Source organism: Prunus persica, chromosome G3 (genome assembly GCF_000346465.2).
Source record: "Prunus persica cultivar Lovell chromosome G3, Prunus_persica_NCBIv2, whole genome shotgun sequence".
Lineage (NCBI taxonomy): Eukaryota > Viridiplantae > Streptophyta > Magnoliopsida > Rosales > Rosaceae > Prunus > Prunus persica.
The window spans coordinates 12555028-12627116 of NC_034011.1; the positions used below are offsets into that span (position 1 = coordinate 12555028).

The window sequence follows — 72089 nt, forward strand, 5'->3', positions numbered from 1 at the left end:
TTAAACATAGTCCATGCCAAGACAATCCTGTATAACAAACGAGCCCATACATTATTGGGAGGGGTCTTTAATATCACTCAGACCTAGAAAACATTATTGGCTTCGACCAAAAAAAAAGAAGGTATTGTGGCTTGCCCATTAAGAGAGTGAGGAAGATTTCTCTAACTCTGATGCGATGAATTCATGGTCTCTTAACTACTTCAACTGCTAATTCATTATATTTTTTTGTATCAAAGAGAAACTCCATTACATAAACTTCAACGATACAATCAAAGACATCAACAAGACATTTAAAGTATGAATTTCAAGAGGGCAACAAACTAACATACTAAAAGCAAAACTCAAGCTGACAAAAGTCGTACTAAAACTATTAACCCACAGCACCACATTTAACCATAAGCTCAAACAAACCCAACAAACCCAATATAACTCTAAAACAACTCATTAGCCTAAACACCCTACCATCATCACCTAAAGAAGATTCGTCGCGGCCACACCTACCACCGCATCCGTAATAGATCTATACTAGTTCATTACTTATTAGTATTATAACCTATTTAAGTCAAAATAAGAGAATCAAGTCTCACACATTGCAATAATGGATAGTTACTCTAAGTTCTAACAATAACTTCTCAAAAAAATAAATTTAGTTGCAAACCCCTTAGTTAATGATTTTAACAAAATCACTGTATTTGTGCCGCCATATGCCTTTTTGGTTTTATGAATGAAATTATCTTTTTAAAAAAACCTCTAAGTTCTAACAACAGTAATAATAACAATAATAATAATAATAATAATAATAATAATAATAAAATGAAAAACAACATAATAATATTATAAAATTATCCATTTCAAATTTGATGTTCCTTGTGCAAAGAGTTAAATGACAAGGAGACCTATGGTAAAAGGGACGGCACCAGCAGCACTAAGAAAAGACAAGAATAACACGAGCCAGTAGATGGCGATGGATGTAATAGTCCTTACCAAGAATGATGTTATATTTTAATAAATTGTTGTGCACCATTCATTCAGTATTTCAGTTAAGTCAAGCTGACTAGGGACCATCTTCATTTTTCTTGGGATCCTCTACATTTAAGGCATCTTAATTAATAATGAAGGAAAAAAAAACATAACATATGTGTCCTCTTCCTAAGTAAAATTTCAAATTACATGATGTGTCGCCCTAATATGTTTTTTTATTTATTTAGAAATTCTAAGATTGCATTAATAATTCAGCTAAAAAAGTTACTAGCTACAAAAGGTCATTATAATAACGGAGAGGTCTAACATCAAAATTAAAATAATCGGGTACATCTCCATTAACATCACATAGGATTGAAGAAACTCTTACATAGGCATCCTAACTAAGATTGCAAACTCAGAATAATAAAAATAAAAAAAAAAGATAAAGTTTGAAAAAACCAAGACATAACAATACAAATAAAACTATCACAAAAGAGAGATGAAAAACTCTCACAAAGGAAATGTAAAAACTACATAGAACCCAAAGAGTGTGACTTATTCCAAACATAAAGAAATCGAAAAAAGTCGCTCCCATATGTTCGGATGTAACACTTTTTTTTTTTCTCTTTTCCTTCTAAAATTGTAGGAATTTGAAGAGGATTTCTAGATGTATGTTATAAAAGGTCCTTAACATATTTGTTTATAATATTATAAATTGAGGAATAAATCTAATAAAAGAATTTGAATACGAAAATAAATAGAGTTTTTCTATTTAAACCCCGTACTTCTCTTTGTTCACCTCACGTTCTAAGTTCACCCTAACTTCTAATTCAAATTTTCACAATTTTCTAAGGATAACCCCACTATCTTCCCAAACTACCCCTAAATACACACCCAACAAAAAAATGTTAAAAAAAATTAAAAACTCATCAACCTCACACCCCGCACCCCGCACCCAGCTATCTTGCCCATCCCCACTCTAAGTTCACCTCAACCTCACATTACTTAAAGAGATAAAAACATTGTTGTCAAATGTGTAGTAGCATTGAGAATAAAGTTGGATGACTTTTTTTGTCTTTTTACACAATAATAAAACTTAAGAGCTTAATGATTTAAGGATTGAGGTGAACAAAGAAAAATGTGGGGTCTAAATAGAAACACTCAATAAATATTGTTAACAATTTTAACTACAAACCCCTTAGTTTTGTCATTAACAATTTAAACTGCAAACCCTTTAGTTTTAATGATAAAACTAAAAGAAGCAAATTTCCCAGCAAACCCCATGAACCAATGAACTCCTTGGGGCTTCAATATACGTGAGAATGATGCCCTTACCACCCCAACGCAAGTTTTGCGTAGTGGCTGATATGTGTCTTCCATTGCATTGGCCCCCATCATTCATGTATATGGATATTTGCAACAAAATTCTAGGCATCTTATAGGATGGATAATGAAAATCATTACTGTTCGTTTTTATTTGTCAGAAATCATTAATATTTTAAGACATTCCACGTTTAATATTAATATATATATATATATATAAGTTAGTTTTTATTGAGGGATCCTTCAAATAAGCTTAGAGACATCCTTGTAGGGCCCACTACATTATGTTTTAATGATTCGAACCGTCTAAGTTTTAGAAAACTTTTTTCAACCATTGGATTAATATCCAACGGTGGGTGACCACAATCTCTTGGACTCCTGTGGTCCAAGAGATCGGGACTGTTCACTCACAGTCCTGATCTCTTGGACTACAGGGGTCCAAGAAATTTGTGGTCACTCACCGTTGGATGTAAATTCAACGGTTCACTCACTCTTGCACTCATTTTAAAAAACTTTTTTCAACCATTGGATTAATATCCAACGGTGGGTGACCACAATCTCTTGGACTCCTGTGGTCCAAGAGATCGGGACTGTATTCACTCAAAGATCATATTTACAAAAAAATTCTTCAATCCAAAATCATTTGACTACTCAATTAAATTATTGTTATTTTAGTATTTTCTTGAAGTATCGTATTCATCTATTTTGTTGCTAGCAATTAGATGCCTTAATGATTTTCAATTTTTCTGATTTTTTACAAGGATGATCTATGAATAAACACTTGAAAAGTAGACAGTTAAGATCGTTGAAAAACAATTCGTAGGGTACCTAGGGTACTCTACTAAATTTTTTTCAGCGATCCAAACCTTCTATTTTTCACATCTTCATTCATAGATCACCCTTGCAAAAGAATCATTCAAATTGAAAATCATTAAGGTATCTAATTGAGACCAATAAAATCAATGAACACGGTACTTCAAGAAAGTACTTAAATTTCAATTATGTAATTGAGTAGTCAAATGATGACAACGGATTTAAGTGATTTTTTTTGTAAGAATGATCTTTGAATGAATAACTACAAAATAAACGTTTAGATTAGTGAAATACTATGCAGAGTGGGCCCTACAAGGGTGTCCCTCAAATAAGCTTATTTAAGGGATCCCTCAATTGAAGCTCTTATATATATATATATACACAAACATCTTTGTAGGAACATGAAATTTTGGCAACCAATCTGAAGGTGACAAGTAGAAGAATGAATATTCCTTAGGCCACATAATTGTGCTAATTAAATCTCATTTAATTAGCCAATTATCCTTATTTAAGATAGGAATATCTCCATAAATCAAGGATTCGATGTCTACCAAATCTCCTTGATTTTATCATGTCATCTCATTTATGGAAAAGAATAACTCCCATTAATAGGGAATTATTGAAAGGACCCGACCCAAATTCCACTTTGGAATCCAAGGCGAACCCTGTGCATGTCCGACACCTGGCGAGTGCCCTGCACAAATGACCAAAAAGCCCTTCTAAACCAAATCCAAAGAATTCTAAGCTCAACTTCTACCGAAAATTCGGTAGAGTCTCCCCTATAAAATGAACATTTTCCCAAAACTTCCACCTGTTAAACATGCAAATACAAAAATAACCCAACTGCCAGCATGTAACAAATTATAACAAATAATCAAGCATCATCTCATTATGGCCTCAGGCCTCAATAAATTGAATAAAACACTCTGCTGACAACATTCATATCACATTCTTAGAACATCCTTGGAACAATGTTAGATTTCATAATAACTTAACTGGGCTACCTTTTACTACCTGATCTCGTGGTTGCACCTTGTAACACTAGGCTGCCTACGTACTCTTACTGAGAGATCAAGCCACACATAGTTCTTTCCTATACTCATATCAGTCACGCACTGAAATCCCTTATTTTAGTTTAAGAATATCTTATAACTGAAATTCTCTCCACCTATGCGTACCTCTAATCCTGATCCATCAACTCCATTAATACTGTCAATACCCTCCTCGCAGGGTGGGCTGCAATCCTTGCAAGCCTCGGAGATACCACTTCTATCCAGGCCGCAACCTATAACTAACTATCTATCCTCGCATGCCTCGGAGATACCGCTTCTATCCGGGCAGCAATCCTATAACTAACAATCTATCCTCGCAGGCCGAGCTGCAATCCTCGCAAGCCTAGGATATACCACTTCTATCCAAAAGTCCCTAAAGGTTCTAATATGCCTAGGACACATGTCCCGAGAGTTTGGCCTCGATCGCACGATCGGACAATTACAGTAACCCTAGCCCTAGGGTTGGCGTTTCTGGAGTATCTGGGACTCTGTTTTACGATCTGTCGAATCCTATACGATCCTGGAATTACCTATATCAACATATCTAGAAGACTACGATCCAACAGCTCAAACATATCGAACTCTGAAATTGCATAATAGTCGAGATCCGTTCGGGGCTCAAACATTATCCAAATTGAGATTCGCGAAATCATACACGCTCGTGAGGACCAAGGGATCGTTCTAGGACCGAAAATGATCCCCACCCTATTGCCCACGATCCGCCACATGAGCCGACAGCGCGTGGGTGGCTTGATCAATTTTCGGCGGTCGAAAAAACTCTAAACTGCCGACCCAAACTCCTACCGTAGGTGTAACACCCTGTTTAGAACCATTTTTGTTGTTGGACCTACCCTAAAAACTGACCGGAAGTGGCCGAAATTGGAGGCCAAAAACCAGCAGATTTTCAATCGCTTATTTAACCCCCTAAACACAGAAATTTCCCCTATCCAACACAACCAACAGCTAGGACGTCTGGAGGGGTTGAGAAAGCATACCTAGATCTCAAGATTTGGTAGCCGAAATCGCTGAAATGAGCTTCGGAAGTTTTGACTAAAATTCGGCCTTAATTTCGCAATTTCTGGCCGCCTGGGCTGACAACAAAGATGGCGGAGGGGTGAGGTGTGACGGAGATGCCGGGCCGGTTCGATTAGGACCGATCCCGTCGTCAACGGAGATCGAAGATGGTGACCATGACTCTCAACCCGCAACGGCTGAATAGGGGGGTCTGGTCGTGCACCAGGGGAGGTAGGGGGAGAGAGAGAGAGAGAGAGGTTTTTTTAAAAAAATCTGGTGTTTCAAAATTACCATTTTGCACCTTAGTGTATTTTAATCGTATCTCCCTCAATACAACTTGGATTTGGGCCCACTGAGTGTCTACGGACTCGTTTCGACATGATCTATGCAATGACACAATCGAGGTTCCCAAATTCCTTCCCAGTCAAAAAGTCAACTTTAAACCTAATAAAATATTCTGGGGATATTCTAGTCCTTTCCTTAAATAAAATAGTAATTAAGAATTAATAAAGGATCGGGTTGTTATAATTATTCTCTACAAACCCTATCAAAGATGGAGATTGTATATGAAGATGGCATCGGAGGGCTCTTGGCCAATACCACACTGGTGTTCTCTGATTTACCATCATTATTTTGGATAGATCAAGAAAGAAGACAACCAAAAGAAAAGAAGATCATTTACGAATATTCTCCATAGAGGAAATTTGCAGAAACAAAATTTGCATAAAAACCTTTTTTCAATCTTTTAGAATAAACCTTTTTTCATTCTAAATATATAATCAAAGTAGTTAATCAAAAAAAAAAAAGGTAAATAAATTTTGTAACATATTATAGAATTCTCACAATTTTCAGGGTCAACAATATGGTGGGTGGTAACAGTATTTCTCTACTAGTAGAAACTATATTCATTAGGTGTGTGTGCGAGCAGTTGCCTTTTTTTTTTTTTTTTTTGGTAGTTAACGACATTTGGATTTCTTCTAGCGGTCCTAAGGTTTTGGAGGCCCTAGGCAAACTACCAAAATGTGGCCTTCTACTCTTTATGTATATTTATACGATTTTTTTTTATAAGTTAAAAAAAAATTATATGAACTCAAGTCTAGAACTTTAATGTAAAAAGAAACAAACAAAATGTAATTCACATAACAACTTTATAAAATGCATCAAAACATCACTCATCTTGCATTTTTCAATGCCAAAGTATCAATTAACTTTGCATAATTAAAATTTTCTACCATGTCTTTTTCAATAGAAAATAAGCAATAGTCTTGTGGCTTTTTACCTTGTTGTTCTTCCTCGAAGATCGCTTCCTCTTGCAGTAGATATTCAATAATAAACTACTTTTTTTTTTCTTTCCTTGTGTTGAGTATAGCATATTTTCCTACAGGCCATTTAACTTTAAAAAAATCAAATAATTGATCCTTTATTAAGTTTCCATTTTTTTTAGTTTGAGAGTAAATAATTGGGCTTTTTTTAAAATAGTACTTGGGATTAATATAATAATAATATAGAACAGTTTTTAAAGTAATAGTACTCAAAAAAAAAAAAAGTGGCAACAGTCACCATTATTTGTTGATATTTTTAGTCACCCCAGCATTAGTCACCAAATATCACCAAATAATGGTGACTGGTACCATTTTTTTTTGTTTTAGTGTAACTATAACGTACATATGTATATATAGAGGTTTATAAAAATTGGGGGCCCTTATAATTTGGAGGCCCTAGACAACCGCCTCACCCACCTATGCTTAGGGTCTCCCCTGTGCCTTAATGAACTTTCGAGAATGAAATTCGTATATTTAATTTAAGGACATGCGAATGAAACTCTTCATGTTTAATTCTAGGAGAGGGAAATGGAACATTTTGCATTCACATGTTATAGGGAATGTTGGGAATAAGGACAAGCAAATGCCAATATTAAGAAGGAAAAGGCTTGACTCCTTAAAACTAAGGAGGAGCTACTCCTTACAACGAATGTGGTTTTGACACGTGTTAAATTTTTTAAATTTTTTAAATTTATTTTTTAAAACTTTGTCAATGTTGTTAGAATTTGAAAAGTATCAAAACCCCATTAATTTTAAGGAGGAACTTCCTCTTAATTTTAAGTAGAAAAGCCTTGCTCTATTAAAAATTGAGATGTGTTCAACTTTTATATAATGTTGTTGCATTGTTGTTAAAAAAATTATTAATACTTTCAGTGGTCAAAAGTGGTGTTTGAAATTTAGCACATAGGTAAGTTGGTCCAAAAATATTTCATTAAATACTTTCTTAAGGGGAGTCAAGGGTAAGAACTTTCATCGATATGGAAAGTGTGAGAATGTGAAGGTAAAAAGTCCCACATTAGAAAGTTAGAAAATCTTACAATGACTTATAAGGATTTGACTTACTCCCTCCATTGCCAGTTGGTTTTCGGGTGGACCCTCAACTTCCTTCAAGTTAAAAAAGCTAAATAATAATTGTATATTTATTTTCATTTCAATTTTATCTGTTGGAAAATTTTCAAATTTATTATTATTACTATTGAAAATTCAAATTGAAATTTTTTGATTATTACAATAATTTTTAATAATAAGTGATTTTTTTCATTGTTTACCAAACGAGCTGGGCTTTTTAAAATTAAAAAAAAAAAAAACACATATCACCCTAAAAAATCAATGCCAAACAAGCACTATAGAGTGCTACAATTATTAGAATGTGGTCGTTGTATTCTAGAACACAAGTGCCGATCAATCAAGAATCAACCATGAGCAATGTAATGGGCCTTAAACGGTCTTAAGAACAAAATGTCAAGCTTTTGCCTCTACCATTTTTCAGGTTTTTCTAACTCATATTAGGTTAATTTAACATATATATATATATATATATATATATATATACTTGTGAGTGGTAGATTTGAGCATGAAATTGCATGATAATTTCTAAATTTTCTATGTGATCACATAGCTAAAAGACCCTACTTTGTCCAAAAACAATCGTATAGATTGCAGTCACATTTGTGTTGTGGAAGTCCAAAGAAAATTAAAACTAGCATACATCAATTGACTTCCAAATGATCTTTATTACACAGTTGGAGAAAAAGAAGAAAAAAGAGAGCATGATAGATAATTATCTGCCATAAAAGTACAAAGGTGAATCGGGTTTGTCATCCACATGGCTACTACCAAATCGATCATTTTCTTTTTCACTGTACAAACGGATGTACATGAGCTGACACTATATCAATCCAATTCCAATTCCAGCCCAACGGTCCTACCCAGCTGACACCAATTTGGAGTTTCTCTCTCACCTCTTTTTTAGCTTCAAAAAAAGGCTTTTAATTTTGCAAAAAATAAATAAAATAAAGCTCACGAGAGCCAGCGTGACAGATTTTCAAAAAACTTCAAAAAAAGGGCATCCACAAACCAAGTATAAACAGGAGAAAGAAAAAAATTATACGTAGCAATCTCACATAAAACAAAAACTCAAAAACAAATCTGAGAGAGAGAGATCTCAACCCAAGTTGTGGTTGAGATGCATCTGACCTCTATTCACTTTCTCCACTACGCTGCAAAAAAGAAAACAAAACCATCATCTCCAGCCCCATTATACAACTTTCTTTGTCTCCTCTCTTCTCTCTTCATTTCATCTCTCCTAATTAGTTTCCAGAAAAAAAAAGAAAAGGAAACAACCAGAGAGTATAGGTTCTGATCGAGCAGTACTAATTATTACCAGTCCACTTGAAACTAATTTTCATGGAATAAACTAATATCTTTTGCGCAGACTAGCTTGTAAGCTAGGAGTTGTTTAATTTTCAATATCAGATTATACATATTATATATATATATATATAATATTCATCTGGAGATTTTGAAAGGGTTGCTTGATGCTTATTTTATCACCTTTGAGGGATGGCCATCATCAGCTCAAGGAGGAGAAGCAGTTAGGTGGCGGCGGTAGAGATGAGGGTGAAGTGGAGGGTTTTGATTTCAATGGAGGGAATAGCGTGGGGTCGGCGGGGCTGGACTTCCCGGAGTTTTCGGGGGGAATGGGGAACCTTCTCGACAGCATCGACTTCGATGACCTCTTCATCGGCATCCATGACGGCGACGTGCTCCCCGATTTGGAGATGGACTCAGAAATTCTTGACTTTTCGGCTCACCGAGACCATGGTGACGAATATTATCATAATAACGCAAAGACGACTTCGTCCAAAGTGGAAGACCAGGAGGAGGAGGAGGAGGAGGAGGAGGAGGGTAAGGACCGTGTCAGAGCGGCAGCGGATAGTTTAACAAATGCTACTACTACGAGAAATAATCAGACCTACTCGAGCTCCAGTAATACTAGTACTACTACTACTTCTGCCACTCAAGATCAGGATCGAGATGGAGGACATGAAGAAATTGGGAGTAAAGGAAACTGCAATAGTAATATTAATAATAATATTAGTCAAATTAGGGCATCTCAGCATGAACAAAATCAGCTGCTCAATCAATCGTCAAGTCCCAAAGAATCAGCTGATCAGAAATTGGCTCGGAAGTCATCATCCACAGCGCAATCCAAGAATTCTCATGGGAAAAGAAAAGTTAAGGTAATCTTAATTACTACCAAATACATTTATTTATTATTACGAAGCTGGCTCGTGCTATGGATAGAAAGTACTCTCTCTCTCTCTCTCTCTCTCTCTCTCTCTCTCTCTCTCTCTCTCTCTCACATGGGGTCTTCACAAACTTGATGAACTGCAAAGGATTCACGGGAATCATGCAGGAGAGGCGCAGAGAGTGACTGGAATTCACTTGTTAATAATATTAATTATCAAGTTTATGAAGGGCAATAATTGAGAGAGAGAGAGATAAAGGTTTTTTTTTTTTGCTATGATGAGTGTACTTTTCTTTTTCTTTTGAATTATTTGGTAACTTTTACTATTAATATATTTTATTTTATTTTTGGTTATGTGGGATTATTTTAAAGGGGAGTAAGAGTACGTTGTGTTTTGGTGTTGTTGAATTGTGTGTAGGTGGATTGGACACCAGAACTGCACAGGAGGTTCGTGCAAGCAGTAGAGCAGCTAGGGGTGGATAAGGCAGTGCCTTCTAGGATTTTAGAGCTTATGGGAATAGATTGTCTCACTCGCCACAATATTGCTAGCCACCTTCAAGTACAATTTTTATCCCCGCCTCTTACTCTAGCTAGTTTTCATCTATATATATGCAGCTAGCTTGTTTAATTTAATTATTTTCATTAATTAATTAATTAATAATTATTGACGACCCTTTTTAACACACATCATCGATGCAGCTAGCTTGTTTGCAGGCTTGTTAATGTCAGTAGATCTGCAACTTTTTGTCTTTCTTGGTTTTTTGGGTGTGTTTCATTCAGTTTAGAGAAAAGGGTTTAATTTTTCTCCCCAAGATTGGTCCAAAAACAAGTATGGAAAAAGGGTTTTCTTCAAAGAGAAAAAAAATCTATTTAGGACTAATATACAAGTTTGTTTCTTTCACAATTTTGGAATTTGCCTTATATTTATTTTCCAATTAAATAAACTAGAATATTAAGATGGATGAAGAAGATAGAAGAAGAATTAATAATTTTTTAAATATTAATGTGCAGAAATATCGATCCCATAGGAAACATTTGCTCGCCCGTGAGGCAGAGGCAGCAAGCTGGACCCAGAGACGACAAATGTATGGGGCAGCAACTGTCAGCGGAGGAGGAGGAGGAGGAGGAGGAGGAGGAGGCAAGAGTAGTAGATATGACGTCATGATGATGAACAGCCCTAATTGGCTCAATGCACCCACCATGGGTTTCCCTCCCATACCTAGCCCTACACCACCATCCATGCACCACCACCACCACCACCAGATGATCAGACCCTTACATGTGTGGGGCCACCCCTCCATGGACCAATCTATGATGCACATGTGGCCAAAGCATCTTCCCCATAATTTCCCATCTCCAATACCACCTCCTCCTCCACCTGCACATGCATGGCCTCCTCCTCCTCCTCCACCGTCGGATGCCTCGTATTGGCACCACCCTCCCCCTCACCACCAGCGTGTAACTCTCTCTCTCTCTCTCTCTCTCTCTCTCTCTCTCTCTCTCAATTGAAATTCCATTGTCGTCTTCAGATAAGATGGTTTTTGAAATAAATTATGATTTTGGTATTTTATGTTAGATAAAATACCAAAATCAAAATAACAATCTGATTATCAAGTGTAACGAAAAAACCATCTATGAAAATCAAAATGATTAATTAAATATATTGTTGATTTTGGTGTAGGTTCCAAATGCACTAACCCCAGGAACACCATGCTTTCCAAGGCAGCTAGCTACTGCGACGGTAACAAATCATTCCTAATTACTGTTTTGGAGGTTCTAGTTAGCCTGAGCGTTTTTTGTTGGTACAATTAATACACTTTTGGAGCAGCATATATATGCATGTGATTATATTTGTAAATGGAATATTATTTTGGCTTATATAAAATAATTTTGGTTGAATTTTATTTCATGCAGCAGCAGAGATTTCCCGCTCCACCTGTCCCAGGCATTCCTCCGCATGCCATGTACAAAGTAGACACAGGCATCGCTGTCCCCTCTCCACAATCTGGGCCCCACCCTCTTGTCGATTTTCATCCGGTCAGTATCTCTATGGCTTTTTGTCCTTTTCGACTTAGTGATTTTTATTCTCATATATGAATATGATTTACAAGAATCTGCAGGGGGGATTTCATGATTGAATCGGAAACAAAAAAAATAAAAAAATTGTGATTGCATGCCTTGCTTTATTTCTGGGCTTTAGGATTCAAGTACGAAAGTCTAAACCCTAAACTCTTGATTACCCAAAAAAACAAAAACAAAAACCTAAACTCTTATAAATTTCAATGCTTCGTATCTAAACTTGAAAAGAAAAAAAGAAAAAATCCGATCTTGTATACATAAAGGAGCGTAATACTTTTTAGTTTCATCAAGGAGGAGGGATAGATTCAAACTCATGACAGTACTGATTTGGTTATATATTCATGTAACAGTCAAACGAGAGCATAGATGCAGCTATTGGAGATGTTTTATCGAAGCCATGGCTACCTCTTCCTCTTGGCCTAAGGCCTCCGGCTACTGACAGCGTCATGGTGGAGCTACAGCGGCAGGGAATTCCAAAGATACCGCCCTCCTGTGCTTGAACCAGATCTTCTACATTTCTCAAACATGTATGTTATTTGATGATGTGTTCAAGACAGAAGAGAACCCCAAAATTAATCTGACGACATGTCCTTCCGCGTAGATGTGCACATTGACCTGAACATCTGCGAGTTTTTCTTTTTCTTTTTTGCCCATCAGTTTTCTAGGCCTTGCATAAAATAATTGAGTACGTACTTCTACTTTATCTATGTACAAGAACACCTTCTTATGTTAATTAGCATATGTGTAATAATAAAGCCAATAATTTTTGTAGTGTGGTTGTTCTAGATTGTAGAGTAAATAAATTACGGCCGATAACAATTTTGTTTTTATTTTTGAATTTTTGTTTTCACTTTTTAAAAAACAAAATAAAAATTAAAAAATCGGGGTATGTGATTGTTAAAATTGAGAAGATAAAGACAAACATGTCTTAAGAGTGTAACCTGATGGTATTAAACTGTAATTAACCCTTTATAAAATTCCTCTGTAAATCCATACAGGTGGTTGCAGGGTATAGGGGCCTTTGCTTAGGTAAAGGTCTGGGGTTTGCTTTGGCCCTGGGTATTGAGGTAGCATCTCCCTTCTCTAAACTTTTGTTCATAAAAATAAAAAAAATAATAAAAAAAGGTTAATGCTGTAGTTGAACTCACAACATAACAGAATTTGGGGGTCCTTGTAAGGAGTCATTTGTCCTTGTGGACAAATCACAATTTGACATGTGCAAACTACTTTTTTCTTTTGACAATTTTAATGAGTTACTTTTACATATATGTAAAATTATGATTTGTGTATAAAAAAAAATGGCTCCTAAGAGCATCTCCTGCAGACTCTTTATCCTCTCATCCCTAGCTATTTTAGCTAAAAAGAAGGAAAATCCTCCTTCCAGCAAACTCCCTACTTGACTCTCTATTTTGGAGAGCTAACTTTTGGCTCTCTACATCTAGCAAGGAGGAGAGAGAATTTGGCTAGGAGGAGAGAGAAAAAGGGGGAGAGGGATAGAGGCATTTGGGAGGTTGGTGGGGTTGAGTTTCTACTTTTCTTTTTAATATATTTGATTTGCAAGAGAAAGAGAGAGAAAGAGAAAGAGAAAATAGTAATAAAATATTTTAGATTAGCCAAAATAGAGAACATTACTGGAGGAAACACTTTTAAGTGGTTTGCTATAATAGCTTTTTAGCTATTTTAGCTAGAATTTTGTTAAAATTTGGAGACTCTTCTGGAGATGCTCTAAGAAGCCAAGTAGTATCTGTATTTTTTAATTTTTTGGTGAAATGATTTTTTTATTTATTACTTCCATGGCCCTAGAAAAGAGAAAGAAGAAGAAGAAGAGAGAGAGAGAGAGAGAGAGTACAAAATCACTATTAGTTGCAACCCAGCACCCAATTATACGTACATTTCAATCATAATTGCAATCATGCAATGTTGCTTCAATGGGTTGAGGGCCAGAACTACTTGCTGGCAGACTTGGCTATATAGCTTAGTGTACAACTTGGGCAGAAATGTGTTTTTTTTTACAGCGCACAAGTTAGGCTTTCGACAATAGCCCACCTCAACCAACTTCCACGTGTAGTTTCTTCACTTTTTATTTTTTCTTCTATTAATAATGAGCTAGTACGTAATAGCCAATTTTTTTCTAAATCCAATAATGATAGTTGTATATGCAAGTACGGAAAATTCCAATTTAGTTATTCTTGACTTGTCCTATTTGTATTTCTTGGATTAACAGACTATTAGCCCAGTTCTTCTAAATTTATGGTTCACCCTTGAATGGATAAAAATGGGGTGAACTCGTTTGGCTAAAACTTTTATCACTCAAATCCAAATGAATTGAGTCATTTGGAACATTGTCTAAACAAAATATCATTTTGTAGTCTTGGTCAAATTGTCAATGCTCCTCAAGTATGAGTCGTTCTATAATGAGGGTGTCATATATGGATAATAGATGTAGGCATTCATATTAGCTACGAGATTCATATGAATAGTAACTTCACTTAAGTTTAATGAAATAATCCTATAACTAATATGAAAGTCCACATGAGCTGTCCATGTATGACACCCTCATTATAGAATTTCACTCTCAAGAGTTTAGAGAATAAAGGCCCAAAATGATGAAGTTTGGGTCCATTATAGTGACGCAAAGACATTTAACTTGGACCCAAATAAATGTGAGAAAAATGTGGGATAATGGGTTACGATTAAACATAGCTTAGGGTACGTTTGTTGCATAGGACCGAACAAGAATTGGGCTACTTACAACAAATGCTGTCTTGGTCCAAACATGTTATTATTTAAACGCTCAGACTATAATGAGTGGAAAGTTATAAGGGGTAAGTTATAAGGGGTTCACTTTATAGCCATCAGATCAATCCAAGGGCTGGGGAGAATTGAGATAAAGTTTTAAAATCGGGTAGGTGAGGAACCCAAACCTGAATTGAATATCCAGCACGTCCGAAAAAGAAGAAGAGGCAAGCACGTCCGAAAAAGAAGAAGAAGAGGCAAGTTCGAAGTTTGAACAGAAACAACTCATCTCTCTAAAACCCATAGCTCTGAGAAACGGTTGAAGGCAACGGTTAGCGACGGTTGAAGGCAACGGTTGAAGCCACTCCGTTCTCCAGACCCTGAAAAAGTATTTATTTTGAGTAGAAGGGGCAAAGGTGTGGATTCCGAAACAGTGAAGCGGCGAAACAGTGGAAGGGGAAGGAGAGAAGCCGTATTCGTTGGAAGTGGTAGGTTCCATTTGTGGAGCAAAGCAACACAAAGACCCCGCACAGACACCTTGCAATTGTTCAATAACCAGCATTTGGTGAGTAATTTATGGAATTTGAGTTTAGGGTTAGAGTAATGGTTTTCCCCAATTTGTACCATCAATTTTGTTGGATTTGGCATCTCTTTTTTGTGCTTCAGTTGCATGTTAATTTTTGCTTGGGTATATGTTAAAAAAAGAATGAAAATAAAGTCAATAACAAGTGAATAATATCTCAATAATGATGTGAATAAGATAATGGTGTTGAATTGGAGGAGGCCCTCAAAACCTTCCACATTTGAAGCAGTGCATAGTGCAGATTATCTCTCTGGCGCTAGAATATATATATATATATATATGTTTTGAAATAAATATGATTTCCTTTGTTATTAAATTTGCCTGAGAAACATGAGAACAGATAATAATAATAAACTCATGAATAGAAGTGCAAAGCATTTGATGAGTAATTTATGGAATTTGAGTTTAGGGTTAGAGTAACGGTTTTCCCCAATTTGTACCATCAATGTTGTTGGATTTGGCATCTCTTCTTTGTGCTTCAATTGCATGTTAATTTTTGCTTGGGTATAAGTTAAAAAACGAATGAAAATCAAGTGAATCACATATCAATAACATCTCAATAACATGTTAGTAATGATATGAATAAGATAATGGTGTTGAATTGGAGGAGGCCCTCAAAACCTTCCACATTTGAAGCAGTGCAGAGTGCAGAGTACCTTTCTGGCTCTATAATTTATATATTTTTTGAAATAAATATTATTTCATTTGTTACTAAATTTGCCTATGAGAAATGAGAACAAATAATAATAAACTTATGAATAAAAGTGCAAAGCATTTGAAATAAAGGTTGATCTATGACGATTGTGGCTGACTGAAGAAAAAGCTAGAAAGAAAGAAGGATGTGGTAATTGCTTAGCAAGCAGATAGCAGAATAGATGCTTTGCTTTGCTTCCTTCTACTATATTTCTAATTTATTTATTTTGTGTTGTGTATGAGATGACAATAATTGTCATGTGTGTGAAGTGCAGAACTTGCCTAGATTGCACTCACACTCACTCATGCATCAACCATTGATTAGAGTTTGGAACCATAAATAAAACACATGAAATTGTTTGTAATTCACATAATCATTGCATTAATAGGTATTTGCACAAAATTTTTCATATTGCTTTGATGATGTTAAAGCCTGTGATCAGTAATCCCTATGCTCATGTACTTTGTAAAATTTGTAATGTTTCTGGTTGACTAGTTGTGTAAATACCAATGTGATTGTGCAAATACGTGGTAGTATATGTGTTCACGTTATTTCATCTTGTATTTCAGGAAATGGGATCCAACGTGGAGCTGGTATGGCCAGAGTCAGAGGCATATTCGTCACGGGTGAACAACTGCTCACATGCAAATTCATCTCTAGCTGCAATTCGAGCGAAGTTGAGTGCGGAACAATTAGAACAATTCAAGACATCATGCTTTGGCCATCTTCTAAATATAGATAAGATTTAGTTTAGCGGGCAGATTGTGCATGGGGTTGTGTTACGTAGAGTAGCGGGGCAGGGTGTGAAAGACTTGGATGGACTGAGTTTCTTATTAGGGTGTGACGTTGCTCAGTTCACTCGTCAGGATTTCTGTTTGATCACAGGGCTTCGTTTTGGGGAAGTGCCTGAAGTTTCCAGTGGAGAGAGTGATGAAATTAGACTTTAGAAAAGATATTTTATAGACGAAGGAATTACATGTAATGCCTTAGAAGAAGCATTTCTAAGGTGCACAGAGGAAGATGACATCTACAAGCTAGCTCTTGTTTACTTTGCTGAGTTAGTGGTTTTGGGAAGGGACAAACATTTGAACATCAATCTAAATTACCTGACCCTTGTAGAGGACTTGGATGCATTCAACAGGTATCCGTGGGGTTCGGTGTCCTTTGACAAAACCCAAGACAGTCTATTTTCTGCACCAACAAAGTATGTGAAAAGCTTTGAAAATGAAGAGGGAAGAGGGAAGGGGAAAAGTAAGGTAACGGGAACAAGCCGGAGAAATGAGAAGGGCAAGAAGGATAAGCATGGTGAAGCGCAAAGGGGTGGATGGAGTTTTAAAGGTTTCACGTATGCTTTCCAGGTACATGGTAATAATGTTCATGTCAATTATGTTTTGTGGACTTTAAAACTTAAATAATGACTTTTGTCCTGTAAATTGTGTAGATTTGGGTATATGAATTAATTCCTAGAATGGCGGACCTGAATTACTGCAAGGTTGTTGATCCGACAGCTGTCCCGCGTATTTTGCGATGGAGAACTACTACGTCTGTTCCCGAGATGAGAAAGTTGAACAATTATTTTTTCCAGAGCAAAGAGGTTTGGTTTGCAGCCCTTAGAACTATTTATAAGATTCAATGAAATTATGAAGTAGAATGATTGAATATGACTCTTGTCTGTATTCTGAAACAGTTAGTTCAGTTGCGGGCGCTACGTTCGAGTGAAGAGGAAATGAGACAACCATATTGGAGTTGGCCACAGGATCGCCATGCTATTGTCTCGGCAGAGTCAATTCCTTCTTCATGTGCTGACCTTGATGAATTAAACAAGGTGGTAAGCTTGTTGAGGTCCGAGTTGTTTCAAGTAAAGCGAGAAAAAGACGTCCTTGAGTTAAAGGTCATACGGATGGAAAAACTTTTGGACCACTGTTTAGGTCCTCAGTTTGAGAAGGAAGTAAGGAGGGACCTAGCTTTACTGAAAGAGAGGACGAATCGTTGTGTCATCTCACATCTATTTAAGGGAAGTGAGGAAATGGATGACATTCAATGGGATGAAGGGCCAAGTAACAGAAATGAGGGAGAGGAAAAGGAAGATGAATGGATTGAAGGGGGTGAAGGGCCAAGTAATAGAAATGAGGGAGAGGAAAAGGAAGAGGAGGGGATTGAAGGGGGTGAAGTGCAAGGAAAACCAAGTGAGGTAGAGGAAGCTCAAAGGAAAAGAAGTGAAGGAGAGCAAGTGAAAATAAAAAGCAGCAAGGGAGAGGAAGCGCAAAGAAAGAGCAGTGAGGGAGAGGAAGTGAAAAGAAAAAGCAGTAAGGGAGAGGAACTGCAAAGAAAAAGCAGTGAGGGAGAGGATCCGCAAAGAAAAAGAAGGGAGGGCAAGGAAGTGAAAAGACAAACAAGTGAGGAAAAGGAAGTGCAAAGAAACCAATGTGAGAAAGAAGATAATGAAGTTATGTTGCTTGGCGATGACATTGGCGAGAGCACGGAGGGGACAAAGGTTGAGTTTACTATCGGGGACATTGATTTGGATCAACCTACAGCTGTGCTATCTCAGTTGAACATTTGGTTGAATGATAAAGGTAAAGCTGTGGAACAAGGGGTCCAATTACGGAAGAGGAAGAGGATCATTCCTATGTGGAAGATCATTGAAAGAAGGCGATTTCGCATGATGATCTGGTGAAATTGCTAAAACTTTGTTGGGAATGGCGCCATAACCCAAAGTAAGTCCCTTGTTTTTTGAGATAGAAGGCATGAGTGTATATATTTTTTAATTGTTGTGTTCTAAAACTTTTTTATATTCATAGTTTGGTGATGCAATTTGGCAACGTGGAAGCTGATATTGAATTATTCGCTTCCCTCGTCAAAGCTAATAGTTGGCTTAAAGGAGATGTAAGTTTAATTGATTAATGTACATAGATTATGAGATTGACAAGAAAAACATGTTGTAACACATTGATTTGGGGTTGTATCTCATTCGAAAGCGACAACAAGAGTTGGAGGAAGTAGAAATATCGGACTGGACAACGACCGATGTATTTTTTACGGTATGTCATGGGCCTTGACCAAGTGCTGTTAATAATTACAAATTATCCATACTTGCTTTGTGGAGGTGTTTAACCATTGATTGTTTTCTATTTGACAGAATCACATTCGTACTTGCTTTGCGGATAATAAAAAAAAAAAGAGCAGGTTGGGTGGAAAATTAGAAACAGTTTACTGAACGTTGTAAATGGCAAGGTTCCGGCGTGTGAGATGGATTGGCAGAACGCATATAAGGTGTATGCCCCTTGTATGTTGACGAAGTACAAGTATTAGGTGGCTGTAATGATTGATCTGATTTTGTGTGAAATCAATGTGTACGATTCAAAGGTTTCACTTATTCCAGATGAGATCTTAAAGGAAGAACTCGCCCCGCTTTCAATTACGATTCCAAATCTTCTCAACACCATCGACTTTTATGAAGAAGGTGTTTACGCAAACAATTGCAGCCGAGATTGGTGGTGTCTGTGGCCAATAGAGCGTGTGGATGTTCCACAATAGTCTAATCAGTAAGCACAACTTTTTATCTAATTTTATTACTTTAAATTGTCAATTACGTTAGAATGTCATTAGTTGAATTGATCGAGTTCTTGTTTTTCTTCAGAGGCGATTGTGGCATGTTCGTGTTGAAGTATATTGAGCTTTTGAGCGCTGAGATTCCGTTAGCTACTTGCACCTCGCAGAACATGCCCTTTTTTCGGTTGAAATTGGCTGCAGAGATAACACGGGGAGATGCTTACATGCCATGATATGGGTTGAACTTGGTTTAGGTACATGATGATTAAATAGGTTTTGGGAATGTCCAATTTCAAACTCATGTAAATACACAATAGAGACCTACGGGTCCTTTTCGAATTCTACCTCTGCTCCTCTATTCTTCTTCGTCTTTCTCAATCTTAGTGTATTTTTGTACATAAATTGAGGTTTAAGTTATTGGACAATAACAATTAGAACCAAAATAGTGGCAAATATTATAGCGGATGCATGCTTTCATTTTGATTAGTGTGATACTACGCTATGTTTATTCTGATATTGTCCTAAATGTATATGGAGTTGGATGCAGAGCATAGACAGAAAAATGAAGAAACTGAAATGGAGATGCTGAGGCTTGGTGAGGAGAAAAGTAAATGGATCTGTAAATCTATTGCACGTAGGCAATCTAAATGGATAGGCAGATGAGTTTTTGAAGTTAGACACATGTCATTCCCATACATAGAATGTGCCTATGGTTCCGTAAAGTATTTTTTTATTTAATGAAACAAACTTCTGTGTAACATTAGCCTAACTCCTTCACGACATTTACATAACCTTAACCAAACTGCATTGAATTGGGATTTAAAGACTGCATATGTGAATTGGGATTTGAAGATGGCTTTTTAAGTGTATTACATCATTGCAAAGTGATATGTCATCGTTTATGCAAGCCACCATTAATCGCAATGGGTTGCATCTTAATAAGGTACATGATCAGCAGTTATGGCCTCGCCTCCAATGTTTTATTCAACCATGCCCTCTTTATAGAAATACATGAAAAAATATCTCCAGGTGTAATGCTATAAAAACTCCCTATTGGTTCCGTACCGCCCCTCGGGGTTGAATCCCTCTCTCCTTTATAATCGGCTAATAAATTCGTTGATTTTTTTTTTATTGATTTTAGGCAGCTCAGTAGCTCAGTAGCATAAAAGTAATGTATATTGATGCATCTATATTGCATGTCTGTTGCGTCTATATTGCTTATCTATTGCGTGTATATCTTACATTTATTATATGTGTATTGATTGTTTATTGCTTACGAAGGAAATAAACGACAATACACAGGCAACAGACAATCAATATACACACAACAGACAAACAATTTACACACAATAGATATGCAATATACACACAATAGACATGCAATATACACACAATAGACATGCAATATACATCAGTCCCCAATTACACCAACCATAAGGAAGTCGTATTGAATAGGAAATTAAACTTAACAGTTGTTCTTCCTACTAAAAGAAAGAATAAGGTCCGTTTCCCCCCTTAAATCTTACTTGTGGTACTTATGCCCCAATAAACATCCAATATTGGAGCAATAACATTCGATATACATGCAGCAAACAATCAATAAACCTTCAATAACCATTCAATATCGGTTCAATAACATGCGAAATACATGCAGTTAACAATCAATAAACATGTAAACAATCAATAAACATTCAATATCGGTTCAATAACATGCGAAATACATGGATTTAATAATCAATAAACCTTCAATAAACATGTAAACAATCAATAAACTTTCAAAAAACATTCAATATCGGAGTAATAACATATGAAATACATGCAGTAAAAAATCAATAAACCTTCAATAAACATTCAATATCATGCGATTTATATGCAGTAAACAATCAATAAACTTTAAGTATACGCAAATAAACAATCTATATACACTAAATAATTATGCAATTTTCAAAAAAATTGTATTGTCTTGTTATTGCATCGTATTGGCCCAGTATTGTGATTTTATCGTCTTCGTATGATTTTCTTTTTTTAAAGTAAGTCTTGGAAAGTTTTTGCTAGGTTTCAAACTAATAAATGCTTTTGTTTAAATTCAATGCCAATCCACCTATTTCAAGAACAAATATTACAAAATGGGTTTGAAAACTCATTGGTGGTGCGTGCAACATGTCTTTTTGGGGAGAACTTTCACAATCTTTGAAACCGTGCACTTAATTGATCATTAAAAGAAAAAACAATATGACAATTGATACAACTAATAAAACTAATACCAAGTTCTTAATGGACTTCAGCATATTCAGCACTGTAGCATCATACGTGTCAGCTTGATGTTCTGCTTTAGCGGAGGTTACATCAACCCATTCGGATCCATTGCAACTGGTGGCTCCCTAATTGCAGGCATCATATATGCAAAATAATTCTGTCAGAGTTAGACATAGGTTTTTTTTGACCCACATACATATTCTTGAAATGAAAATTTACATAGGAGGTTAGACACTTCCAAAATGGCTTCCCTCGATTTTTGTCTGATTTTGAAACCCGAAGCACCATTGTAGTTCCACAATACTGACACCTCTTTGTTTGAGTGGGAGATGAAGACGAAGACATGTTGAATCTTCTCAGCTGTACCTCTTCTCACTCAGATCTTCTCACTGAAACCTCTTCGGACTCATACCTTCTCACTCATAGTTCTCAGTCATACCCCTTCACTCATAACCCTAAACTTCTCACTCAGCTCTCTCTCATCTCTGCCCAAATTGAATTATATCCTTCTTTTCTGTGTGTGGGTGGGTTGGTCATGATCTGGACACCTGTACCGTCAGAATTGTGACATCTTTTACCCCGAAAAGCAATATAATATTTCACTACTAAATATTAATATGAAAATTGAGGGGATACTGCTTGAAATTTATTATTTTATTTATATTTCATTAAGGCAACTAGTTGGATAAGAATTCATCATTATTGGTTCCATTTTAATAACATTACTAGGGGTAGTTGGGTGTGGGAAAATGAAAAAGTATATGATGGGACCTTCTGTCACTAGTCAGTAATCCATCACATTTATATCAATGAATTTGATAGCGGGAAAATCCCAAAAATGGCTATGCAAATAGGTTATTAATTGACTTTTTGACTGTCTGACTCGCTATGCAATGTTATGATGTTTTCCCTTCTTTTGTCTTCAGTTTTAGGGTGTTGGGTTCAGTTTCTTTAAAAACGGTCAACTTGGAAAAACCCCAACTGAAAACACCTTTTCAAAACACTATAAACAGAGGCTACAACAAAACGTGTACCCCAAATATTCTCATTTCTCCCCTCTGCCACTCCTCAAATCGTTCCATTCCAAAAATATTTCAATGAATTCAAAACATTTCACTACAGTCGGAGGAAAGAGAAGGAAGCATCTCCATTTGGATTTGCCCCAAGCCTTCATCCCGGAGTTAGCTTGGTTTAAAGTGATGTTATACGTGGCAACCCAATCATCGGAAGATCTCTTCCGTATGGCATCTGTGTGCCCATTGTTCCATACTTTGGCAAACAGTCCACAAGTGTGGAACACCATTTCAATGGCAAAGTACCCAGACCATCCTAGCTGGTACCGTGCCAGACCTGCAGTCCAGCATTTCTTGCAACAATGCAAGGCTTACGATAACCCTGAGTCGATATTTAGAGAAGCATTCGAAGTTTTTTTCAGGCAGGGTAACGTGGAAGCGTTGTATGGGATGCGCATTGTAGCCACGGCAGGCCATATGGAAGCGGCATATGTAGTTGGACTACTTGGTATGTCCGGAATTGGTCAGTCAAAAGAGGATGCATTAGAATTCTTGTGTTCTTTGAATCAACGTAACAACATTGATATGAAAGGAACCAGGGATGCTTTGACATGAAGATTAAACGGACCAATAGTTGCAAGACATATCCTAGATATGTTTGACTATGGAAAGATTAAGTTCAATCACTGCAGCGCTTGTAACAACAATGAATGGTATTTTGTTATTCAAGGCTGGCCTAGTAAAGAAAAGATAAATCATGCCTTCTGGACTTGTTGCAATCGATGCAAATGGCACCGTGAGAGTATTTTTGGTTCAAGGTGATGCGTGCATATGTTGTGCGAGTGAATCCATACCCTTTTAATTAGTTGTAGTATGTTTTTACGATTTTTATGCATTGTGGACTTGCTTCTCTTCAGTTCTAGGTTGGCTGGCTACGTTGTACAAATGTCGTCTAAATGTTGGGTTTTAATCTATTTTGTCTGGTTTTTGTGCTGTCATAAACCGTTTTATATATAAATGTATAATATATATTATATAGCGGAATTATTACTGACATCATAGACGGCTAGGAATGACATTTTACTGACACAGATATTTTGCACAACTGCAATCTTCATATTTGGTAAACGAAAGGTCATGCATGGAGTAAATAGGTGTCTTTTCAGCAGTGCTTGGGAATGACATTTTCCCACTTAGCATATCCCAAATGATTTGGTTACACGTTTCTTAAGCAAAACTTGAACAGTGAATGACGTTGAATAATTTTTTCCTGATGTTGTACAATGGATGACTTGTATATTTTCATTTTATTTTTCAAAACATCCCTTCAACCTAAAAAATTTAAAAATTAACAAATTGAAGAAGAGAGAAACCGATTAGCACCAGAAATGGCCTATTCGCACGGAAAATAAAAATTAATAAAAAAGTTGGAGTAAATATAATTAACAAATGGACAGCCTAAAAAGTAATATCATAATAATTAAATTAATTTAGGATAAATAATAATAAAATACTAATGTAGCATAACCATGAAACAGGGAATTCAGTAGGAAGCTGAAATCTCAATAAGTTCGTAGCAATTTTCGGAACATTATTGGGATTTTTGTGTATTTAGTTCTGAATTTTCCAAGAAAAAGTAATAAAATAATAATTTAGGTTAAAATGCAAGGAGGTGCCCATGTTGACTGACGTACACTTGTGCAAGTGGTGAAAGGTGACGGGCTGAGATCGCGCTACAAAAATCTGTGAAAATAGGTAATAAATAGTAGGAAAATCCTAAAAATGCCCCGAAAATTACTCCGGCCTCCTTGTGACGTTATAAAACTAGAGGAACCTATAAATCATCCGTTTCGTAATGAAAAATTCTAAATTATTTTACATAACTCACTTTCCTCTTAACCCTAAGTATATATGTTTGTTAACTTAAACTTCAATAACCTACTTCAACAAGCATCTCCCATTAATGTTCGGAATAATTGTTTAAAATGCGTAACAATGAATTGGAGAATTTAGCAAGGGAGATGGAGTGTCAATGAGTTCGTAGCAATTTTCGGATCATTTTTCTAATTTTTGTGTATTTAGTTATGAATTTTCTAAGGAAAAGTAATAAAATAATAATTTAGGGTAAAATGCGAGGATGTGGCCATGTTGATTGACGTACACTTGTGCAAGTGGTGAAAGGTGACGGGTTGAGATCGCGCCAGGTATCCTCTGGCAATTATTTTTGCTTTTTTTAGTGCAAAAATCTTTGAAAATAGGTAATAAATAGTAGGAAAATCCTAAAAATGCCCCGAAAATTACTCCGGCCTCCTTGTGACGTTATAAAACTAGGGGAACCTATAAATCATCCGTTTCGCAATTAAAAAATCCAAATTATTTTTACATAACTCACTTTCCTCTTAACCCTAATTCACTTTAACAAGTATATTTCCTTAATATTCGTTATATAATTTGTAATAATACAAGAAATAGTTTCCCTATATAAAATAATATGTAGCTTATAATAATGTACATATATAATAATTGCACATGCTTTGAAGCCATCATTGCAACTAAGCCTAGAGCTTTCAACACCTCAGAAGTATTCAATAAGTTGTCCACATGCAACTGCACCTAGAGTTTTGAACACGTCAGAGGTATTCAATAAGTTGTCCATATGACGCCGCATTGGGAATCAGTAATATATTTTCTATCATGTCCAATCACATAAAATAATGCCATACTTTTTCTGAAAAACCTCACACAAGTGAAGCAATTTTAAAATATTAGTGAATATTTGTCCTAGTCTATATGAGTGATTATGTATTCAGTCTGCATTTTTTTCACAGTATATGTTAACTTTGAGAGGGATTCCACAAACCTATAATATAAAGAAAGAAAGAAATAGTAGGAGATGAACCAGTACAAAAAACAATATATAAATGGTACATAATAATTCCATAACCTTGTCACAAACGCACTCACAAATGCTTTTCCATAAACCTTGTCCTAACATATAATAAATAAAGGCAACATTGCATATGATGCAACCATGTCCAAATCTGATACGTGATAAAAAAAAAAATGGACATGGCAGCAACATATGACTGAAGTAGATGGGCTCTTTGTATCTTGTGTTATCGTAATTAAAGACATCAAAATATTAAGGTTGAAATCTTCCATAGTAGTAAGCATCAACATAGGTTTGAAGCAGAGTTTAACGAAAATTTCAATTCCACTGATTTGCCTCTGCTCAAACACGAGAACCAAAATGGTTACTTCCCTTGCTGAGTATATTTGTTAACATCGGAAACGGCAATAGATGACCAATCAAACCCGGGTACGACGAGTTTTGCATAGGATCGGAAGTAGTCGAATCCAGCTTGCATCACACGCTTCTTTGACTCCACTGCATTAGATGAGTTCTTGTATTTTTGAACAGCTACACTCCGAAGTCGTTTGTGTCTACACTTCATGCGCTGCAACTTCGCCCTATCCAGATTGGCATGCCTTTTGTCATCTTCAATTTGGCCTTCAACAAATTCCAAACGTGCCCTTGCCCTTTGGATTTCATCACCAAGTTGAAGATGCCTCTCATTCCAAAAAGCAAGAACTATTTCAGACTCAAAACTTCCAACAAAATGGTCATTCTGTCTAGGAATGTGACATTGCTTGTCTGGTGACTCACTTGCGTTTCGAAGGCGGTCTTTGTTTGGAGGGGTGTTTATTATGCTCACATCAAACTTGGTTAGTAAATCCATTCTATGGGGGGAGTGAGTTTCTATGGAGGAGAGAGTTTCAGTAGATGGAGACAGATTCGGTGGAGGAGTGAGTCTTGTGTGGAAGGAGAATTTCTATGAAAGGGGTGATAGTAATACCAATAAAAGGGTTCCCGCCAAAAAATATTTGGTTGACAATCTATAAATTATTTTTTGGTCTGATACAATCTAAGTTTAATCCTAACTAGTTTGGTTGAGTTCACTAACTAGATGTCACTTCCATTGAGTTTCTTTCAACCACTATCAGTGGTGTAAGGAGAGTGTGAGGTTGACATGCTTGAAAAGCAAAACCTGACACCTCTTTTTTTAAAAATTGAGAAAAAGTACATATGTTGACTACATACAAGCTTTGGTATGTTGGTCTATAAACCTATGTTCCCTTTCTCAAACGAAATTGCATATGCAATCCTCATCCTCCCAAAACAAAGAGGATTATTCAAGCATGTCAACCTCTTTAGGCGCCAACAACACAATCGAAGATGACAAATTGGAGTCGCAGGTTCTATTTCCACATTGTACTCACCGACCCCTTCCTTTTTCAACATCATTTGGGAGTGAGGGGGACTCCGATGATCCATTAGAGGCAATACATGCAGTCAGTGGCAAGCTGGATTATAATTCCAGACTGATCAATTCATGGCACGAGAAATGTGTTGAAGACGAGGGAATTTTGGCTGATCTTAACATTAGAGTGAACAAAGCGTTCTCCCAAAAGAACAAGTACTTGAAGCTGAGTCATAAAAGGAAGCTGAAAGCTGAGGAGTTGGATACAGTAATGAATGATGAAATGAAAGGTTGTTTGATGAACCATATGCGATGCGAAGAGCACCATAGTGAACTGAAGTTGGCATTCAACGAAGGATTCGACAAATTTCGAGCATTTGCGGCAACTACTCATACAAGTTATGATTGGAACTATGTGTCCCCTGATGCTGTGAGAGAGATACTAGACGATGGTGGTGACATGAATGAGCATAAGCACGTCAAAGCTGCTCGGAAGAAGCCGACCGATACGACTAAGTGATTGCGGCTACCGCTGTTTAGTTGGTTGAGGGTGATCGTGGTATTGCACAAATTAGAAGTATATTCCCTTAATGTCATTTTCATTTCAATAAAACACAAATATCAGTTTCATTTGCTTCATATATAATTATTGGGACTATGTATTGTAAGTCATCATGTGTTCCTTCTGTCTAACATTATATTTTGCAAATATCGAAATATTATTCAATAAGCAGTGAATATCACAGCAAGCTGGGATTCAGTAAAGTCTCATTATCATGTCCATTCACATTAAAGAGCTGGCATACTTTTTCTCAAAAAAAACTGACACGTGAGTCATAAGTAACATAACATGTGCTATACATTGTTTAGTGAATGGTTTATGGTTTATTTATATATAATAAAATTTCAAATATTGCTGAAGATTTATTTCGTCTATATCACTAGGGACATGAGTGACCACAAGCATGTGAGACCTGCTAAGAAGAAGCTGACCAATACGACCGAGTGATTGTGGCTACCGTTGTTCAGTTGGTTGGGGAGATCGTGGTATTGCTAAGAGGGAGCACATAATATGTTTTGCAATCAAATTTTCTTTTGTGTGTGGAATTATGAGTAGTTATGTAAGTTAGTGTACCCTTTAATATTCTCCAACCGTTCGAAATGTAATTAGCTGCAATGTGCTTTTTCTTTTTTACACGCTACTTTCTATTCGCTCTGTTCCAACAAAGTGCTTCAAGTATCCTTCAGTTACAAATGTTTACAAAATCGTGCCCCTAATAACCAGTCAGAAAAAGTGGGTACTGCTGGAAATCATTACTGGTAATGGAAACAACAGCTGGCTGCTGGAAATGCTACATTAGCCTGTGATATAATCAATGAATCTCTGTTAAAACATAATTCACCCTAAACTACCCATTTTACATGGTAAAAGTCATTGCTTCTTCACATAACTCAAAATTTCATACTTTATCAAATGTCTATGAAAATTTCTAAATAGGGAGAAGACGTAAAATTAACATGTGTCCAAATTTCATGCAAGAATGAAACCAAGCAAATTTTCATTTCAATTACCAGTGGACATAGTAAGACCTCATCGGTGGACATGAACAAAAAAACAATAATAATCAAAAACTGAATCTATAAAACTTCACCTGATCATTAATCTTCATAACAACCAGATTTCGTCTAATAGAAACATAAATCATTCAGTTGGTCTGTGCATCCTGTCAAATTCGTCGAATAGTGGGTCACTACGATATATTGGAGTTGATTCGTCATTGTTCGACGGTGATGTCCTGCATAAAATCAAACACAAGCACATAAAAAATTTCCCTATTCAAATTTTAGATGTTATTATAAATAGTGTTAGCATCTTACGGTGTGTTCAAATTTCTTGGGCATTGTCTTCTATCATGACCAATGTGTCCACACTCTCGACAGTGTCTAATCCCTCGCTTCATTGCCTTTTCCTTTGCTCCCGTTACTCCTTTCGACCTTCCTTTGCACCTCACTCTCTTAGGGTCTTTCATATATTGTGTTTGAGAGCTGGACCCTCCAACTTCGTTATTACTTGGTCCATCCTTCAACAACTTCAACTTCACCTGCAAACTTTTTAGAGTCTCTGACAGTAGCTCACATCCTTCTTCACTCATTAATGCATCCTCAACCACATCTGAAGCAAGTCGAGACATTGTACACCGCTTTATTAAAAGACCAGGATCTGTACAGTCTTTAATTTCGTTGCCATTTGTATCTGACACCAATCCAGATTTCGCAGTTTTCTTCCACCTCTTCAAAATATATTTATCGGGCATATATTCAATCTGGTCCCTTCTGAACAATGCTAGGATGTGCTTGCAAATAATTCTAACAAATTCAAATCTTTTGCAGCTACACGATGCGTGGTCAGAATCTTTGACATATACGACTTCTGCCACTCTTGTTTCCCAAGTTTTCCTTTCGCTCATGTTAAAGACAACTTTAGAAGCATCCTCTGTTTTGAGCTCTAGGAAACATGCTGTACTTTGTATTAGTTCTTGCTCAAACTTTTGAAACATTGTCCTTGTGTACAAGGTAGCCATTTGTTTGTTCATTGGCATCGGTAGAATACATTGAGCCACTTCAAATGCATCTACGTGATCAGCAACTAACTCTTTTTCATGTTGATGAGAAAGTGCCCTCTCAAATCGTATTATGAAATCCATCAACGAATTTCTCCTTGATATGTATTGCTTGAAAAAACCATGAGAACCTTCTGCTCTTTGGCTGCTTGACATTCCAGCGGCAAAAAATTGTCGTGCGTAGGCTGGAACCCAAGATTCCCTTAAATCAAACATTGAACTTAGCCATGGATGGTCAGTCAAACCAGCCTTTGTAACCACAATATTCCATTTTGCATCAAACTCATCCTTATTGTCAGTATCCCATATGGCTTTCTGAAATTCACGCCAATACTCCTTATAAGCAGAATGTGGTAACTTAGCAGAGAACTTTGATGTGATGTGCCATATGCAAAGTCGATGAAATGTAGTTGGGAAGGCTATTGAAATCGCTATGGCCATTGCCGCATCTTGATCTGTAATGATCGTTTTAGATTCGCCACCTGGCATGGCTTTCTTAAACTCCTTAAACATCCAAACAAACGATTCAATCATTTCCTTGCTCAAAAATGCGCATGCTAAGACAATTGTCTGACCATGGTTATTAACTCCCAACATTGGTGCAAATGTCAAGTCGTATCGATTCGTGTTGAATGTGGTATCGAATACAACAACATCTCCATAAAACCCATACGCCCGTCTAGAAGTTGCATCTGCCCAAAAACATCGACTAAACCTGTCATGGCCATCTCCCTCAATCTTGAAATAAAAAGCCTCATTTTTTTCTTTTCAGCCATAAAATACTCAGTCACTAGTTCAACATCGTGGTTCCTCAGCTTCCCATTCACACTTCATTCAAGATTGTAGATATCCTTTTTGATAAAATCGATTTTATCCATTCCTCCGGATTGCACCTCGAAAATACTTACCTTCTGATGAATGGGAATATTAACTGAACCCAACTGTTTTGTGAGTACTTTTGTAGAATCTGAAATATGACGGTGTGATCTCAATAAATGCATTCTTTCTGAGGGTGTCATCTTATGATTGTGTCCCTCTGCAAAAAGAGAGATGGTATACTTCTTGCTCCCATTTGTCTTCACAACCACAATCTTTGCATTGCAATTGCATCTACTTATTCCTCGTTGTCTTTTTCTCTCCCGAGTTTCATCTCTCCAGTATGCACCTTGTTTGCAACATACAAATTCTTTCCTCAAAATCTCATTCTTATTTTTCCCCCAAAAGCTGGAATGAAGTCGAATACCAAAGCCAGCCAAGAATGCATATCTATTATAGAAATTGTAAATGAGGTCAAGCGAGTCGAACTTCATCCCAATTGCTGGTGTTTCCTCATTTCTTACTTCAGGAATATAAACCCTCCCATTAACTGTTGCACATTCATCACTCTCTGAGCCCCCAGACATTTTATCTACGTATATTATTAATCCACTTCTATATTACTGCATAGCAAATATTAATTCATTAATCAGTCATTACTGCATCACAACATATCAATGCATTCCACTTACACAAAACATTGCCCAAATTGACACAAAATACGCATAGCCTAACTTCCGATTACACAAAACGCAAGCAAAATTTAATAATAGTTACATCATCTCTTGTGAAATAATCTGGAAAAAATTACATTAGAACCAACATGTTCAACTAAGAACACAAATGTAATTCAAACCACCAATTACAGAACTTCATCCAATATCCTCTCCAAATGCTTACTCCTAATGTCATTAAGCCTAAGTTTAGGATCTTTTACCTACATTTCATAATTTTCCACCCCCACCAAAAACAATCAACTAAGTATATTGAATATTCATAAGAAAATGACACATTATTGATTCCAAAAATGACACAGTATTGATGCCACAAATGACGAATTTCCCACCCTCACAAAAAATAAACCAAACCCAATAAAATCAATCCAGCAAGTGAACTTACCTCTCAAAATCAATCGGGAGCTCTGAAGTCAGTCAGCTTGAGAGAATGTAGTGGACATTAGAGAAGACTCTTTGGTATTTGAGACTCCATCTCTACCAAAATCGAGGAACAACTGCTGCTGCGGCGTCTAGCTACAAAAAGAGATATGCTACTTTGCTTTCATCTAGAATCTTGTCAGCTGAATGAAAAAGAGAAGGGGTTTTCACTTGACCCATAGAATCAAAACAGGGCAATAGCTAGGTAAGAGCCATTCTTTGTAATACCGAGGATACCATAGATCGCAGGCCTCCCAAGGAGCTAATGACAATCGAGTGACTATAAGGTTTGGGAGATTTGGATCCTTCTAATTGTGGGTTTGCTTTACATTCAAAAAGAGAGGATTGTGTTCTTGAGTTTTTCACAGAGAGGGAAAGAGGGGAAGATCTTCAACTGAAGTTGGGTTTCTAACGGGTTAGATTTCAACCCGATTCTACATGCACCCTCTTTTAAAAACTCACCGTTGGATGAAATCCAACGGCTCTTACATACCCCTCAAAAACACCCCTTATAACTTTCCACTCACTATAGAAGCTCCCTTATTTAAAACCCGGACTAGGGTGGATTCCAACTTGACTAAATGGGCTTACTTTAGCTCAAGTGAAATGGGAGGCATGTGCCAATATAATGAGCACATCGAGAGAAAGAGCGGCACAAGCGACTGAGAACATGAATGCTTCTTTGTGTTCAACCTCAGCGTCTCTCCTTCGTTCTCTTCTTCAACCCCAGAAGGCTTCCTTCTTCTCTCCCACCATATCAATGGGTCCCCCAGCACCATTTGTTCTCTTCTTCAACCTCAACGTCTTCAACCCCAGAAGGTTTCCTTCTTCTAAGTTTCCTCTATATCTGACCAATTTTTGTTTTTCCGGTTCAAATTTTTGTGGGTTTGTACTTGGTTTTTCATGGTTGAAGATTTTTGAAATAGATGTTTCAGTTATTTACCGCATAGGGTTTGATGATGTATATGCAGTTGGATGTAGACTTCTATACTTTTCTGCTATTCAACTTTTGAATTTAACACTCACAAAAGTCATTGAACAATATTCAAAATATTATTTAGTTCAATCCATTCCAATTTATGCTTGCACCAAACTGGGTAATATTCTGAAAAATTCAAGGTAGATTTTCGTATTTAAGTGAAAAATTATATTATGGTGAAAGATGATTATGGGTATTTTATCAAGTGATTTTATATTGAAAATATTGGATTAAGTGTGTTCAATTTTCAGTTTGACAAAAATGCCCTTACGTTACTTTTTGTGAATTTTTCGAAAGACATTTATGAAATTGGAGTGACAAAATTATGATTCTTAGATAGAACGATAGTATTCGACTCAACAAACGTGTAGGAAATTGTTTATGAATTTTGGGCCAAAATGACCAAAATACGCCTACATGTAAAAATTACCAAAATGCCCTTATAGGTTAAAAAGAGAGAGAGAGAGAGAGAGAGAGAGAGAGAGAGAGAGAGAGAGACATGAGAATCATAATAGGATAACTAATAATTATTTTGGATGATGGATACATCCAAACTCTTTTCCCCTTTTACTCCCTTTCTTTTTCAACAATTATTTTGGAGCTCTAAATTAGGGTGATTCACCACCCTAGTAGGATAACTAATAATTAAGGGTGGTGGAGTTGATAATCAGCATGTCAATGCGAGATTTAACAGAAGAAAACAAGGGAGAAGTACGAAGGAAAGATAAGGATTAAGGAGTTCTTGGATTATTGTTAGAGGTGAAGATATTTTCAAACTCGTGATTTCCAAGAATCTTATAAGTTGATGGATTTAATTCAATTGTACCGTTGTTTCGAGTCATTTGAAAGTTAGAAAGATAAAATTGAAAGAGCATTAGAGGATCAATTTCATTTTTGGGTGGGTGTTGAGTAATTTTAAAGTTTTGGGTTCCTTCAAAGTTTTGAGTTCCTTCAAGGACTAATGACTTTTGATGGTAGGTGTGAAGTTTGGGGTGAGTTTTGAAGCTATTAGAATGATAGGATGGGTCTGATTCATATTTTGGAGTATTTGGAGTCAAAATGGTAAAATGCATGGTATGGGACATGTAGGCTTGGTGCCCTAAGGTATGAATTAGCAGGATTAGAAGGGAGTAAGTTCATAGCATCATCGCATACGCATAATTTATCGGTTTTGTCTTGGTTGACGCATGACACTTTGATTAATTGTGATAACTAACCTTGAGAGGTTTGACGGTACTCTACTAGGCATTAAAATGCTCATACCCTAACAGATTGTGTAGGATTCAAGGTAAAATTTGAGAAAGCGGGTATCCACCAAGCAACTAGGCCTTTACTGTTGATTTGTATAATATTACTAAGTAGTCAACCGTTTGATAAAGATATTAGTGTGTATTTAACTACGAGCTACTGCGATTGTGATTCTGTATATTATTAACTAAATTGATATTAGCTGTGGCTCTATTTCTCATCATATCATGGTTGTCAGATTTTATTCGTATAACTATGATATGATTCACACCCTAATTCATGAATATTATTTATTCTCGAATTGGGGCATGACACAAACATAGGATAGTGTTAAATAGCACTATCTTGCCACTTAGTATAGGCACACACCAAACATAGAAGAAGACTAAGTCCAAGCCAATCCAAGTCAGTCTTTGAATTTAGTCTTGTCCAGTCCAATATGGCGTACCAAATGTCCCCTTAGGAGTCGTTTGGTACGGCGGACTGTTATGGACTGGACTAAATTCTAAGACTGTATTGGATTAGTTCTGATTGGTCTAAGCTGGATTAAATACTGACCAACGTTTGATGTATGCAAACTCAAAAGAATTCGATTAATGTATCAATAACAAATAATTCTTCATATATGCAAAAGTCAACCACATGACTCGAAATTAGAAATTCAATTCACTGCACACAAATCCACCATTAATACATACAAATAAACATCCACAATTCCATAAGGCAAAAGCCAAGTTCTAAGATATACATAAGGAAAGAAAGAAAGAAAAAAAATCCCAGAGCAGCCAATGAGAAACAATATTACAGACCAAAAGCAAACAAGGCAAAGTTAAACCACCCTTCTTAAGACAAAAAAGCACCAGACAATTTCTCTTTATTGAATCAGCTCACAGAAAATGGTCGATGTGTATCACTTGAGGTCTCTCTTCTTTGCATTTGATGACACCACATCTTGCAACTTAGCCAATAATTATATGAGGCATTTCCAGCATCCAATAGAAAAAATCTTTGACTCTTTGTCTAAATCAATTCGTTAATTTTCTATTGCACTTCTGATATCTAGGAAAATTCATTGGATCAAAAGACACCATCAGCTTCAACTCTGAAATTATGCATGGTTGCCTACTGTTTGGGCCAAAAAGAAATCCACAAAAACAGAAAAGAACAAAGGATTGGGCTTTGATTCCAAAGAAAAGAGAGCCCAAATCCACATCAGAAGCTCACGTATTTTACGAAATGGCAGAGTTGTAAAAAATGCCAAATTAAATGGCAATTGACCACTAAAGCAGATAAAAATAAATCTAAAAAATAATTGGATTGGGCCCAGCTTCTAAATGCTCACCATTAATCTCAAAACCAAGAGTACAAAGTCAGCAGATCTTTTTGGAAAGCCTATTCTCAGAACCCACGTGACTACCTGACTTTGAAAAGTCAACAATTTCAACTATCACAAAAGAGTTGATTGAGAATTAATGAAAGCAGGTCATTAGTAGAAACACTTCTTTGAAACTTTGCGGCCAAAAGATCAGAAACCTTTTGTATATAATTTTGCATCAGAGCTGGTGATCTTTCCAAGAGATAAGCAAACTACAATCTTAAGAGATAAGTGGGAAGCAAGGGAGTTATTCAAACAAGAAAAGCAAATTGACCATCCTGATTGATTGTGTTCTTTCTCTTTTCCAAGAAAAATAGAGAATGATAAGCTCATAATTTCACACATTTGCATGCCTTCTTTCCTTAGTAATTTTTCTTAGCTTCTCTTTATTTTGAGTCTCTTACCTATGTTTGTGTGCTTTGTAGGTTAAGACAGCAAGGGGATGACATTTGATACAATTCATGCATGTTAAGGGCTGAGTGGCACAAGAGGAATATGAGCTTAAAGACAAAACCAATTTGTGCCACACTCCTTGTCAGTCCAGTTTCGTAGGTCATCTTGCAGGCCTCATGTCAGTAAATGACACAGGTCGGATGAGGAGACATCCTTGATAGAAGTTGTTCCAATGGGTGTCTATTATAACATATCCAAATTTCAGCCCAATTGGATAAATCTGGAGCCCTCAACACGTCAAAGACTGAACCAAGTTCACAGAAATGTCATGTTGGCTGCCATCACATTTAATGTGGCTACATCCCTAGAGCCATGTGCTACACATGGGCAGCCATACATGGGAGTCAAATCAGCTCAGAAGCTCAGAAAGATGAACAAAAGTCAAGCTTTCCATAAAGAAACCATACCAAAACATGTATTTGTCAGCTGGAGCAGTTGGCAAGTATGGGCATCTGGAGCAGTTGGGAGCAGCTAAGAGAGGTGTGCTTCACCAGCTAAAGGGGAGCACGAAATTTCACTCTATAAAGAGAGAGCAGACACACACATTCACTTCATCCATTACTCTCATACACACATTCAGATTCACCACAAAGAGAGAAGAGAGCTTGGAGCTGTCAAGGGAGGTTGGAGCTGTCCTGGGAACTTCCTTGCTGCCATCATCTAGTTCTTCTCCTCTCTTTATCCTATCTATGTATTTCTTATTTTATGTATTCATAGTTGTGTCTAACTAATCCATTTAGTTAGGGCTTAGGATGAAGCCCTAGTCATGAATATTCAATGTTATGGATGATTTTATGGTTAATTGATTTCCTTGCTTTTATTATCAAGTTGTTAATCTCCAGTTTATTATGTGCTTGATGTATGTTTTCTTGGAGTAGCTAACTAGGATTTTATGCATCTAGCACAGGTTGGGAAGGGGTTTAGATTCACCAATTCTACTCTCCTTTCACAAGCAACACTTGAATGGCCTAAGAATCATTCAAGGGGTTAATAACCATAGGTTGACTAGGACAGATACCATGTTCTAGGACTTGTGTGATTATCATATTCTCAAGGAGCTTAATGACTCTTGTATGCTTTATTCTAAGTAGATACCATGCTTAGGTTGCATATTAGAGATCACGTGTTGTGTAGATACCATGCATAATCACATGCCTTAGGAGAATCATGCATCCTGCACCTAGATACCATAGGCTTGTATGCGATGATCTATTGTTGATGAAGCTTGAGTCAATTTCTATGCATTCATAACTTGGATAAGAAAACTAGTGGTGGATTCCAAGGCTCTAACACCTTTCAATCATTGTTTCACAACTTGTTGATTGCTGCTAGTGTTTACTTTCGAGCACTTTCATTTCACTTTCTTGTTTTCATTTCAACAACAAAACCCCCCATTTTGAGTGCGTGTGTGGTGCTAGGATTCTGTCCTAGACCTTGACTAATTACCAAGAGGCATTGTTGAATTTGACCTTGCCTTTAGCTAGTTAGTCAGTTTCTTTGTTCTTTGTTTTTCTAGCATTCTAAGTAATTTAACTTGGAACCAAGTTACCATTCTCCGTGGGATCGACCTCGTATTTACATAAGCTTACTATAAACGGTTCGTGCACTTGCGAGAATTAAAGTTGCTGTTTTTAATAACTCATTTTAGTTGTTAAGAATTGGCGCAACAAGTTTTTGGCGCCGTTGCCGGGGAACCGGTAATGATGGTGCTATAGTTAGATTACTTTGATTGTTTTGTTTTTGTCTGTTTCATTTGTTTCTTTTCGTTGGTTTTTCTTTTAGTATTCAGTTTTTGTATTTTGTTGTTATCTCCATTGAAAGCACTGAATTGACTTCCTTGGTGTGTGCATGTCCGAATCTGACCAGGAGGAAAGTTCACCTGAGCCAGTTTCACCAAGAACCGCTGCTGTGCGTGCTGGTTTGAGGAGGAATTATAGTTCTTCAAGAGTTGAATCTAAAAGTTACGAATCTGAAGGTTCAAGCAACATGGCAGAGATTCTGAACAACAACAATGATGAAAGAGGTGGTGCGCTTGTTGTCCAACCAAGAAAACCCCTGCGTGAGTTTTCCATTCCCAAAGTCACCGATCAACCTTCGTGCATTGTCTATCCTCAACTCACAGTTGATAGGTTTGAGCTTAAAAGTGGTATGATTCATCTTTTTCCAACTTATTATGGTAATACCACTGAGGATCCTTACATGCATATTAAGCAATTCTTTGAAATATGTGCTACGATCAAAATTCAAAACCTTGATGATGAGCGGATTAAGATGAGGCTATTCCCATTCACTTTAAAAGATAAAGCTAAGTCTTGGTTATACTCTTTGCCTAATGCTTCAATTCATACTTGGGAAGAGCTTTCTAATAAGTTTTTGCAGAAATTTTTTCCGGCTCAAAAGACTAACAAGATTAGAAAGGAAATTCTTGGTTTCACACAAAAGGAAGGAGAAGCTTTTCATGAATGTTGGGAGAGGTACAAGGAGATGATAAGTTCTTGCCCACACCACAACATAGAGAGTTGGATGCAAATGCAATCTTTCTATGAAGGTTTGCTTGATTCCGAAAGGATGATGGTAGATGCAACAAGTGGAGAAGGACTGATGAACAAAACAGCAGATGAGGCTTTTACTCTCTTTGAATCCTTGAGTGCTAACTCTCAACAATGGAGCCACAATAAAGGAAGAGGAGCTCCTATGAAAGCTGTGGTCTCTGAGGTAATTACTAATAATGAGATTGCTGCAAAACTTGATGTTATGTGTTCTTTGCTCCAACAGGCAATGACTGGCCCTCTAGGAAACAAAGTGGAAGTTCAAGACCAATCTTTTGCGGAGCATATGCTAGAACAAGCAAATGCCCTTCAAGCAAGGAATCCTCAAAATGATCCTTATTCAAACACGTACAATCCGGGATGGAGAAATCATCCTAATTTCAGGTGGAACAACAATCCAAATGTGCAACAATCTCAAGGACCTCCCCCAGGATTCCAAACACAACAAAGGCAATTCCAGCAAGCTCCCCAACAAGTGCAAGAGCAAAGGGGTGATCAAATGGGAGAATTGCAAGACATGTTCAAGAAGTTCATGGGGCAACAGATGCAAACCAATCAGAACCTTCAAAATGCAGTGAACAAACTAGAAGTGCAAGTTGGGCAGATTGCATCCTCCATGAGCAATAGAGCATCCGGAACTTTCCCAAGCCAAACGGAGGTGAATCCAAGGCATCAGGAGCATGCTAAAGCAGTACACATCTAGAGAAGTGGTAAACAAGTTGATAATAAGGTTGGAGATGCCAATGAAAGGCAAGAAGATGGAGAACATGTGGAGATCATTCAGCCACCACATGGGCAGCCCACAGCTTCCAACAAACAGTCCATCAATGGTCCTAGAAAGAGCACAGGCCCTAAGGTATCATCTAATGCTAATCAAGTTCCAATTTCAACTAATGCTTTTAGGCCTATTGCACCCTTTCCCAGCAGGTTATCAAAGTCAAAGAAAGATCAAGGCTTGGATGAGATAATGGAAAAATTCAAGAAGGTGCAAATCAACATCCCATTGCTCAATGCCATTACTCAGATTCCAAAGTATGCAAAATTTTTGAAGGATCTATGCACTAACAAGAGGAGATTCAAAGAGCATGAACAAGTTGCATTGAGTGAAGAAGTAAGTGCAGTGTTACAAAGAAAGCTGCCTCCAAAGCTAAAGGATCCAGGTTCGTTTTCTATACCTTGCATAGTTGGTGATTTTAAGTTTCAAAAAGCTTTGCTTGATCTTGGTGCTTCTATAAATCTTATGCCATATCATGTTTATGAGAAACTTAACCTTGGTGAGTTGCAAGCCACTTCTGTGAGCATTCAATTGGCAGATAGAACTATTAGGTACCCTAAAGTCATTCTAGAAGATGTTTTGGTGAAAGTGGAAGAGCTAATTTTGCCAGCAGATTTCTTGGTGTTGGAAATGGAAGAAGCACCAATTCATGACAATCAGTTGCCACTCATTCTAGGTCGGCCATTCATGGCAACTGCCGGTGCTATTATTGATGTAAAGAAGGGTACATTGACCATGAATGTGTTTGATGAGACAATAGCATTCAAAGTGTTTGAAGCCTCCAAGTTCCCAAGTGATGAGCATGAAGTTTTCCATCTTGATGCAATTGATACTGTGGTGAAAGAAGCACTGCCAATGAGTTATTTGGAGCCCATTGAAGCATGCATCACACAAAGCATAAGGGAAGAAGAAGTGGACAGCTTAGAGGCTGTGATCTCTCCTTTACTTCTTGAGCTTGTTTGCAGCATGGATAGCTACATAGAAATTGGAAAGAGGTATGCAAACCAATTTGAATCATTACCCCCACCTACTAATAAGGTTTTACCTTCTATTGTGCAGGCACCAGAGTTGGAATTAAAGCAATTGCCAAAACACCTTAAATATGCTTATTTAGGTGAAAATGAGACTCTACCTGTTATCATTGCCTCACATCTCGGACCAAATGATGAAAAGAAGCTTTTGAGAGTTCTAAAAGAGCACAAAACTGCAATCGGGTGGAGCATTGCAGATATCAAAGGCATAAGCCCAACACTGTGCATGCACAAGATATTATTGGAAGACAATGCAATTCCTAAGAGGGATGCCCAAAGACGTCTCAATCCGAACATGAAGGAGGTGGTAAGGAAAGAGGTAATTAAGCTTTTAAATGTTGGTATTATTTACCCTATTTCTGATAGTAAATGGGTGAGCCCAGTGCAAGTTGTCCCCAAGAAGTCAGGTATCACAGTGGTGAAGAATGAAGCAAACGAACTTGTACCTACACGGATGACCACGGGCTGGAGAGTTTGCATTGATTATAGGAAGCTCAACACAGCGACAAGCAAAGATCACTTTCCTCTTCCATTCATTGATCAAATGCTTGAGAGATTAGCTGGGCATAGCCACTATTGCCTCCTTGATGGATATTCAGGCTACAACCAAATCGCCATAGCCCCAGAGGATCAAGAGAAGACGACCTTCACATGTCCCTTTGGCACTTTCGCTTATAGGAGGATGCCTTTTGGTCTTTGTAACGCCCCGGCCACTTTTCAAAGGTGCATGATGAGCATTTTCTCCGACATGGTAGAAAGGTTCATTGAGGTATTCATGGATGACTTCTCTATCTTTGGTGATTCTTTTGATCAATGCTTGCATAACTTATCCAAGGTGTTGGCTAGATGTGAACATACTAACCTTGTGCTTAATTGGGAAAAATGTCATTTTATGGTTAACCAAGGCATAGTTCTTGGTCATGTCATCTCTAGTAAAGGAATTGAGGTAGATAAAGCTAAGATTGATTTGATTGCCTCTATGCCCTCACCTACTTCTGTCAAAGAAGTACGTTCTTTCCTTGGCCATGCAGGTTTCTATAGGCGTTTCATTAAGGATTTTTCTAAGATTACAAGGCCTATGTGCAATCTCCTTGCCAAGGACATGGATTTTGTGTTTGATCAAGACTGTGAGAATGCTTTCAATGCTTTGAAGAAGATGCTCACAACTGCCCCAATCATTATACCACCGGATTGGAGCTTGCCTTTTGAATTGATGTGTGATGCCTCAGATTATGCTGTTGGAGCTGTTTTGGGACAGCGAGTTGATAAGAAGCCACATGCCATCTACTATGCTAGTAGAACCCTCAACGATGCCCAACTCAACTATTCCACCACAGAGAAGGAGTTGTTAGCTGTCATATTTGCTTTAGAGAAGTTCAGATCATATTTGATTACTAACAAGGTTATTGTTTACACTGATCATGCAGCATTGAAATACTTGTTAGCTAAGAAGGATGCCAAACCACGACACATTAGATGGATTCTCTTATTGCAAGAGTTTGACTTGGAGATAAAAGATAAGAAAGGAAGTGAGAATGTCGTGGCTGATCACTTGAGTAGATTGGTGCATGTATCTAACGAAGAGGAGGATTCATTGCCATTGCGTGAAAGCTTCCCTGATGAGCAACTCTTCTCCATTTGTGCTTTGAATTCTCTCAATCCATTGCCTTGGTTTGCTGATATTGCTAACTATTTGTGCACTAATGAACTCCCTACAGGGTTATCTACGTTCCAACGTAACAAGCTTAGGAAGCAAGCAAGATACTACTTTTGGGATGATCCATATCTATTCAAGCATTGTCCAGACCAAGTAATTCGAGGTGTGTGCCTGAAGGTGATTTTAAGAGCATTCTAGAGTTTTGTCACTCCCACGCATGCGGAGGCCATTTTGGACCAAAGAAGACTGCCAGCAAAGTGCTACAATCAGGTTTCTTTTGGCCTACCCTTTTTAAGGATGCTTATGTTTTTTGTGCTTCATGTGATAGATGCCAACGGATGGGTAATTTACATGCTAGAAATCAGATGCCTCTCACCAATATCTTAATCATTGATATATTTGATGTTTGGGGAATTGATTTCATGGGCCCTTTTCCTACCTCTTATGGATTTGAATATATATTAGTTGCTGTTGATTATGTTTCTAAATGGGTGGAAGCCATTGCCACTAGAACTAATGATGTTAAGGTTGTGATCGGTTTTCTCAAAGGAAATATTTTTACAAGGTTTGGCACACCTAGAGCAATCATTAGTGATGGTAGCTCCCACTTTGTTAACCAAGCTTTTGCAGCACTCTTGAAGAAATATGGAATCACGCATAAGGTGGCAACACCCTATCATCCTCAAACTAGTGGGCAGATTGAGATAAGCAATAGGGAGATTAAGCACATACTTGAAAAGACAGTGAACACCACAAGGAAGGATTGGTCCATGCGTTTGGATGATGCATTGTGGGCTTATAGGACTGCTTATAAGACCCCTATAGGTATGTCTCCGTATAGACTTGTTTTCGGTAAACCTTGTCACTTACCAGTGGAGCTTGAGCACAGGGCTTATTGGGCAATCAAGGCCTTCAATTTTGATATGAAAGCTGCTGGTGAGAAGAGGAGGCTTCAACTCAATGAGCTGGAGGAGTTGCGACATGAAGCGTATGAGAATGCGAAGCTTTACAAGAAGAAAACAAAGCAATATCACGACAAGAAAATTCTTAGGAAGACGTTTGAGAAAGGGCAGAAGGTTCTCTTATTCAATTCACGCCTTAAGCTCTTCCCAGGTAAGCTTCGTTCTCGGTGGATTGGCCCTTTTGTTATTACTAATGTGTTTAATCATGGCGCAGTGGAGATTCAAAACATTAAGGGTGGCAGCACCTTCAAGGTGAATGGACATCGGTTGAAACCTTACTTCGATGCCAACTTTGATGCCAATATTGAGTCTCAAGCACTCAAGGAGCCTCCACCACTCTCTTAAAGCTCACCAGAGTTTGGATGTCCGGCTGAAGACGTGAAACTTAGCGCTTCTTGGGAGGTAACCCAAGGTGATGAGGAGAAGATAGAATATGTAAGGAAGCTTGCCTGCATCCTAATCGCTTCAAAGGGGAGTTTTTCTGAAATCTAACCTTTGGTTATGTCTTTCCCTTGTCTTCTTTCCTTTCATTTATGTGGCATTGCTTTTTCTTACACTCTAAACATTGAGGACAATGTTTCATTTAAGTTTGGGGGGAAGGATTTAGTTATGTTCTTTCAAATTGTCAAATTTTAAAATTTTGAGTGTGTCTAATGGCCAAAAACGCAGGATTTTGTGTCTTGTTTCGTTATCATTCCGAACACCTATGATAAGACTTGGATCTAATACTAATATGGTTTCTCATAAATTGATAGTCATTGTTTAAGGACTTTGTGTGGTTCTGAGTTAACTCTGTCTTGCATGCCATCCTTGCACTTATTGAGCACTTTGCCGAGTTAGTCCAATTTCTTGCTACTTGGAGACGATATGCAATTCTACTTATCTCAGATCTTGGTTTCGTACTCTAGAACTTATTTGAATATCTCTTGAAACATTTTGTTGCCATACAATGCTTAGGAAGTGATTTAGGCCATGTTTGAACCGTTTGAGCTTTTCTAACAATCCCTCTACATGTATTCATCCCTAGTCAACCCATTTGAGCCTACGTTAAGCCTTTCTTTGTGTAAACCATTCTTACCATAATGAACCTCTGTTTTCTTATTCTTACTTATTCTATGAGAAATTAAAGTTATCTTCAAAAGAGAGTTATAAAGAATGCAAGGTTTTTGGAGCAAAAGTGAATCATTAGTGCCATAACCCAAGTGTTGAAAAGAAATAAATTTGGGGGTATTGGTAACTAATCAAAAGAGGTAATGAAGTGTGACCAATGTAGTAACGGCCCTAGGGTGTTATAAAAGAGAAGATCATGGTGATCTAGGGTAAAGAGCCACAAAATTAGGCCAAAGAAACAGATATGAAGGTGCTGAAATTATGTTCAAAATGTGCTCATGTATGTGTTCCTTGCTTGTTACAAAGTTCAGTAATCTCTTATGCTCTTACCTGTGCTTTAATTGTGCTCAAAATATTGTATATCTCATATCCCTTCTTTCATTCAACCACTGCCCTAAACCTCATTACTACCCTTGTAAAGTCCTTTTGATCCTTGGTATTGTATGGTATTACTGTGGAGAGCTGATTTGATAATGAGCTTATGGGGTTCAGAATTCTTGATTTTGCTCTAAGTGTGTGCGCATGTACTTATCTGAGTTGCAGGTGTTGTACTGATTCGGAATTCACACACTACACTTAAGGATGTCATTGTGAGCTTTGGTTACCCTTGAATCATATGTGGAACTTAGATTGTGATTGTTGTGTTTCTTTGGGACCATATACGTTGGTGATTCTTTGAGGATATTGTTTGGAAGGCTAGTTGCTTATTTCCTGTTTCCTAAATTGTAGTTTTATATTGTTTTGCTCGAGGACTAGCAAAATCTAAGTTTGGGGGTATTTGATAAGCTCATAATTTCACACATTTGCATGCCTTCTTTCCTTAGTAATTTTTCTTAGCTTCTCTTTATTTTGAGTCTCTTACCTATGTTTGTGTGCTTTGTAGGTTAAGACAGCAAGGGGATGACATTTGATACAATTCATGCATGTTAAGGGCTGAGTGGCACAAGAGGAATATGAGCTTAAAGACAAAACCAATTTGTGCCACACTCCTTGTCAGTCCAGTTTCGTAGGTCATCTTGCAGGCCTCATTTCAGTAATTTACATAGGTCGGATGAGGAGATATCCTTGATAGACATTGTTCCAATGGGTGTCTATTATAACATATCCAAATTTCAGCCCAATTGGATAAATCTGGAGCCCTCAACACGTCAAAGACTGAACCAAGCTCATAGAAATGTCATGTTGGCTGCCATCACATTTAATGTGGCTACATCCCTAGAGCCATGTGCTACACATGGGCAGCCATACATGGGAGTCAAATCAGCTCAGAAGCTCAGAAAGATGAACAAAAGTCAAGCTTTCCATAAAGAAACCATACCAAAACATGTATTTGTCAGCTGGAGCAGTTGGCAAGTATGGGCATCTGGAGCAGTTGGGAGCAGCTAAGAGAGGTGTGCTTCACCAGCTAAAGGGGAGCACGAAATTTCACTCTATAAAGAGAGAGCAGACACACACATTCACTTCATCCATTACTCTCATACACACATTCAGATTCACCACAAAGAGAGAAGAGAGCTTGGAGCTGTCAAGGGAGGTTGGAGCTGTCCTGGGAACTTCCTTGCTGCCATCATCTAGTTCTTCTCCTCTCTTTATCCTATCTATGTATTTCTTATTTTATGTATTCATAGTTGTGTCTAACTAATCCATTTAGTTAGGGCTTAGGATGAAGCCCTAGTCATGAATATTCAATGTTATGGATGATTTTATGGTTAATTGATTTCCTTGCTTTTATTATCAAGTTGTTAATCTCCAGTTTATTATGTGCTTGATGTATATGTTTTCTTGGAGTAGCTAACTAGGATTTTATGCATCTAGCACAGGTTGGAAAGGGGTTTAGATTCACCAATTCTACTCTCCTTTCACAAGCAACACTTGAATGGCCTAAGAATCATTCAAGGGGTTAATAACCATAGGTTGACTAGGACAGATACCATGTTCTAGGACTTGTGTGATTATCATATTCTCAAGGAGCTTAATGACTCTTGTATGCTTTATTCTAAGTAGATACCATGCTTAGGTTGCATATTAGAGATCACGTGTTGTGTAGATACCATGCATAATCACATGCCTTAGGAGAATCATGCATCCTGCACCTAGATACCATAGGCTTGTATGCGATGATCTATTGTTGATGAAGCTTGAGTCAATTTCTATGCATTCATAACTTGGATAAGAAAACTAGTGGTGGATTCCAAGGCTCTAACACCTTTCAATCATTGTTTCACAACTTGTTGATTGCTGCCAGTGTTTACTTTCGAGCACTTTCATTTCACTTTCTTGTTTTCATTTCAACAACAAAACCCCCCATTTCGAGTGCGTGTGTGGTGCTAGGATTCTGTCCTAGACCTTGACTAATTACCAAGAGGCATTGTTGAATTTGACCTTGCCTTTAGCTAGTTAGTCAGTTTCTTTGTTCTTTGTTTTTCTAGCATTCTAAGTAATTTAACTTGGAACCAAGTTACCATTCTCCGTGGGATCGACCTCGTATTTACATAAGCTATACTATAAACGGTTCGTGCACTTGCGAGAATTAAAGTTGCTGTTTTTAATAACTCATTTTAGTTGTTAAGAATTGGCGCAACAGAGAACAAAGAAGAGTTGGTCTTTCTTTCAGAAAAGCAAGGAAAAGACCTCCATGAAAACTGATTATTGATGGTTTATTGATGGTTCTGCTCTGTCAGAACAGATAACTTCCCTCTTTTTCTTTGCATTTAAAATAAGAGATCTTTCTTTTTGGAAAATTTTGCCGCCTATTATTAAAAGATTAGAAACCCCACTCCAGCATTTCCTATAAGTATGAGAGAAGGTGAACAGATCAAAGGGTAGCCAAAAAATCAATCAAAAACAAAAACTCAAAATGATCACTTGATCTCAAAAGCCTTCAAAACACTGAAGCAACCAAAAGCTTATTGAGCCACAAGAAACAAGTAAGCTATAATTCAGAATCTCTAACTTCAGTTCAGTTTCAGAGAAATAGTCATTCAAAGCGAGATTTCTCTCATTACAAATTTAGTTAAGCATAAACCAAATCAAGCAGAGTTCGGATTTTACAATTATGAAAACCTCAACAAATTTATGGAGAGCCCTGATCAATCAAAACAGGTACTACAGTGCAGTTCTAGCTCAGTAATCATCAAATCCAGCCACTTCTGCCCCTTCCATACTAAAGAGGTCCCAATTCTGCCGATTCAAAAAACCCTCCAGGGCTTGAAATAGATTAAAGTCTTGCCAAACTCGAACGTTGGTATCGATTTACAGTTGAAACTTGATAGTTGAAGGTGTTGAAAGTCCAGTCCAGTACAGACATACCCAGTCCAGCCTGGATAAGAAGCATTTATCCAGGCAGAAACTGAAGTCCAAGAGCTTTTTTTTTTTCTTTTTAGAGTTGGTCTTCCTTTTTTGAGCTTTGTAAAATGCAGTTCTGCCTAAAAAAAGTTCACTTTCTTATCATTTATTCTGGCCAGAACTACCAGTTTTGTATTGTGAAAAATTGTGAAGTCCTTACCAGTCTGAGGCAAGAAAAGAACTTACTTGGGAGATATTCCTCACCCAAATTCACAATCGCTTGTTTAGAAATCAGTAACTTAGGGCTCAAGTTATCTATTTTCAAGAGGTCTGCTAGGATTTTCATTGCTAGCAGTGACACGCTCACACACAAAAGAAAGTTGACTCGTTGACCAGTCAATGATTTTCGAGATAATGGGGAACTTTACCCTACCATCACAAGAACAAATATAAAACGGGTGAACACCTACACAAGTTGTTTTGACCTCCAAACATGGGAAAATTTCTCAAGCCTGCAAGTACGCATATAACATCTCAAGAATGGAATGATAAACAGAATCTACAAAAAATAAAATAAAATACTACATGTAAAACAAAAACAAAAAAGGTAATGAAACTGACCACAATAACTTACAGCAACATTTAGTAATCCAATTAATGGATACAAAGAAAACATTGACTTGATTTTCTTTCTCTTCTGAGCTTCAGTATTATTAAACTGCAGCATCCTATCAAGTACCTACAAGAATCAGAAGATATTTTCTGAAACCCCATATGTTTAGAATAAATAAAGAGAAAAGAACATCAACAAAATTGTTAAAACATTAGTCAAATTGTTGAGAATATAAAATCCCACATCGACTATTCTAAGCCTTGCATTTCAATATATAAAATTATGAACCTCTTTAGCCATTATCACCAAAGTACCAGAACGACCTCATGTCAGTCCCATCCTGGCTACAACTTCATATCATACTGAATAATTTATAGCACTCATACTAAGGCTTAGTTAAAACCAAAAAAGAATAAATAATGAAACAACATGGTGCAACTATACAAGAAGATTTAGCACCTACTCACTCGGTCAGAACTTTTAACAGACTGTGATGAGAAGTTAACCTGACTGCCTGTTACATGGTCATTATTTTCATCATTCTCTTTAGATAAATAATCATCCCTACCTTCATCCTCTGAGCTTGAAGGATCAAATCTAACGTGCTTGCCACAAAAATCCTTATGTATGGGGGAAAACGATTCAACGCACTGAGAAATAGTGCTGAAACATTTGTCTAGCTCATTTTTCTCTGCGGATAAAAGTGAAAACTTCCTATCCTTTTTGTCTAAATTTGGTTGAAATGCCTTCTCTGATTTCTTTAGAGTGGAAATTTCTAGATTCCTTGCTTGCAACTGATCGCTTCTTAACAATGAAATCTAAATATTCTTCAACCCTAATATCTTTATTTTCACAAGTATCCATGAACTCAGAAAGTAGAGATATCATCTCCCCACTAGTTGTAATGACCCAAACCTAAAATTCATATTTAATTAGTAATTAATTATGCGGAAAGACGATTTTGCCATTGGAATAAATTATGAACTCAAAGTTGACTTTTTGACTGAAAAGGAATTTGACAATTCCACATACACCGTTGCGTAGAGCACGACGAAATGAGTTCATAGACACGAAGTGAGCTCAAATCGGAGTTTTAACGAAGAAAATACGATTAAAATATCACGAAGGGCAAAACGGTAATTAGGAAAAATCAGATTTTTTATATAACCTCAGTTTTTCTCTCTTTCTCTCTCTCTCTCTCTCCCTCCCGCGACCCTCTCCCGCGCCGTCCTCCTTCTCTCCTTCGCAACTCTAGCCACCGGCCACGCCTGTGGACGGGGTCGGTACCAAATTGACCGGGACGACGTCCTCTTCCAACCTCAGCCAGCTCCCGCCTTCGGCCACCGTTTCAGTCGAGCCAGGTATGAATTTTGAACCTCTTGAGCTGTTCTAGCTGCCTGTTGGGTAGGAATTAATCAGTTCTCAGTGTAGCTATTGGATTTTTGAACTTGAAGTTCCGGCCGATTTTCGTCCTCCGTGTTCGGCCACTTCCGGTCAGTTTTTGGGGTAGGTTCAAGAACAAAAGTGGTTCCAAATATGGTGTTATACCTAGGATAGGAGTTTGGAGCCTTGGTTTTGAGATTTTTCGGCGATGCGTAATCGCTTTGGACACCCATCGCTGTCGGCGCGTGCGGCGGCTCGTGGACAAGTGTAGTGCAGTGACATAGTGTTCTGATGCGATCCTTAGGTTGTCACGAGCGCATAGGAATTCGCGGATCTCAATTTGCATACCGTTTGAGCCTCGAACGGATTTTCCATATTGTGCGATTATCGGGTTCAATACTGTTGAGCCGTTGGATCGTAATCAATTTTAGATATGTTGTTCTAGATAATTTTAGAAACATGTAGGATTTGACGGATCATGAATCGGAGTCCCGGATACTCCAAAAACGCGAAACCCTAGGGCTAGGGTTTAGAAATTATGCGATTACAGGATTGTGATTACTCCGACCGTCCGATCGACACCAATACCCTCGGGACATGTGTCGTAAATATATTGGACCTTCTAGCGGCATCCAGATCATATTGTGAGGTCATGGACCCGTGGGGTTCCGGATTGACTTTTTGGACTTTAGTGCTATTTGAGTCCCAAGATATCGCTAAACTACCCCACATGGAAGAAAAGTTGTTATGGGCATAGGAATCACTTTAAATTGACGCACGTACTTTTAGGAGCCGGGGGTAGGGTTTTTAATTATATTAATAGAATATTATGGTCATTGAATCAGGCACCCGGGCACTAGTTGACCCGCAGGAGGGACCTTCAAGAAGTCCAGCGAGCTCAGACTATCAGTGAGTGGACTCTTTGTTTTAATAAATGAATTTAAGCAGTTCAGTTTCAGTTATCAGCTGTTTTATTCTGTTAAATATTTTATGTTGCATGCTGTCGAGTGAAATTTCCTTTAAAGAATATAGGAACAGATATTCTTGTTCATTATCAGATAAATGGCAGCAGAATTTTAAAGGTTACAGAAAGTTAATTATTCATAAGATTTTCTTCAGAAACTTTATATTTTCTTAAACCACCTTGTACCCAGTTATTAAATGTTGCCTTCGGATTATATTTGTTGCCTTCGGTTTAGTCAGCATGCTTGACAGTTGCCCCACGAGTTCCTTGGTACTCGAACTCGTGTGGAGCGAGTAATGCGGATAAAGGTGGACTACGGTTCCCTGAATCCTGCGAGTTACGGCTCAGACTGACCTCGTCTCACTGAGATCTGCGAGTATGTGTCACCCATGGTGATGCAAGGAATTGACGGATATAAGGAATTGACGAAAATAAGGGTACACCTAGGTGATAGTTTAAACTGTTTTCAAATGTATATAATTATATACATGCATTAATTTCAGAAATAAAGAAAATAAGCTAGTTTGTATAACTGTTTTTACAGTGGGGTTAGTATGTTCATATGATATTTTCTAAACTTTGTTTTTGGGTCCACTCACCCTTTTTGTTGTTTTGCGCCCCCAGGCAGTAGACGTGCACAGGAATCCACCACCGGGCCACTTCCCATCTTCCGCGCCTTTCTTCTGATGTAGGATTTGTATTTTGTACAAAGATGTACTCCTTTGTAAATTCTTAGTAGTCGCTCTGATATTTTGCCATAGATTGACACTTGAACTGTTGGAATGTATATATACGTATGCTGGCAGTTGGTTGTATATATATACTTGTTTTGACAGGTGTAAACATTTTGGTATTGAGCCAGTTACAAGGGAAACTCTGCCGGTTTTTCGGTAGAAGTCAACCTTGTTATTTTTATCATGTTTTGTATTAAGGGCAAATAGGTCATTTGTGCCCGACATTCGCCAGGTGTCGGACACGCACAGGGTCTGGCTCGAAATCCAAAGTGGAATTTGGATCGGATCCTGTCAACTTGGTATCAGAGCATTAGGTTTAATTTCCTGTAGACTTCGCACTTTGTGCATCCTCGTTTTCATGAAAATCTGTTTCATGTGACAGTAAAGATGGGCCCTAAGCGTGGTGGTGTCTGTACAGGATCCCCAGCTCGGGCAGGAGGACGTTCCTGTTCTTGCACCGGTACCTGAGCCGGTAGAGCAATCTGTTGTTGGAGGTTCGTCTGGAGCCGTACCTGCTATGCCTCCGATGCAGGGAGATCCCCACTTTCAGCAGACCTTGGAGTTGCTGACTCAGGCTTTAGCCAGGACTGGGCAGCCCAGAGATCCCTCCTTGGGATATGCTGATCAAGCAAAGAGGATTGAGGCCACTGACTTTGATGGTGATGGTATCCCAGCAGTAGCTGAAGAATGGATTGAACGGATGGAGCGGATCATGGAGGTCATGGCTATTCCACAGAACAGTAGGGTTACTCTGGCCACCTTCTTCTTGATCAAAAATGCCAGACATTGGTAGGATTCAGTCAAGAGGTGATATAGGGATCCTTTAACCATTACATGGCAAGTCTTCAGAGCTGCATTTGACAGTCAGTATTACCCACAAGCATACCAGAATTTGAAGATGCAAGAGTTTTTGCAGCTGGAACAGGGGATGACGACTGTATTAGAGTATGAAAAGAAGTTTCATGATCTGTCTAAGTATTGTCTTCCACTGGTGGAGGATGAAAGTAAGAAGTGTCAGTTGTTCACTATGGGGTTAAAGGCCTCCATTCGAGATATTGTGATTAGTCAGCGGTTGACCAATTTTGGTGATGTGGTGATGTCTGCCTCGCTGATTGAAAGCAGCCAGATGATGGCCAGACCACGGGGTGAACTCCGTAGGCAGCAGTTTGAAATAGGTGGTCCTAGTCAGGGATCATCTAAGAGAGGTAGTTACAGCTCGGGATCATCTAGTGGTCGCAGCTATGGAGGTTACCGACCTGGATTCAGTTTCAGCGGAGGATCCAACCAAAGTAGCAGTTCAGGAAACCGCTCTGGGGGTAGTGCAGCAAGAGGTGCTGGAAGACAGTTGCTGTCAGGATCTGGCAGGAGGAGTCGCCCACAATGTGCCAGGTGTGGTAGGTACCATTCTGGACCTTGCCAGCAGGGCACTACTGGATGTTATTACTGTGGACAACCTGGACATTTTCGGAAGGATTGCCCGCTGTTCCTGCAGACTAGAGAGACCACAGATGCGCCAACTCCAGAGACAGTTATGCAGGGTCGATCACAGGAGATACCACCGTTTGTGGAGGCTTCGTCCAGTGGTGGTGCCCAGACCAGTGTTGCCAGTCGAGGCAGTAGTCAGCAGAGGGGACATGGTGGACGTTCCAGAGCCACAGGTAGAGTGTATAACATGTCCCAGCATGAAGCACATGCATCACCCGATGTAATTACGGGTATTTTACCGGTCTTTGGCATTCCTGCTAGAGTTTTGATTGACCCTGGGGCTACGCACTCATTTGTCACACCTAGTTTTGCCCATAATGCCAATGTTAGACTTTCGGCTCTGCAGACTGAACTGGCGATCTCAGTACCTACAGGAGAGATTTTTAGGGTAGGTACAGTGTATTGTAATAGTACAGTGATGGTGGGAAATGTATTTTTAGAAGCAGATTTAATTCCCTTGGGCATGGTTGACTTGGATGTCATCTTAGGGATGGATTGGTTAGCCAGACATCGTGCCTCAGTAGATTGCTTCAGGAAAGAAGTTGTATTCCGTAGTCCCGGACGACCTGAAGTAACTTTTTATGGCGAACGTAGAGTGCTTCCATCTTGCCTCATTTCAGCTATGACGGCAAAACGGTTGCTGAGAAAAGGGTGCTCAGGATATATAGCACATGTCATTGATACCAGAGATAATGGGCTGCGATTGGAAGATATTCCAGTCGTACAGGACTTTCTAGATGTATTTCCTAAGGATCTTCCTGGATTACCTCCTCATCGGGAGATTGAGTTTGTTATCGAGCTCGCTCCAGGAACAAATCCTATTTCTCAAGCACCATACAGAATGGCACCAGCAGAGTTGAGGGAATTAAAGACGCAGTTACAGGAGCTGGTAGATAAGGGTTTCATCCGACCCAGTTTTTCTCCATGGGGTGCTCCAGTATTATTTGTTAAGAAAAAGGATGCACCATGAGGTTATGCATTGACTACAGACAGCTGAACAAGATCACAGTGCGGAATAGATATCCCTTGCCTCGCATTGATGACTTGTTTGTTCAGCTGAAGGGTGCCAAGGCTTTTTCTAAAATTAACCTGAGGTCTGGATATCATCAGTTACGGGTTAGAGAAGAGGATGTGCCTAAAACAGCATTTCGAACGAGGTATGGGCACTATGAGTTCCTGGTGATGCCATTCGGATTAACGAATGCGCCAGCTGCATTTATGAACCTCATGAACAGAGTGTTTCGACGTTACTTGGATCGCTTAGTGATTGTGTTCATAGATGACATTCTGGTGTATTCAAAGAGTCAGAAGGCACATATGAAGCATTTAAACCTTGTGTTGAGGACTCTGAGAAGAAGGCAACTTTATGCCAAATTCAGCAAGTGTCAATTCTGGTTAGACAGAGTGAGTTTCTTGGGGCACGTGATCTCTACAGAGGGCATTTATGTTGATCCTCAAAAGATTGAAGCAGTAGTCAATTGGCTATGACCAACTAGTGTTACTGAGATACGAAGTTTTCTGGGGTTAGCCGGGTACTACCGTCGCTTCGTGGAAGGGTTCTCCACTATAGCGGCACCTCTCACCTATTTGACAAGGAAATGAGTTCAATTTGTGTGGTCAGATAAGTGTGAGGAGAGTTTCATTGAACTCAAGACCAGGCTGACCACTGCTCCGGTTTTAGCACTTCCGGATGATAGTGGGAACTTCGTGATCTACAGTGATGCGTCTCAACAAGGACTTGGGGTGTGCTGATGTAGCATGGTAGGGTGATCGCTTATGCTTCTAGACAACTGAAGAAGCATGAGCTGAATTATCCAGTTCATGATTTGGAACTTGCTGCAGTAGTGTTTGCCTTAAAGATTTGGCGGCATTATCTTTATGGGGAAACATGCCAGATCTTTATAGACCACAAAAGTTTAAAGTATTTATTCACCCATAAGGAATTAAATTGAGGCAAGGAAGATGGTTAGAGCTGATAACGAGCATCACCCAAGAAGAGCTAATGTTGTTGCAGATGCACTCAGTAGAAAATCTTCAGGATCTGTAGCTTATCTTCAAGGGAGATATTTACCATTGATGGTAGAAATGAGGAAGCTCAGAGTTGGGCTAGATGTGGATAATCAGGGAGCGCTGTTAGCTACTCTCCATGTGAGACCAGTGCTAGTAGAACGGATACTCGCAGCTCAATCTCAGGATCCTTTGATTTGCACGCTGCGAGTGGAGGTTGCAAATGGCGACAGAATTGATTGTTCTGTAAGAAATGATGGAGCGTTAATGGTGGGTAACAGGTTATATGTCCCTAATGATGAAAGTTTAAAAAGGGAGATTCTTGAGGAAGCCCATGAGTTAGTGTTTGCAATGCACCCTGGAAGCACAAAAATGTATCATACTCTGAGAGAGCACTACTGGTGGCCTTTTATGAAGAAAGAAATAGCAAAGTATGTCAGAAGATGCCTAATTTGTCAGCAAGTGAAAGCTGAGCGACAGAAACCGTCAAGGCTATTGCAACCACTTCCAATTCCTGAGTGGAAGTGGGAGCAGATTACGATGGATTTTGTGTTCAAGCTACCCCGAACACAGAGTAAGCATGATGGAGTGTGGGTCATCGTGGATCGACTCACCAAGTCAGCTCATTTTCTGCCAGTGAGAGCAAATTATAGTTTGAACAAACTGGCTAAGATTTTCATAGATGAGATCGTGAGACTTCATGGAGTACCAGTATCCATTGTTTCAAATCGAGACCCACGGTTTACATCCCGGTTTTGGACAAAGTTAAATAAAGCTTTTGGAACCTAATTGCAGTTTAGTACTGCATTTCACCCCCAGACGGATGGTCAGTCTGAGAGGACCATTCAGACGTTAGAAGTCATGTTGAGAGCCTGTGCACTTCAATTTCGGGGTGATTGGGATGAAAAGTTACCACTTATGGAGTTTGCATATAATAATAGTTATCAAGTGAGTATCGGAATGTCTCCATTTGATGCCTTGTATGGGAGACAATGTAGAACTCCATTCTATTGGGATGAAGTGGGTGAACACAGATTGGTCGTATTTGAGAATGTTGAATTGACCAAGAAGCAAGTGCAAATCATTAGAGAACGACTCAAGACAGCCCAGGACCGACAAAAGAGCTATGTAGACAATAGAAGAAAAGATCTTCAGTTTGAAGTTGGAGACTGGGTATTTTTGAAATTATCACCTTGGAAAGGTGTAGTGCGATTTGGGAAGCGGGGAAAACTAAGTCCGCGCAACATTGGACCCTATGAGATCATAGAGCGTGTGGGTCCAGTAGCTTACAGGCTTGCTTTGCCTTCAGATCTAGCTCGATTGCATGATGTTTTCCATGTCTCCATGCTCCGAAAGCATATTTCCGACCCTTCCCATGTGTTAGAGGAGCAACCAGTAGAGTTGGAGGCTGATTTCACTTATGTGGAGCAACCAGTTCAGATCTTGGATTGGAAGACGCAAGTGTTGCGATCGAGAGAGATTCCATTTGTAAAAGTCTTATAGAGGAGTCATACTGTGGAAGAGGCTACATGGGAACCCGAAGACCAAATGCGGGAGCAGTACCTTCACCTCTTCGAGTGACAGGTGCGTAAATTTCGAGTGACAAGGGGTAGGTTGTAATGACCCAAACCTAAAATTCATATTTAATTAGTAATTAATTATGCAGAAAGACGATTTTGCCCTTGGAATAAATTATGAATTCAAAGTTGACTTTTTCACCAAAAAGGAATTTGACAATTCCACATACACCGTTGCGTAGAGCACGACGAAATGAGTTCATAGACACGAAGTGAGCTCAAATTGGAGTTTTAACGAAGAAACTACGATTGAAATATCACGAAGGGCAAAACGATAATTAGAAAAAATCAAATTTTTTATATAACCTCAGTTTTTCACTCTTTCTTTCTCTCTCTCTCTCTCTCTCAATCTCTCTCTCCCTCCCGCGACCCTCTCCCGTGCCGTCCTCCTTCTCTCCTTCGCAACTCTAGCCACCGACCACGCCTGTGGACGGGGTCGGTACCAAACTGACCGGGACGACATCCTCTTCCAACCCCAGCCAGCTCCCGCCTCCAGCCGCCGCGGTTTCGCCGGAATTTGGAGAAGAAGCAGTCGACTTTGCCCGATCTTCACAGCCGCCGATCTCCCTCCTCCGGCCACCGTTTCAGTCGAGCCAGGTATGGATTTTGAACCTCTCGAGCTGTTCTAGCTGCATGTTGGGTAGGAATTAATCAGTTCTCAGTGTAGCTATTGGATTTTTGAACTTGAAGTTCCGGCCGATTTTCGGCCTCCGTGTTCGGCCACTTTCGGTCAGTTTTTGGGGTAGGTCCAAGAACAAAAGTGGTTCCAAATATGGTGTTACACCTAGGATAGGAGTTTGGAGCCTTGGTTTTGAGATTTTTCAGCGATGCGTAATCGCTTTGGACACCCATCGCTGCCGGCTCGTGCGGCGACGCGTGGGCAAGTGTAGTGCAGTGACACAGTGTCCTGATGTGATCCTTAGGTTGTCACGAGCGCATAGGAATTTGCGGATCTCAATTTGGATACCGTTTGAGCCTCGAACAGATTTTTCATATTGTGCGATTATCGGGTTCAATACTGTTGAGCCGTTGGATCGTAATCAATTTTAGATATGTTATTCTAGATAATTTTAGAAACGTGTAGGATTTGACGGATCGTGAATCGGAGTCTCGGATACTCCGAAAATGCGAAACCCTAGGGCTAGGGTTTAGAAATTATGCGATTATAGGATTGTGATTACTCCGACCGTCCGATCGACACCAATACCCTCGGGACATGTGTCCTAAATATATTGGACCTTCTAGCGGCATCCGGATCATATTGTGAGGTCATGGACCCGTGGGGTTCCGGATTGACTTTTTGGACTTTAGCGCTATTTGAGTCCCAAGATATCGCTAAACTACCCCACGTGGAAGGAAAGTTGTTATGGGCATAGGAATCACTTTAAATTGACGCACGTATGTTTAGGAGCCGGGGGTAGAGTTTTTAATTTAATACTATATTGTATTAATAGAATATTATGGTCATTGAATCAGGCACCCGGGCACCAGTTGACCCGCAGGAGGGACCTTCAAGAGGTCTAGCGAGCTCAGACTATCAGTGAGTGGACTCTTTGTTTTAATAAATGAATTTAAGCAGTTCAGTTTCAGTTATCAGCTGTTTTATTCTGTTAAATATTTTATGTTGCATGCTGCCGAGTGAAATTTCCTTTAAAGAATATAGGAACAAATATTCTTGTTTATTATCAGATAAATGGCAGCAGAATTTTAAAGGTTACAGAAAGTTAATTATTCATAAGATTTTCTTCAGAAACTTTATATTTTCTTAAACCACTTTGTACCCAGTTATTAAATATTGCCTTCGGATTATATTTGTTACCTTCGGTTTAGTCAGCATGCTTGACAGTTGCCCCACGAGTTCCTTAGTACTCGAACTCGTGTGGAGCGAGTAATGCGGATAAAGGTGGACTACGGTTCCCTGAATCCTGCGAGTTGCGGCTCAGACTGACCTCGTCTCACTGAGACCTGCGAGTATGTGTCACCCATGATGATGCAAGGAATTGACGGATATAAGGAATTGACGAAAATAAGGGTACACCTAGGTGATAGTTTAAACTGTTTTCAAATATATATAATTATATACATGCATTGATTTCAGAAATAAAGAAAATAAGCTAGTTTATATAACTGTTTTTACAGTGGGGTTAGTATGTTCATATGGTATTTTCTAAACTTTGTTTTTGGGTCCACTCACCCTTTTTGTTGTTTTGCGCCCCCAGGCAGTAGACGTGCACATGAATCCACCACCGGGCCACTTCCCATCTTCCGCGCCTTTCTTTTGATGTAGCATTTGTATTTTGTACAAAGATTCACTCCTTTGTAAATTCTTAGTAGTCGCTCTGATATTTTGCCCTAGATTGACACTTGAACTGTTGGAATGTATATATACGTATGCTGGTAGTTGGTTGTATATATATATACTTGTTTTGACAGGTGTAAACATTTTGGTATTGACCCAGTTACAAGGGAAACTATGCCAGTTTTCCGGTAGAAGTCAACCTTGTTATTTTTATCATGTTTTGTATAGAAGGGCAAATAGGTCATTTGTGCCCGACATTCGCCAGGTGTCGGACACGCACAGGGTCTGGCTCGGAATCCAAAGTGGAATTTGGATCGGGTCCTGTCACTAGTTATCTCAAATACTTCAGTTGTATCAGAATTGATTGAGAAATAATGCATAACAAGTGGATGTCTCATCAAATAGAACTTTGCAGCTAAAGGAATAATTAATTACATGATACATATGCAATAAACAGAGGAGCTGGAAATGAAATGAAACTAGGATAGGCAAATCTATTTCTTCAATCACAGAAGCATTTAATGGGTAAATTGAACAAACAACATATAGGTTAACGGGTTGAGGTAAAATTTCATCATTCTGTTTACCCGTTTTGTGTTTGCTCCTGTGATGGAAGGGTAAAGTTTTCCATTGCCTTGAGAACCATTGACTGGTCAACAAGTCAACTTTCTTTAGTGTGCGAGCGTGTCACTGCTGGCAATAAAAATCCTAGCAGACTTCTTAAAAACAGATAACTTGCACCCCAAGTTACTGATTTCTAAACAAACGATTGTGAATTTGGGTGAGGAATATATCCCAAGTAAGTTCTTTTCCTGCCTCAGACTGGTGAGGACTTCACAATTTATCACAGTGCAAAATTGGTAGTTCTTGCCAGAATAAATGATAACAAAGTGGACTGTTTTAGGCAGAACTGCCTTCTACAAAACTAGAAAGGGAAAAATCAACTCTAGAAAGACAAAAGATAGCTGGAATTCCATTTCTGCCTGGACAGAAGCTTCCGATCCGGACTGGACTGGGTATGTCTGTGCTGGACTGGACTGTCAACAACTTCAACTGCTTGGCTTTAGCTGTGAATCGATACCAAAGTTCAAGTTTGGCAGAGCTTTAATCTATTTCAAGCCCTAGAAGGCTTTTTGAACGGGCAGAATTGCGGCCTCTTCAGTCTGAAAGGGACAGAAGTGGCTGGATTTGAGGATTTACTATGCTGGAACTGCATTGTAGTACCTGTTCTGCTTGATCAGGGCTCTCCATAAATTTGTTGAGGTTTTCATGTTTGTAAAAAACTCAAATTCTGCTTGTCTTGGCTTTTGCTGAACCAAATTTGTAACGAGAGGAGTCTCGTTTTGAATGACTTATTTCTTTAAGTCTGAACTTGGAAGTTCTGGTCTACAGCTAGCTTTTTTTGTGGCTCAAATGAGCTTTTGGTTGCTCCGATTTGTTTGAAGGTTCTCAGAGATCAAGTGATCATTTTGAGTTTTTGTCTTTGGTTGATTTTTTGGTTGTTTGATTGATTGTTGAGTTGAGTCCTTTTGCTCTGTTCCCCTCTCTTATATTTATAGGAAATGCTGGAGTAAGGTTTCTAATTCTTTTAATAATGGGCGGCAATAATTTCTTAAAAGATCTTTCATTAAAAATGCAAAGAAAAGGGGATTCTGGTAGATAAGCTCTTAATAGTTAGTTCCAAGGTCAATCACTTCTCTATATTTCTTGAAAGAAAACCTAACCCTTCTTCCAATCTAACTGCCCTCTACAAGAGCTCAAACTGTGATGGTTAGTTTGATTTTCCAGTTTGAACAACTCCCTGTTTCCTACTTATCTTTTTTTGAGAATATAGTCTGTGTATCCTTGAAAGATGGTGCCTTTTTGGAGCAGAAGCAATATCTCTGAATATATAAAGAGTCTTTGATCATCTGATGGCATAGATTCAGAGATGTCCCTTTTCTTTTACATCTGCTTTTGTCAACTTTTTTTTTTTATAGTCACGTGGGTCTGCCTCTGATTTTTTGTTTTATCTTTTTCCACTTGACCACGCCAAGCCCAATTTGGGTTTCTTCGAAGTCCAAGTTATCCTCGTGGTTTGGTAGGTCCCGGGCTGGGCTTCTTTGGATTTGGGCCCTCGATTATAATTTGAGTCCATACTGCCTGGGTCTGATTTTGCCTCGTCCTTCTGGGCCTCCAGTCTGTCGGGCTGAGTGTGTGTCTTGGCCCAATTTTAAAAGAATGCTGGTGGTTGCCCAAAATTGACATGGGCTTTTGTTTCCTTGTGTTGGGTGTGCCAAATTAGACCCAAAAAATGCCCCCTAAGTCTGAATCGTTTTTGAACGGTTCCAGACTTAAATGACTTGGCCATTAATTTGCGAGCCAGTTTCTTTCGTTAGCCCACGTCTGCCACGTCTGCCTACCACAAACTAGCCTTCGTGGGAAAATGGCCAGTTACTAGCTAGTCATCATTAGGTGGCGTATTATCTTCTTCTTCCATGATTTCGAGTCTTTTTAAGAAATTTCGAAACTCCAGTTCCTGTTCATTCGAAAACCTAGCCCTTTCAGACTTTGGTTTTCTCAGTTTTCCCAAGAATTTTCACTTTTCTTCTTCAACCAGACTCTGCCTTTCTTGCCGTTTCCTTTTTCCTAGCTCAAAACTTCTGAACATGTCTTCTCCCAACACTAGTGCCCAGGAACCTCAGTTCCTGCTGATTACACCACTGGGACTGGGGTTGATAAGCGTGCCATAGAGGTCAAAAGCAAACTCCATCCTTTTACCAAGAAAACCTAGACTAGAATGTCCTTCATTTGTTCGAGAATACCTTGGTTTTGGGCCCGTATTGGTTCAGTTCTGTTCCTACTGAAATGGCAGACCTATTCAAGAGCAATGCTGAAGCCCTCTTCTGTTTCGAAAGCTCTTTTGCCCTGGCATCTCACACTTGGGTTAGTAAGGACCTGAGTGCTCGTTCCTTTCAAGCGAAGTGAGGAACAGTCCGGTGAAGTGGGCAGACTGGATTAGCAGACTTATTCCGAGATATGGAGCTCATTGGAAGAAGGTTGGGATTTTTGACGTAATCCTGTTATCCAAGCAGTCCATTAACAGAGATGAGAATCTGCTTGCTATCGCTCTCTGTTTCTGGAATTCTGCCAGTAACACCTTTGATTTTTGTGTGGGCCCAATGACGCCAACCCTGCTAGATATGGCACAGATATTTGGGTTCAGACCCCATGGAAGACCTGCGGATGCTGTTGGTGACTATTATCGAAAGAATAACCAAGAGGAACTGTCCAACCCGTTCACTATTTCTCCAGCCACAATCAACCAGAACTGTTCTTTCTCCAATTATTTGAGGAAGTTCAGTGTTGAGAAGGACAAGGATCAGCAGCACATGTTGTTCCTCATGTACTGGCTGAACAGATTCGTCTTCCCCAATCGTTCCTCGGCAGTTCTGCTTGAGTACAGGCACCTGGCAGAAGCTCTTCACAATCACACTGACGTCGGGCTTGGGCCTTCAGTTCTGGCTCATTTGTTCAAGAACTTGCACACTACCACCCTGGAGAATCCACTAAACCTGTCTGCTCTCGGCGCATTTTGGATGATCCAGATCTGGCTGCAGGTCTACTTCCCAGAACTAAGGTTCCCGGATATAGTTCTACTTGAGGATTAAGTCCTGGCCCAAGCGCTCAATCGAGGAGTACCTGATGTTCTTCAGGCACTGCACCAAGAGGTCCGCTGCTCAATGCCAGGTGGTGCTTAGAAGGACTTACCCCTGGTTTCAGCTTGGATATCGGCTGTTTGAGAAGGAGCCAGAAGAGGCATATGCCAAAACATACTTCAAGAAGAAATTCCTGAGTGTTACCCTACCGAGAGATCTGCCCTACTGAGGTGGAAAGCCTCCAAATTATCATTTGGGGGTGGAGGTCTATCATCCCAACTTCTACGCAAGACAACTTGGCTGCCCACAGCTCATTCCACTCAAATCCTACAAGAGCTGCAATCGGGCTACTTCTTGGAGAGATGCAGATGATCTGGAAGTGCACAAAGATGCCAGATGCGCGGTGAATAAGATAAACAACAGCGTAGATGCTCTCTATCCAGCCTGAGAACCGAATTCCTACAGTTCTGCCGAGTTTGACGCTTGGTGGAAAGCTAGATTTCAAGGCCTGCCTGCCTCCAGCCCTGCATTCAAGGTGATTTTTGATGGCTGGGACTCCTGGAATATCTATGTAGAGGCAAAGGCAAAGAGCTTTATGGTGAAGACCATTAAGGATATCAATGCTCAAGTTATCGAAGGTATACTCTCAATTCTGTCTTTGTCTTGCCTATTCTGCCTTAGTGATGATGCCTAAAACTTTTGTTCTGTCTGTATCAGACCCCTCCTTGACAAATAATATAGGTGGACAATCTATCCAGGTTGGGGAGGTGATTTGTAAGTTTTCATCATTCTGTTCCTTCCATATTCTTTTGCTTGATTAAATCCTGACTTGCTTTATTTCCTGTGCAGTTACTTCTGTCATTGCTGTCAGAGACTTGGAGCTTCGCTCCGGAGATGAAGAGGATGAAACTCAGACAGAACAACCAGTTGTTGAGGCCACTCCTTCTGGCAGAAGGAACAAGAGAAAAGAGATTGCTTCAGTCCATGATAGTGCTGCTCAGCCTGTGACTTCCAGTAAATTCTGAAAGTTTAAGCGTTCATAATTCTGTTCTGTTTTGCTCAATTCAGCTTGTGTTCTAATAGTTTATTGCCTGCTTATTGCAGCTGAAAGTCCCCATCCTCCTCCCACTAAGTCAAAAAGACTTAGAAAGAGGACTGTGGTGGAGTACGTGGCTCTAGAAGAAACTGCATCAGTTCCTACAACTAATTCTGGCACTGATAAGGAATTGAGGGAGGCTTTCGAAGCAGTGGAGCAGGAAAAAGAGCTAGAGGAAGAAGGAGAAGAAGAAGAAGAACCTCAAGAAAAACGAAAGAGATGGAAGAGGAGGTGAGTCTTGTTTTTTGGCTATACCAGCAAATTTTGTCTTTTTATTTCCTCTATTCTGACTTCTGCCTTTCTGTAGGAGGAAATCTCTACTGAAGTGAATGTAGAGAGCATTGCTTTGGCGCAGAAACAGCAGGAAACCCTATGGGCAGAGCTGACCAGCTCAGAGTTGGCTCTTTTTGAGGATGCAGAGGCAAATCACTCTACTGCCGTTCCAGTATCTGAGGAGCAGGCAGAGCAATCTGTATCAGAACCTGTGGACCAGGCATAACTACCTGTTGCAGCCCTAGAAGCTGGAATGGAAGTAGCTGCTGCTGTTCCTGATCTTATGGTACTTTTTTCCTGCAGTTCTATCATGTCTTTGCTTCTTAACTATTTGGTCTTTTCAGGTAGAAGTGCCTAGAACTACTGGGGTTTTGGCAGTGATGACCAGTCCTCTTAAGCCTCCAATTGTCACTGTAAGTGCTTACTCATTTTGGATTTTCCTTTAGTCTCAAAATTTTGCATAGAACTGACTCCAGTTCTTCTTGCAGATGCCCATCCATTCCTTTCCAGGTTCATTTGCCACTGCTTCCTTTGCTGATCCGGAGCTGGCGGAATTTGAGGCCATGGATCTGGATGCCTAGCTGGACAAGCTAGAAAAACTCAGTTTCACCCCTGGCAGTGCCAAGTCCAAGACGGTGGAGGAGGCCATGGAGAGGCTGAGGATCTGGCAATCTTCTGAGCTGGAACTGGATGAGGACAGGGAGGCTGTTGATCAAATTGATGAAGGACCTAGACCTCCTGCATAGACAGAACATGGCTCCCAAACCTATACTTGAGATGAGCCTTGGCTTGGCAAGAGATGTGCTCGACCTCCACGACCGTTATGAGGATCTCAGGCCCACCTTCAAAACCTCTGAGTTCTACAAAGTCACTCATGAAGCCAACTTGGCTGATTACGTGAAACAGAAGGCAGAACTGGACCAGATGGTTGCAGGATACAAGGAAGCCAAGGCCACTGCAGACAAACTAGAGAAGCAAATTAAAGAGCTTCAAAAGCAATTGGCAGAGTGCAGGGAGGTGCAGAGCAGGCTCGAGGCTGGACTGAGTTCCAAGACCAAGGCCACCTTCCTTGTGCAGAGCATGGTTTCAGTTTCCAGGCCGACTTTGGAAATTGCAGAGGCTTCAATCCATCAGGGGGTGCTGCTCCAGAAGGAACTTTCTATCAAAAAGGCTAGTCTACAGGAGACTCTCAAGAAATTAGGGTTTTAGATTTTAAATTTAGACTTTGTAATAAACAATTAGCATAAAAAGTGGCTATATTTAAATAAAAGTTATTTATTTTTGTGGAATTTTGGTTTTTCTTGACAAAAGAAAGCAAAAATAGTAATAAACGTACTTAACAGATTACAATAAAAGTAAGTTTTGAACATAACTTTTAAAAACAGTTTCATTTTGCTGCCTCTCTATTCCAGGATCTGTTTGCACAGCCTGTGAATCCCACATGGTTGGATAGAATTTCTTCAACCACTTGCCATTGATTGGTGCAGCATGAACATCTCCATCTCGATCCTGTAATCTGTATGCCCCCATTCCAAGGATTTGCTTAATTATGAAAGGACCGTCCCATGTAGGTGACCACTTTCCATATCCAGCTATGTGTGTTCCAAGGGGCAGAACTACTTTCTAGACTATCTCTCCTTCTTCAAAACTCTTGTTTTTAACTCTCTTGTTGTAGGCCCTTGACACAACCTGTTTTCCAGCCAAGAGTTTGTTGAGGGTATCAATCCTACTTGCATCAAATCCTTCCAATTCTAGTAGCATGGCTTGAGAGTAGTCTTCTCCAATCAGACTGTGTTGATGAGCAATTCTGAGGGACTAGACCACTATCTCCATAGGCAGAATTGCATCATGGCCATAAGTTAGAGCATATGGGGTCATGCCAGTTGCCTCTCTCTTTGAAGTTCTATATGCCCACAGAGTTTCTGACAACTTCTCATGCCATTGCTTTGGATTTTTCTCAAGCATCTTCCTGATAATGTTGATGATCACATTGTTACTTGATTCTGCCTGTCCATTGCCTGGGCATAGTAAGGAGTGGATTGAAGTAGCTTAAACTTGAATGCTTCTGCCACATCTAGCATCTCTCCAGATATGAAAGAAGATCCTCTGTCAGTTGTGATTGATTTTGGAATGCCAAACCTTTGTATGCATGATTTGCTCTTCTATGAAAGTGATGATCTCTTGAGATGTAGTGGATTTAACAGGCTTGGCTTCTACCCATTTGGTGAAATAATTTGTAGCTATAATGATGAAACAGTGCTGCTTGCTGCTGGTTGGATAGATCTTGCCAATGAGGTCCATTGCCCATCCTCTGAAAGGCCATGGCTTGACTACTGGATTCATGGAAACTGAATGAGCTTGCTGGATTGGGCCATGCCTTTGACAAGCCTCACATCCCTTGGAATATTCAATGCAATCCTTCATCATGGTTGGCCAGAAGTAGCCATACCTTCTAATTAGCCAGCACATTTTTCTTCCACCTTGATAAGCTCCACAGATTCCTTCATGGGTTTCTCCCATGACCTTCATGTATTCTTTCTTTCCAAGGCACCTTAGAAGTACCTTGTCTTTGCTTTTTCGGACCAAATCTCCATTCCACATAAGGTAGTTCAAAGCCATGATTCTGACTCTTTTATCAGAAGACAGGGTTGGATACTGCGATACTGCAAGTAATTTATGATGGGATTTCTCCAATCATCTTCAGTGATTATGGGAGAATTGACATCTATCTCCATCCCCATGGTCAGAATAGATGGCAAACTTTTCTTTCCTACTTGATGATCCTTTGCACACAGTCTTCAGGGATTTGTATACCTGCTGCTACCTGAGCCAATTCATTGGCTGCAAAGTTTTCTTCTCTTGGGATATGTTCCCAAGTAGCTTCTCTGAATTCTGTCAGAAGATTCATGGCTGCTACTAAATAGACAACTAAAGAAGGATTTAGACACTTTTATTCTCCAGCAATCTACTTTAACACAAGCATAGAATCTCCCAAGATTTCCACAGACTGGATTCCCAACTCCACCAGCATTTCAAGTCCTATGATTAAAGCATCATATTCAGCCCTGTTATTAGTGCATTGGAAGTCCAGCTGGAAAGAATAACAGTGTCTGATTCCTAGTGGTTCCTCTAAAACAATTCCTGCCCCAGAAGCTACATCAGTTTTTAATCCATCAAAGTACAGCTTCCAAGGTGTGAGGTGGATTGAATAGATGGGATTGTTAAGGCAAGTATGGGCTCTAGTCAATAGATCTGCATTTGCTATATGCAAAGAATCCATGTTTTCAATCTCTTTCCCTGGATGATCTGCTAGAAAATCTGCTACAGCTTGTCCTTTGATTACGTCTATCTTGGAGATGATGTAGATGGCAAATGGCAGCATGTAGTGTCTGAGTTTCACAGCAGTGAAATATAAGGCTAGGCAAAGCCTTTCAATTGCAGAATATTTCCTTTCTACTTCTGTCAGAGCTTTGCTCAGATAGTAGACTGTCTGTTCCTTCGCTTCCTTGTTATCTTGAACCAACAGACTCCCTATGGACACTTCTGATGCAAAAACATAGAGTTTGAGTGGTCTGCCTCTCTTTGATGGGGACAGAACTTGTGGGTTTGAGAGGTAGTGCTTGATTTCCTCAAAAGCCTGTTGATGCTGTTCTTCCCACTTAAATGTCTGTTCTTGCTTTAACCTCAGCAAGGAGAAGAAGGGCTAAATTTTTCCTGCTGAATTGGATATGAATCTCCTAAAAATTAATTTTTCCAAGGAGACTATGCAGTTCTTTCTTGTTCCTAGGTGGCGGAGCTTCTATGATGGATTTTGCTCGCACCACACGGTTCAAGCGTCCCCGAAACTTGTGGGACATTATCAAAAATAACAAAACTGTTTCAAGGCAACTGGGGGGTACTCCTGTGGTGGATTTGAAAATTATATTTCAAGATTATTCATAACCATCCTTTATTCTGCAAATTCATTTTCCAACCTTTATATCAACTTTTCACAAACCGATTCTCAACTATATTTAAAATATAATATAACAAATCCTGTTAAGAACTGGTTTCCATGATTCACTATCTTCAAACTACCGAGTATATATATATATATATATATATATATTGAATTTAACAATTAATAAGATATTTAATTAATTTCCCCATCCACTCCAAACTAATTAACAAGCTATTCCTAGCTTTACATAATTAAGCATAATATAATATCCTTAGAAAGTAAAGGCGATTACTTTAAAACTTATAAACAATAAATCCACCACTAACACTGCATCCGATACCTTAATACTAATCCCGATAATAATAATAAATATATATATTAAATAATAATAATTTCAAGAGATTTCATCAGTTCCAATAATGCATAATCTCCAAATATCAAAAATAACATTTAGGTATACCATCACATACTTTAACACACTTTCAACTAATAAAATACTAGAAATATGCACAATTTAGCTATATATATATATATATACTAATTCCATAATTATATAAATCCATAAAATACTATATCCCACAATTAAAACATTATACTTCCATACATAACCCAATACTACCCAATCCATATACTTTATTTATAATCATAATAATATCAATTAATGAAAAGTAATAACCTTCACAGAAAATCCCATAACTTCAATTATCAATGTAATATCTAAGAATTTCTATAAGGTACTATAAAACAATCTTCTAATCCTAACATGGTTAGAATAACTCAACTTTCGGTCAAGACTCGTTTACATGGTCGTTTCAGTACTTCTCGAAAGGTAAAACTACCTCGGAAGACTCAGGGTCATCTGAGGGGTCAAACTGCCCAAACTTGGTCAACCGGGCCCGCGGGATCCACGACCTCCGATTCCCGATCCGGAAGTTCCTATAGGTTCAACAAGATTTAGGATATACGTACTGCAAGTTTGGTCTGAATCGAACTGTCAGATAGCTCCCAATGGCCCGATCGGGTGGTTATCATTTAACGCAAACTTTAAGTAATTGAATCGGAACATCCGATGCTCCGATTCACGATCTGCGAATTCTTACACAATACTAGGAATGCATAGACGAACATATAACAAATTAGAGTCAATCCAACAGTCCGAACATATTAAACCAGGATAACGCCTAATAAGCGATATCCGATCGGCGATCACAGGACAACCAAATTCATATCCGAGAATACCGTCGTGCTCGGGATGACATGAAGATTATTTTCGGACTCAAGGACTGGCCAGAAAATGGCCCACGTGCCGCCACACGCATCGGTAGTGCGTGGGTGTCCAAAGCAAATCGGCTATCGAAAAATCTCCAAACCGCCGGTCAAGACTTATACCTACATGATCACCACATAGAGTGGAGCAACTTTTGTTCTTGGACCTGCCGAAAGAGTCACCGGAAGTGGCCGGAATCGGAGGCCGAAATCGGCCAAAACTTCTATTGCTTAATTAACCCCCAAAACGCATAAATTTCTCCTAAATTACCCAACCAGTAGCTAGAACACATTGAGAGGTTGAGAAAGCATACCAAATTCGAAGAAAATGGTGGCTGGAGCGGTCCGAATGAGCTATGGGAACTTCTCTCATAAACTTCCCTGTTTTCTGTGTTTTCCGACGGCGGCAGTGGTTGATCGTGGCGGGGGACTGTCAGGATGGAGAGAGGAGGTTGTGGCGGAGCTTTTGGTGTTGGCGCCACCCAAATTGGTGGCTGGATCAAGTGACGGCAGCCCAAAATTTCTGATCGGCTGTAGTTGGTCGAGAAGAAGGGGAGGAGGAGAACCTGGTTTGCAAGGGGAGAGAGAGTGTGAGAGAGAGAGAGAGAGACCAGACTTTTAAAAATCCAATTTCGAGAAAGTTACGATTATGCCACTGTACTATTTTTTATCTCAATTTCTTCGTTACGACTCCAATTTGAGCCCACTACATGTCTACGGACTCGTCTCGACGTGCTTTATGTAGTGGTCCAATTGAAATTTTCAAATTCCTTCCTGATCAAAAAGTTAACTTTTATCCTAATAAAATATTGGGAAATAGCTCAAAATGCCACCATTTTTATAATTGTAACTAAAAATACCACCCTTTTTTAAAAAATTTGGAACTATAACCTATAAATATATATTTATTGTCCCCTTATTGTACACATATCACTTTTGCTGAAGTTCTCTATCAGTTTTGCTGAAGTTCTCTCTCAGCTCTCTCTCTTGGCTCCGTCTGTCAATTTCTCTTCACTCTGTCGTCGCTTTGCTCTCACTCTCTCATCTCTTGTCAATCAGCTCTCACGCTCTCGTCACTCAGCGCTCAATCTCTCGTCGCTCAGCTTTGACTCTCTCTTCCCTCTTCCTCTCCGAGCGAAATCTGTTTATCGAAGCTCAACTCCATCGTTCACCTTGAACAGGTACTGTTCATCGTCATTTTCTTACAGTTTAGGGTTTCTCTGAAGTTGGTTTAGGGTTTATGCATTTCTATGAAATTGGTTCAGGGATTTGTTCAAAATTGGTTGAAGGTTTAGGGGTTTCTCTGAAATTTGTTTAGGGGTTTCTCTGAAATTGGTTTAGGGGTTTCATTGAAATTGGTTTTGGGGTTTCTCTGAAATGATCTTAGTATGATGATTCCTTGTTTGAAACAGTGAATGGGTTTGTTCTTTGTGGACTGATGCTTGCACTGCTGTTGTTTTGCTATTGATGTCATATTGTAGTTTTGTTGCTACTGTATTGCTAATGTAGTGATGTTGTGTTGGCATTTTAGTGCTGTTGTATTTTTAGTTTATTATGGTTTGATTATGGTTTTTGTAGCAGTTATTGATTGGTATTTGGTGGCTTACTATGGGTCTTTATGACCATTGCATTTAACCTTCTTACAAGTCTAATCGGTATCTATTTTCTTTGTTGAAGATGATATCTAAAGTCTAAGACAATTAACCTGTGTATATCATTTTGAACTTGTAAACTCCCAACCATATCATACTTTTTGTTTGAGAATAATGCTTGTTAATTTGACACATTTTTTTATAACTCTGTTTACTAACTTTAGGGGTTGCATATTGGATATGGATAAGTTTTCTTTAGAACTATGTGTGGTGTAATATGAGTTATTTAAAAGTTTGCTTTTTTGTGCTTGATCATTGTCTGCTTAAAAGAAAGCGGGAAATGAGTGAAGATGGGAACCTACCACCAGCAGGTGTGGTTTAGAGAAATGGGGACATTAATTTTGCTATAAGCTAACTCTTTAAGCTTTTGCTTTTCTTGTTTGTGTATGGATACTTAGAGAACTTTGTTTCTGAGGAGAACTTATAATTTTGTAATTGTACATGTCTAACAAACATTTTATACAATTTTGATGGTTTATTTATTAATTTATCTTTGATATCGATAAAGCAGAGAATACATACAAACCTCTTATTTTGTTAAGAAAAAACTGAAGGGATGGTGCCAATTTCATTCATTTTCTTACATTTGAAAGGAGGGCCATAGTGGAGTCATTATTGTGGTTGCCACTAATTCATAGGATGTTCCATTACATTATACCTTGAAGTCAATCAATTCTTTCCCGATGTCTTCTTGTTTTTTTAAAACTCTTTCTAGTCAGATAGATTTCTATCATTAGTCTTGAATTGTTCTCAATTAGGCTTGTGCTACCGCACATTCCCATTCTAGCTAAAGCTGTGTCATGATTATCTGGTGTGTTGAGATGTGTCTTTAGATATTATATTATGCAAGAGTGGTAGAGTACTGGGTGTCTTGGGATGTGGCTTTGAGCTATTGAATGAGTAGGTCAGTTGTAAATAGCTGGGGTTTTGTTTATACTCTGTATTTTTTATTTTTTTTCACTTAATATCCTATAATAGGCTATTGATAAGTGCTGATTGTTTATTGCTTGTTATTGTCTAGATTGCAACGGACTGAATTTTTTTTTTTAATATTGGCATGCAGGGAAAGATGGTTGCTCAAATGAAGTTGATGATTGCAGAGGAAGAAAAGTTCCAAGGAAAAGCATTGTCCCTATCCCATACGAAGACTGCAATCAGCAAGATAAAGGAGGAATTCAGTGAACAACAGCTACAAAGGTTTGAAGAGAGTTGTTTTGGGCATTTCCTACTAATTGAGGACCTCAAGTGGACTTCGCCAATTGTCCACGGCTTGCTGCTGAGGAAAGCTGATCCAAAGACAGTTTCCCAACTGAACGGGATCAAATTCATCGTTGGTAATAAGGTGATCCAATTCACGGCGCAGCAATTTTGCATCGTGACAGGGCTAAGGTTTGGAAACCTTCCCTTTATTCCGATTCCCACTAATGAGAACTGCTCATTGAAAAGGAAGTACTTTGGCAACGATAAAACTGTCAACCTTTTGGAATTAGAAAAGGCCTTCCTCGAATGCGCTGATGCGGACGATGTATTGAAGCTCGGATTTGTATACTTTGCTGTGTTTGTGCTGTTGGGCAGTGAAAAACATGTCCAGATTGACATGCGATATTTGAAGTTGGCAGAAGACCTTGAAGAGTTTGGGAAGTATCCATGGGGTGCTGTGTGTTATGCCAAGACAAATGCGTCACTTCTGAGGGCACTTTGTGCAGATTACCAGCGAGTGAAAGTGTCCAAAAAAGCTGCAAAAACAAAAAAATCTGAAAAGAAAGCAAAAACAACGGCAACTGGTAGACCAAGAGAGTACCACCTCAAAGGTTTTGCCTATGCACTTTAGGTGAGCAAATTTCCATTCATGTTGAAGTTAAGTTTCATTTGGTTATAGTGACTCACGTTTTATTCCTCAAACCAGATTTGGGCTTATGAGGTATTTCCAGCGTTGGCTGCACTACATTTGGTGGTGCACGAAGATAATGCCTATATCCCTCGTTTATTACATTGGAGGACCAATAGTTCGCCGCGTTTTTATGAGCTAATGAGCCAAGTATTCGAGAACCGTGAGGTTAGTTAAGTTTTTAATGATAATGTTAGGCATATGAAAATATAATATAATAAGTTTACTGATATGTATATTGTATGTGTAAATTGCAGGTTGATGTGCAACTTCTCCGGCCATCTGTAATCGACAAGCAGCAGCCGTATTGGACTTGGGGTGACAGTGTTGACGACACTGAAGAATTT

At 38.7% G+C, this 72089-nt stretch overlaps 4 protein-coding genes and 1 pseudogene across 6 annotated transcripts; 4 read left to right on the forward strand and 1 right to left on the reverse strand.

Annotated features, from left to right (window-relative positions):
* Positions 8022-12587, forward strand: LOC18787889 (transcription activator GLK1). 3 transcript variants are annotated; one of them, XM_020560722.1, is made up of 6 exons: positions 8022-9729; positions 10156-10296; positions 10749-11195; positions 11419-11478; positions 11655-11774; positions 12167-12587. In XM_020560722.1, exons 1-6 carry the CDS (start codon positions 9025-9027, stop codon positions 12314-12316), a joined length of 1623 nt encoding a protein of 540 aa, XP_020416311.1. In that variant the 5' UTR covers positions 8022-9024; the 3' UTR covers positions 12317-12587. The 3 variants fall into 3 exon arrangements, with proteins under 3 accessions (XP_020416311.1, XP_007221352.1, XP_020416310.1); XM_007221290.2 differs by having other exon boundaries at positions 11658-11774; XM_020560721.1 differs by having other exon boundaries at positions 8927-9729; positions 11652-11774.
* Positions 22837-23265, forward strand: LOC109948030. The gene has a single exon (XM_020559927.1). It carries the CDS (start codon positions 22837-22839, stop codon positions 23263-23265), a length of 429 nt encoding a protein of 142 aa, XP_020415516.1.
* Positions 28615-30936, reverse strand: LOC109948031 (protein FAR1-RELATED SEQUENCE 5-like). The gene is made up of 4 exons (XM_020559928.1): positions 30777-30936; positions 29524-30225; positions 28791-29430; positions 28615-28708 (listed from the first exon to the last, which is right to left on the reverse strand). The coding sequence occupies exons 1-4, from the start codon at positions 30934-30936 to the stop codon at positions 28615-28617; spliced, it is 1596 nt and encodes a 531-aa protein (XP_020415517.1).
* On the forward strand, positions 37407-42917 carry LOC109948032. The gene is given in 4 exon segments (XM_020559929.1): positions 37407-38765; positions 38838-40377; positions 40852-41727; positions 41730-42917. Coding segments are annotated over 4 exon segments (4923 nt in total). The 3' UTR covers positions 42878-42917.
* On the forward strand, positions 51550-54058 carry LOC109948033 (annotated as a pseudogene).

What these genes read in the sequence shown, in the direction of transcription:
- LOC18787889 (XM_020560721.1), top strand. Translation starts at nt 9,025, where the DNA reads ATGCTTATTTTATCACCTTTGAGGGATGGCCATCATCAGCTCAAGGAG. An exon ending in ATGGGAAAAGAAAAGTTAAG is followed by an intron (nt 9,730 to 10,155) that starts GTAATCTTAATT and finishes AATTGTGTGTAG; the next exon opens with GTGGATTGGACACCAGAACT. An exon ending in ATATTGCTAGCCACCTTCAA is followed by an intron (nt 10,297 to 10,748) that starts GTACAATTTTTA and finishes ATTAATGTGCAG; the next exon opens with AAATATCGATCCCATAGGAA.
- LOC109948030 (XM_020559927.1), top strand. Translation starts at nt 22,837, where the DNA reads ATGTTATACGTGGCAACCCAATCATCGGAAGATCTCTTCCGTATGGCA.
- LOC109948031 (XM_020559928.1), bottom strand. Translation starts at nt 30,936, where the DNA reads ATGTCTGGGGGCTCAGAGAGTGATGAATGTGCAACAGTTAATGGGAGG. An exon ending in TGCATTCTTGGCTGGCTTTG is followed by an intron (nt 30,226 to 30,776) that starts GTATTCGACTTC and finishes GTTTTTGGGCAG; the next exon opens with ATGCAACTTCTAGACGGGCG. An exon ending in CCAAGAAATTTGAACACACC is followed by an intron (nt 28,709 to 28,790) that starts GTAAGATGCTAA and finishes GATTTTATGCAG; the next exon opens with GACATCACCGTCGAACAATG.